The sequence below is a fragment of the Eucalyptus grandis genome, chromosome 7 (genome assembly GCF_016545825.1).
Source record: "Eucalyptus grandis isolate ANBG69807.140 chromosome 7, ASM1654582v1, whole genome shotgun sequence".
Taxonomy (NCBI): Eukaryota; Viridiplantae; Streptophyta; class Magnoliopsida; order Myrtales; family Myrtaceae; genus Eucalyptus; species Eucalyptus grandis.
The window spans coordinates 11,518,716-11,590,804 of NC_052618.1; the positions used below are offsets into that span (position 1 = coordinate 11,518,716).

Below are 72,089 nucleotides of genomic sequence, written 5' to 3' on the forward strand. Positions count from 1 at the left end.
AATCATCATCTGAGTCATCAGAATTGCTATCATGGCTACTTACGGTGCTGGTTTGGACCGTTCCCATACCCTCGCCCGCCGCTATATTATTCCCCGTGTCATAGAGTAGATAGGCTAAGGGAACAAATAAGGTTAGTAGTATGCATGCTTCTTTCTTTTGAAAATGTGATAAATTGCTTTTAAAGATTAAAGACAAGGAAACATGAGGAGACCCGGGCCTCGATTTCTTCTTTCATTTGACGGCTGGCTATCATCAACGGGCCGGTTTGGTGTGTCTCCTCATGCCCTCAAAATGTTTTCAACTTTATTTATTAGTAGACGGATTTACAGGGTGGTTTCAAAAAATAGTTCCTTGAGTGGAACTGTTGTTGAAAACAAAGCAAGCCAGACTTTAAGAAATATGTACAGGCTCCCACGTAGGGGAGTATGCGAGAGGAGTTAAAGGATTCTACTCGAGCGGGCTGCACCCATTTCCCCGACGATCCCTTGTTGATAGCGCCCACGAAGAAGTCTTCATACCAGTTGCCAATCACGTCTCCTTGTGCTCCCGGCTTTGTGGATTTCAGATCATCCATGTCTCCCCATCCATCAGGGACGATGTTGTGGTGATGATCATAGAAACTTTGGGGAATTGAATAATTGACATAGTAGTCAAATTTACCACTTGGTTGGCCCAAAGTGTCTATGATTGCTTCTCCTTTATGCGCCTCCTTAGCATGCTCGGGGAACATGGTACGGGTCTTTGGGTACCACGAGGAGGTGATCATTGCCAAAACACAGCCATAGAGCGGAAGGTGAATACCCCAAAGCATCCAAAAGATCTTGGACCTTGTCTCTCGGGATGGTGCAATCATCTAGCGAGTGTCCTAATTCCCTGAATGGTAATCGCATTGCTTGGATGGATCATAATCAATGAAGTACTCGGGGGTAGGATGGTTCAATTCTCTGCCGATTATCCCTTGCTCTAGGAGGATGGGGAAAATAATGGCCATTGATTTAGGAAGAGGCAAATATGGTTGTGTGCTTCTTGGGGATAAGGGTAGCCGTGCCCCTCGCCAGGTCGTGTCAGTAGGGTCCTCTTCATTTATCACCAGCTCCTCATTGTGACGAGAACGGAATGCACGGGTAGCTTGAGCGAAGTTTTCTGTCAAATGGTGTACAATCTCGCGTAGTTCTTCGACTTGGTGTCGAAGCTGGATGAACGAGAAGTTATCGCATGTCTCTTCTAATTGCTCTTCCTCAATGGCACCTATGAAAATATCCTCGAGCATGGTGGTCATGTCATCTGGCCCCTCTTTTTTTATAAGTGAGGGCCAAGTTGTGTCTTCCTGGGTTATGGGCAATTTCACACTTTCGAGGTTGAACCATTTTGGAGTATCCACTTCCTCTTCCTCATGCATCATCTTGGCTGGGCCTGGGAAAGTTTCCTCGAGACGGGGATATACAAGGCCGACTTTTTTCTTTGTTTTTCTATCTGGGGAATATCCCAAACCGACAGTATAGGGTCTTCTCCGAGCTTCAATAGGCTGACGAATGCCCTGGCCTCTCCTACCAAGCCCTTGTCCTGGAAGGAAACCGTGTCCTACCATGATTTTTCCTACCATGATTGCAGCACTTGATATCTCGGGGACGAGGGGCAAAGTCCCTCGAGTTTCGTGTATAGTAGACACGAGCTCGAACGATTGATAGCTAGCTTCGCTCTTGTCACTAGGTTCAACATAAGGAATGGCCATCTCGTGGTAGATGCGGTGATCTTCTTCTCCTCGGACCGTGATCAGTTTTCCTCCAACCACGAACTTCACACTTTGGTGGAGGCTTGAAGGTACTGCTCCTACGACGTGTATCCATGGGCGCCCTAAGAGGAAATTGAATGCAGTGGGGATATCCATCACCTGGAACAAAATTTTGAATACGGTTAGGCCAATTTGAATGTCGAGCTCAATCTCTCCCACTTGTTTCCTTCTTTGTTCCATCAAATGCTCGAACAAGTCTTGGGTACTGGATCCATGATCTCTCTATTTTAAGGCGGCAGTGTCGCTAATGGACATATGTTAAGAGCAGATCCGTTGTCAATCAGCACTCGAGCGACGTGAGATGCGTTGCACTTGACTGATATGTAAAGGCCCTTGGTGTGTCCTCTACCCTCCTCGGGAATCTCTTCATCAGAAAATGCCATTTGATCCTTTAGAAGGATGGTACTGACAAATTCCTCGAGTTTGTCATGCTCAATAGTTTCAGGGACATGTACTTCACTTAATACTTTCATGAGGGATTTCTGGTGCTTGACAGATGTCTGAAGCAATTCCAGTAGAGAGATCTGCGCCGGTGATTTTCATAACTGTTCCACCACATTATATTCGCTGGCCTTAACTACGACCAAAAACTCCTTGGCTTCTTCGTCAGTGACGGGCTTAGCGACCGAGTATTTGCTTGAGCATAGGTTCGCCCAGATCTTGTGACCAAACCAACATCAAGGTCATAAGACCATGGTACCGCATTGTTGTATTTGTATTTGTAAGGTTGGGGAATCTCAATGACTATAGCTGTTTCTGCTGTTGATGTTTGAACAATGGCTCCTTTCCTTTCAAAGACGCTCTCGGGTAAGGTGGAATCATTCTTCTCCTTTTCCGCATTTAGTGCCGCAAATTCTTCCTCCCAATTGATGAGGACTTGGGATATGGTAGAAACTATGTTGGCGTGGCCGGCGTGCACAATTATTCCGGCCTCTATCATTCTTAATACCCTTTCCTCCATTATTGCGAAAGGTGGTATTTCATTGCCCGGATAATACCCGGTTTCTACTAGCCTCGATAGATGTCGACCATATGTGCATTGACATTTCTGATTTGACCGGCTTCAGAACTGAATATCATGTTTACTTTGTCAGCATGATCAGGGAGCGGATTGCTTTGGACATTCAGCTTCGCGGTTTGGAATGAGAAGGCCTTAGTATCCGGCGGGTTCTGGATTCGATGCTTAGGGCACGAAACACTCATCGGTTGAATGGCCTACTTCTCCCATGTGATAGTCACATTTTTGGACGGGTCATAGCTGGAGAAGTTTTCAGCATTGGGCCGTCTTGGCTCAGTTGAAAGGAGGCTCTTGTTTCGGAGGATTGCCAAAACCTGGGAGGGAGATCCAGGAAGCGGAGTGAATTGTCTTCGGTTGTTGTAGCGCTGGGGTGGACGGCTATTAGTCTGTTGCTGGCCTGTGTTTGTCTGAACAGTCGAGAGATGACCGGTGTTTGCAGTGTACGTGGCATTGACATCGATCAAGGATTCTTTATCTTTTTTCATGTTGAGCCTTCTGCTGACAGGAGCAGGCTCAGTGAACCAGCCATCCCTTAAACCTGTCTCAATCTGCTCTCCCACTGGAATGAGTTGATTGAATGATTCAGCGATCGTAGTCACCATCCGATTGCGGTATTCGAAAGGGAGGGTTTTGATGAACATTTTCTCAATTCAAAGTCGGTTGGCTCGGGACGATCCGGGCGGCGAGATTCCTCCATCTAATGGCATATTCTTTGAAGGATTCTTGCTTTTTCTTTCCGTGCGATCAAGATCCTCGCGAGAAGGGGTAATGTCCATTATGAATTTGTCTTGTTTGAGGAATGCTTCACTTGCTTCACTCCATGTCTCGATGAGGTTTATGTTCTTTTTTATGTACCATCTCGGGCGGGACCTATCGGGCTTGACTGGAACAACTAGATCATTAAAGGTTCATTATTAACGTACTGGGTCATTCGAACCAAGTACATCTGCAAGTGAGCTCTTGGGCAGGTCGTGCCATCGTACTTCTCGAACTCGGGCATTTTGAATTTTTCCGGCATTTTGACCTTAGAGTAGATGGAGAGGTCTCATTTGGAGTAGGATCTTGAAGGCCTTGCAATTGCTTTAGCCTCTCTTCAAGCTTCTCAAGGCGTTTGTCATGTTCGAGTCTTAGACAAACTGTTGGGCTTTGCTTTCTCGACTACGATTTGGTGCGTATCATCTTCTAATTCGGGCATGTTATCATCAGTATCTCTTCCTTGATCACCTCGAGTAGACGATTGCGGTAACAATACTTCGATTGAGGCAGGGGCGGGAGCTAATTTGCCTTGGATGGAATCTATCTGCTTTGAGAGTTGCTGAAGCACATTGAAGACTTGCTTCATTTCACTTTCCATAATCTCGACACGGCTTGGTACATTTTCTTCGGCCATTCTATCTTTTGGATTTGGCGAATACGACTATGATTGTGATTACCTGCATAAAGAAAATGGAGAGAATGTAAGCCGGGAAACGTATGGAACACTGGCCCATGGCAAGGGTCACGTCATTTTTATTTATTAGCGGGAGATTTATACAATGCCAAAAGGGCTTTTTACACAAGTCAAAACGACCCTAGATATTAACATTAGGAATATTCACATCAAAAGTCCCGCTGCCCATTTTATATGCGATGGGAAGCTCCGAGTCTTGTGAAGCCGCTTGCTTCTTCGTACTAACTTCGATACGTGTCTCTTGCTGGTCTCCAAGCTCTTTTCAAGAGATTCGATTCGCCCTTGCGGTAAGTTTATCAACTACATCGGGGATTACTTGGTTGCAACTCCTTGGGAATTATATGGTTGAGGATGTAGAATGTTGATGCATGATGAACTTTTTCTTGTTCCTTTAACCTTAAGGCACCTCGATCTTTTCAATGTGACATCTACTCCATGCGTTCTGAATTATGCGGATCTCCTCCAAGTAGTTGTAGTCCGTACGGGTGAAAAAGATTCGGAACAATCCTGATTTGAGTGGTGGCGGGACTTCTTGAAGGACCTGTGCGACGAGCCACCCTATATGGATAATATGAGGTAGCTCCGGAGAGGCCCAGCAACGGGATGGGGTTGTAATAATTGAGCGCAAAGCGCGCCTCTCCTGCAATGAACCATTTAGCTCGCCATAGGAATGTCTTAGGGACCGGGTTTTTTAGCAAGTTAATCCATCGAGAATACTCTTCATTGGGAGAATATTTTTCCAAGATTTGAAACTTTTGCAATGGGTGTTTAAACTCGTTGATTTCAAATATTTGCATGAGGTGCCCAAATCCTTTGATATGGGAAAAGAACCACATTTGTAAAATTTCTGGAGCGGCCCTCATGATTTTTTCTTTTTGGTTCTTGAAACGATTAAGGGATAAAAACGTTTTGGCTAAAACCATATTCACATATCCTGCTCCAAAAATGACTTGATTTATCACCCATGTGATTGAAGGATCTATAGCATTCTTTCGATGGGAAAAGATAATAAAACCAAAGAATGCTAAGAGGAAGATCTTGGCTTTTTGGGTCATTGACTATTTTCAAAGCATTCGATTAAAGATGATAGCGGAAAAGCATTATTGTTGGCTTGAACAATTTCTCTTACCGAATGATTTTTTAGAAACCGTGATAGACTAACCACGGGGTCAATGCCGATTGGCTTGACAAGCTCGCTTCCCGGGGCATTCCTATGGCGAGACTATACTCTTCTAAAGTCGGAGTCGGTTCAAATTTGCCGAACATGAAGGTGGATGTTTCGGGGCACCAGAAATGTGGTAGTGCTTGCATGACCCCGAGTGGATATTGATTTGGAGCAATGGGAGGAGATGACCGATTCTTGATTTGACGCACTCTTGGCCGAGTTGATCTAACCGCTTCCACCATCTCGAGAAGCTCTCCCTTTGGGGTGGGAATGAACTGGATATCAAATCCTCCCATCGCATATAAGGAAGGGAAATACACAACCTAACCCTATTTCGCCATGGGCCAGAAAAGACTAAGTAAAAGTAAAGAAATCACTTTGCTTTTAAATAAAATGGCAAGTACAAAGACATACAGATGGGATGTGCGGCTCGATTTCTAACTCGGAAGGATTGGTGAGATTAAAAGGATATCCGCCCGTCGCAGTCTCGCGTTAGCGGCATACCCTCTTAACCTCGGCTAAGAAATTCGGGGAAAGAAAGGCGACCTCTACATCGCAGTCTCGCGTTCGAGGTCGTATCTTTCTTAACACCATCCTAGAAATCCTATGGCGGCCCGGAGTCCGGCGGCCGGGTTGTGTGTGCCATGTGTAGTGTTTAAAACAAGAGAGCATGCACAACAATTTATAATCACAAGATAATCTATTTTAAGCAAAATTAAAATAAATTTCTAAGCTTTTGACCTGCATAAAAAAAAAAAAAAAAAAAACCTAAGTTAGTAAAGAATTTAAACAAGACAAAAACGGCTTAAGTCTTCAAGTCCCAGTAGTCGCCAAGCCGTCGTGACCTCTTTTTTTTTGCGCCGCGATCGGGTACGAGCGCCTAAGGAGGCTAATGGCTCGGCTAATTTTATTAAGCCCGGACTCTCCCAAGTCCACCAATTCACGACTTTAATAGTTTGAGTTTTTAACCTATAAATCAATTTTTAAAATGGAGTCGCCACTAATCGATTTAGAGTGGGTCGATTAGAAACCCAAGCGAAGTATCGGGAGAAATACTCGCTCCTGCGCAACCAGAGAAATTAGGATCAGGGACTTGATTACACTAGTTAATCACTAATTCCCTTTCGGTACCTAATCTTGTTTAAACCCTAAGGCTTTTTGGATTTTTGAGAGATTTTCCATGCATTTTTGGGAGGAAAAACATTTTTTTGAGTCATTTTCCAATTTTTTTGGACACAAAAGGGATTTTTTGGGTTTTTTGGTATTTTTTGAAAAATACAAGTCTTTTTGGCTTTTTCTGAATTTTTGGCTTTTTTTGGAAAATATGAAATTTTTTTGATTTTTTTATTTTTTTGAAAAATAAAATATTTTTTAATATTTTTGATATTTTTGGAAAATAAATTATTTTTTTATTTTTCTCGATTTTTTAGAAAATAAAACATTTTTCAACAATTTTTAATATTTTTTCGATTTTTGGAAATTAAAACATTTTTTAATATTTTTTTGAAAATAAAACACTTTTTGATTTTTTTTTTAAATAAAATATTTATTATTTATATTAAAATAATAAAATAAAACCGACTCGGGTCGGATCCGCGGGTTGGGTCCGACCCGGGTCGGCGACAAACGCGGACAAGCCCGCAACGCGGCCCGACTCGATTTTTCAATTTTTTTTTTTTTTTATTTTGTTAAAACAACGCTGTGGCCGGGCGTTTGGGGACGCCCGGCCCGGCTCCACGACCCGCTCCGCGACCCGGCTCCCTGCGAACCCTACCCGACCCGGATCCGAATTCGCGACCCGGCTTCTGCCGCCCCGGAATCTCGCGAAACCCTACCCGGTTCCGAGACCCGGATCCGATTCGACGACCCGGAAATCGCAAACCCTAGGGTTTGCGAATCCGCGGCGCCGAAGAGGGGGAACCGAGGTGTTTGGCGGCGACGGCGACTATGGCGGCGACGTCGAAGGTGACAGCGGCGGCGGCAACCACGGCGGCCACGACGGCGGTGACAACGTCGACGGCGACGACGGCTAGGTCAACGGAAAACGGCTGCGATGAATAATAACGCCCCCCTTTTTACCTTCTCTCGGATGGGGATGGGGACGGCGACGGCAGGAGAGCGGTTCGCGATGGTGGAGGCGACAACGGCAGCAACTCAGGCTTCCCAATCTGGCGTGGCTTCGGCGGATCAATCACGGTAATGGCTCCGCGAGGTGAGGCACGACAACAAGCCGTCGAAGCACAACGGCGTCGGGGATCGAGGCGAACGGCTGCGGCACGGCGTCCGGCGGCAACAACAGCAAAAAAAAAACCAGATCTCTTTGGCGTAGATCTCGGCCGGACCCTCCTCGGCCTTGATTCCTCCTCACTCAGGCCAGATCCGAGCCTCCACCGGCCGGATCTAACCTTCTCGAAGTCACTTGCCGCCTGCCTTCCCCGAAGTCTCTCGGTGGAAGGTGGGCTAAGCTCGCGACCCGAGCTCTCTCCTGCGCTCGCCCTTCAACCCTTCCCGATGTCTCTCAGTGAAGGATTTCCGTGCTCGCCACACCCTCCGACGATGCTTGCGGCCACCTATTTATAGGCGAAGGAACTCCGGTCGACGGAGGGGCTCGGTCGCCGGCCTCCGGCTTGCCCACCGGTTCCGCTCGGCTAAACCGGTGTCCCATCGAGCTTTCCAGCGAAGCTCGCTCAGCATTAATGGCGCCTGCGATCTTATCCTCCCGGCCGACGTCGCCCTACACTCCTCGGCCGTAGGCCGTCCCCGCGCGCGCGTCGCCGGCCACCGCGCGTGAGATGCAAGCGGCGAGGAAGAAGGAGACGAGGAGGAAGAAGAAGGAAGGGGGGTGGGGCCAAGCCACATGAGCCCACGTGAAGAAAAGGGGGCTGCTGTTTTTGTTTTTCTTTTCTTTTATTTTTACTATTTTTTGTTGTTTTTGCTATTTATTTGGTTTTTGTTCATTATTCCGAAAAAGACAAAATAAAATAAAAACTTAATTAATAAAATAGACCTAATTAAAATTGAGGTGTCAACAGAGGACACGAGACAGTTCATGGAATCAAAGTATTAAATCCACAAATCAACCATACATTTCTGTTAAACAAAAAATAAAGTAAAATAAGAAAGGCCCGATCCAGGTTGCCCAACCCATGTCCAAACCGGTGACTGACCGAGAGTTCACCACCCGACCGATTAAAGCATTTTTTGGTAAAGATATGTCCCCTGAAGCAAGCCGTGTGAGAACTGAATGGAAGATGGCGAAATGAAAGGTTGTTCCGCTTTGCTCAATACATTTCGGGCAAGGGGGATTGTACTCTATGAATCTGGTCCTGAGTCTACTGGTACTGCGAAACCGACTCTTTGGTTGTAGCTTCGTCACGCGCTCGCGTTGCTGCGACGGTAGCGGTGGGTCGAGCATGTTCTGGCCCGGCCAAAAATCGGGACATTAACGCCCTTCTTAAGATGCAAATACCAATTAAGTTTCTCGTGCTTTCTTCCGACATTTACGGCTAATAAGATCTGGACGACCACCATCATCAGCAGGACCTTCATTCAGTGCAGGGCCTCGGCCCTGCTGATGATGGTGGTCGTCCAGATCTTATTAGCCGTAATCAACATACTCTGCGAGCTCGCAGCAAACGATGGGATGGACCTGATTCTTGCCATCGCCTACGGCCTGATCATTGCGATGGGCGTCATGGGCCCTCTAGCTTTCTTCTTAGAAAGGTCACACAAATGTCCACACTTCTGTTAAACCAATCTTTCTGGTCTATTTGGGTAGGTGTGCGCGTGTGTTTGCGGGTGCAATGACAGCCCAAGAGCCATGTTTCCATGTACACGGAATAGGAATTTCACGCTCTACAAGGGCGTTGGCGGGCCGATCCATATTAAGCTCTAAAGCGCTGGGAACGTTAACTGGGGTTGGCGGGCCGATGCTGCTCACGCTCTACAACGGCGTGGAAGTCGACTTACTCTCTGGTTGACGCACGTGAACCACCACGCTGCGGCAGCGACGACCCAGCATTGCCACGGGGTTCGTGCAATCGCCTCCTGGGCTCGCTTTTGGCCGTGGCCAGCTGCTTCTGTTGAGCTTTGTGGTATATCTGTCAGGTGGGTCTTCGTCTTTTCTTTTGATGTACGTCTTCATTTTTGTTGCCTTGAATTGCTTCACTTCACTTTGTGACATCTTTCTAGTGTGATTCACCTTTTTTCTTTTCCAAGGTTCTTCTAGTTGGTCTGGCAATAATCGTTCTTATGTCCACAAATCCCGAGTAGTTATTTTTTTTATTATAGGATATGAACTTTCTAGCCCGCTTCGTGTTTTCTTTAGGGTCTTGATAAATCAAGGTACCAAAGAAAACACAATTTTTCGATAGGGATTTTCAATTGTAATGCAGTAACCCTATGTCCAGCCTGGATGCATTTCTTATTTTAACATAGTAGTGTCCACATGTCTTATCTTTTCAATTGGAGAGAGTTTTTCTTCCCCTTACCCTTGGGAATATCTCTGAATTTTATATCCTAGATTTCAGACGAGGCAGTTTTAAGACATACTCAGATCCAAATACTCTGCGTATTGTTTGTTGGATCTAAAGGGCAAATAAGAATTCAAGGTCTCAAAGTTAACTAAGCAGTAAAGCGCGCTCGGTTGGGATGAGTGGTTTCTCTATTTAAAACCCAACATCTCCCACCTAAAGGAACCTCGTTAAGTTTTTTCCTTGAAATAAATAGAGACATACTTAAAATGAAGAAACTATTATAATGTGCATGTGGCTGACCGCTATTTTCGGGTAACGAGTAAAAAGAATGCACAACGTCTTGTTGGACAGGCCAAGATGAGTGAGGGTTTCCCATACCATTACACGAGCACCGCGTTGATGTGCTTCATGGGGTCAATCCAAGCAGTCCTTTAGGCGTTGTGTAGAGAGAATCTGGAGCCAGTGGAAGCTCGGATCGAACATCGGGCTCCTTATCGTATTATACTCGGTACACCCAACAAACACCTCTCGATGTTGTGTGCATTTTAGAGCTTAATATGGATCGTCGAATTACCCTGGTATCAATCTATAGCTGATCCACCACCCCTCGTGATGCGGTTTCGCCTAAGGTGTTGTGGGGGATCATTGCTTCCGGGGTGTGCAACGTTCTAATTTTATGGTGCTTGGGGATGAGAGGGCCAGTGTTTGTGTCGGTTTTTAATCCTTTGATGATGGTGACCGTGGCCTTAGGGGATCCTTCCTTTTGGACGAAAAGTTGCACCTGGGAAGGTATGTATACAAACACGGATTCTAAATGTTTCCTAAAGTTCTTCAATTACCATATTGATATGGAAACTTTCCCTTTCATTACGATGGCAGCATACTAGGGGCAGGGCTCATAATACTGGGTCTATATGCGGCGCTAGGGGCCAAAGAGAAGAGATGGAGAGAGTGGATCAGTCAGTGCCATCGACAGGCCCCGGCCCCGGCGAATCTCTTCCTCGGGATAGCGATTCGAAGAGTATGAATCTCCATCGAGCGAAAATATAATCACTTATAAGTGCCAAAGCATATTCCCGGAAGAAAAATCTCGGAGACAAACAAATATATCATGGTTTTGTCTTCTTCTTTTTTTATAGATCATCCCCAGTCCACTTGGAAAATGCAGTTCCCCTTTCAAATTAAAATGTATTCCACTTCCAATCAACTGATATAATCTTTCTTTAGACAAATTGGCATTGTTATTGATTTGAATAGCTAATCGATTTTTCCAATCATAACTACCCAAGTGAACAGCGATGGGTGAGGATGGCGTAACGAATGGGTTACCCAATTGGTCCAAGGCATTAATTTCACTAGGATGGACCTATTAATTCGTGTGTGTATAAGCTATCTTTAACAGAATATATAAAGTAAAACTTGTACCCATGTAGCTGGTGAAAATGTTCTTTTCATGAGGATTAGAAGTATAATCTAATTTCAAGGAAGAAAAAAAATGAGAGATGATGAACCTCACCCCAAGTAAACCGTTCAGCAAGAAAATCCCTAGCCACATTGCCCGAAATGTATCGAGCGAAATGGAACACCTTTAATTTCACCATCTCCCATATAGTTCTCACATGGCTTGCTTCAGGAGACGTATCATGTGGAGCTTCTTTACCAAACATGCTTCTATAGTTTAATCGATCGGCTGGTGATCACTTTGTCAGTCAACGATTTAGACATGGGTTAGGCAACCTGGATCCGGCCTTTCTAATTTATTTATTTATTTTCAAAAAAAAAAAAAAATGTATGCTTGATTTGTCGGCACTTTAAGGCCTTGATTCCATGAAATGTCTCGTGTCCTCTTTAGAGGACGGGACTAAAATGAACATGTGGCAACGTTGTAAGTGCAGATCTTTATATTCTCAAACATATGGAAGTCAACTAAACATATTCCTCCAATATGTTATCAAATTGGAAATCAAATATAGACAATTGAAGATCTCTCAGAGAATTTCTTATCCATGTTCTTAAAAAAAAAAAATCCGATGAATTTGTAAGTTTAATGCATCTGGGCATAAGTAAAAAGCAGCAAGTCTTCTCCCTAAACAAGCACACCCGTTAAATAAATCTTTAGAATTTTCTACCACCCTCGATATGCATTGGACATGAGTTAATTCTTGGAAGTACACTATAAATGTTAAAACTTAGCATGGATGGACACATAAATGCCAAACTTCTAAAAGGTACACTTACATATTACTTTTTTTCAAAATTGGACACCTAAGTGCCAATTTCATCGAGACTTGCTAGAAATTTGACATGACATTTTTTTATTAATAAAACCATTTTACGTGGTTACCAAAAATCCGATGTGGCTTGTCAAAAATCCGACATGACTCGCGGGAATCTGACTTGGCTCGCTATTGGCACTTAACGCATTTGGTAACGATTCTGTTTTCAGAAACGGATTCTGATCAGAAATGATTTTTTTATTTTATTTTGTTCCCAAGAACAATTTCTAAGCATTTTAAGCCGTTTGGTAACTGTCCAAAATTTCTGATTCTGGAATAGAATTGTGTTTGGTATCGTGCTCATTGATTCTGTTCCAAAGCAATTTTTTTAATTTTTAAATAATTTTTTTTTTTTTTCCTTTTTTTTCTTTTTTTCCTTTCTCTCTTATTCTTCTTCTTCTTCAAGTGGCCGGTCGCTAGGACCGCACCGACCGACAAACGAGGGCCAGCGACTTTCTTGGAGCGTTGCCGGCCCTTGGCGAGGCCGACCCTCGTCGGCCAAGGCTCACCAACAGCTGGGTAAGGCTTGCTCAGCCCTGCTGAGGCTCGACCTCACCAAATATGGTGAGGCTGAGCCTTGCTAGTGGCTGGGCTTGCCTCTGGCAAGCTCGCCGGACCTCGCCCTAGCCTGGTGAGCCTCCGGCAAGCTTGCCAAATTGGTTGCCAACAACCGGTAGCGGCACTATGGCGGACGGTGGCGGACAACAACCGTGGATGGCGATCGATGAAGAAGAAGAAAAGAGAAGATGAAGAAGAGAAATGGAAAAATAAGAGTTGGTTTTGATTCTTAGATTTGTTTCTGGAATAAGAATCAACTTTTTTTTATTGTTGATTCTATTCCAAATCTTCTTCCAGGAACAAAAAAATAGAAATTTGTTCTCGGAAACAAAAATTTTACCAAATGCAATTCTGTTCAAAACTACTCCCTAGAACAAAAAAATCATAATCGGGTATTGTTTGGATGGTTACCAAATAGCCCCTAAGTGTTCATTTCTTCTTTTGATTAGTACTTAAGTATATCTTTTGGAAGTTTTGGCATTCTTTTCATGTGTTTAAAATCATGCACATAAACTTATCTAATTTGTTTTGATACTTTAGGATGAGAGAATTACCAAAAAGTCAAATCTCAAACATCGATAAAAATATGAACTTTAGAGAAATATTGTAAATAAATGCACCTTATTACTATTTTTTTTTTTTCAATCAAAATCTTGTGAATAAATTAAAATATTTGAATCTTAGATAATTCTCTTAGAAAAGAGAACACATAAACTTATCTATTTGAACGTAAAAGAATGATGAATAATAGTAAGGAAAAGTCAATAAAAAATATTAGATTGATTGATCTATATTCAAGGTATATTTTTCCTCTATCATCAATCTTACCATTAATAAAGTCTTATTGAGGGTTGTTTTGGACCGTTTAAATCTTAGGATGTATCTAAAGATATTTAAGGAGTGGAAAAAACGTTAGCTTAATCTGATCTATGTTAAAAAAATTCAGTCTTCCTTCTCCTCTCCTAATGACGTGAATGGACTTGTCGATAAACAATCATCAACTAAAAAGGTTTACTAATGGTCCACAAAACTCACATCAAAACTTGTTTCGTTAATTTGCAAAGACTTGTCGGTCATTTCGGGGCATGGACGGGGATGTAATAATGAACAAAGCAGAGAAAACTGATATAACTACTTCGCCTAAAAAGAAAAAAAAAAACATTATTTTGGCAGAAATAGTCAAGAAGGCTTGCCTTTGTGGGGATGAATATTGTAACGTAGACAGGATTCTCCCCACTCGGTGAAACGAGGCAGAAATACCTACATGAAAGGCATAAACCAAATGATGAAATAGAAAGACTTAAAATGTGGAAGATCATACATGAGTGATTCGGCAGATCTAGATGTACTTTATTATATGATAAGGTCCATTTGTGTCTATTTATATACATCATTATTTACATCCAGAAAGCCACATGTTTTGGAAGAAGCTTTTACAGCATGGGAAGGGATTTCAATGAACAAAAAGAAGAATCTACTTTAATCGATATGCCCTACATAACATAACATAGAAATCACACTTATTAAATGATGGACAATTAGTTAGAGCAGTAGATGCTGTAGCGAAATTGATTACAAACTAGGTGATATCAACCACATTAAAATTACTTTTGGGAGGTCTGTTTAATATCCAAAAACTGCTCAGCAACATATGGATTAGTGGGACATATTATGGTGAATTAGAAAAAAAAATGGATAGAGCTGGATCTAGATAATGGATAAGTAAGGGTCTTGTAGGAAGAGGAGTGGTTATAAACCCTATGAAACATTCCCAGGGGTGGCAAAGGTAGAGACCCAGTTGGCAGGGGAAAAAACACGAGACTTGGCCGGATTCTCATGCATTGATGATGATGATGCTGTTGATGTGCATAACCATTTAATATTATAATTTCTTGATTATGCTTAAATCTTACCTATTTGTCAAATATAAGCCTCACATGAGATTGATCTTTTAATGTATTATTTGTTAAATATGAGTCAAATAGGATATAAGTATCCCAACGTTGTTATCCTCTTTCAAAGCCCCATCATAAAAGATTAGGTACACGGATATTCTAAACTAAAACTTATATATACATAACAATAGTTTTTAAAGATTTATTATCACCATATGCATAAGACTGAGAGATGCAAAAATAGAGATATGCAAGGATTAAAGATTTGTTAAAAGTGACCATGAAAAAAATAAATAGGTAAAACTCATATGTGAGCCACGTTATTCAACCTCGCTTGAATTTTGCCAATTTCTATATAGATAAGAGTGTTGAAGGGCATTTATTTATTTATTTATTGTGATATCCAAAAATGGGCTTTTTATAAGATCAGGATAGTAGTCGAGTCGGTTCAAAATAATAGAGGCATTTTCGTAATTTTATGCCTGGAAATAACTTTGTTGAACTATCATTTTGAGAAACATTAGAAATGACATCTAATTTTATTTGACTCATTAGTGTGGTGCTGAGGACACCGAATTTTCATTTTAGGAACTTGGGATAGTTAAGAGTTCGAAATAAGTAATGTTCTGCCTCTGTTAGGAATTTCTAAGATAGCATTTTTTCCAAGCTATTATTCCTGAATATTTTAGAACAATCATATTTCCATGCAGTAAAGTTAAATTAGACAATAATATGTGGATTAATCCATTATATTGGGTTTATCCTCTCCTAGCGGATTTGTGCTATATAATCTGACGTTTTTCAAATTTAGCGAGAATTGCCGAGGATGGTCGGTGAAGTGGGATTAACTGGGGTCCGGTGACATGTCGACGATGCTGGAAAGTTGTAAACATTTATTTAATGTTCTGCTTATTTAAGGAGAAAACTTGTTACCTATGGACGCATTTTTACCGGATTTTTTTTATTATGGAGATTAGAGATATCGAATATCGAGATTTGAATTTCCAATTTGGTGATATATTCAGGATATATAGTTTAGGTGCCTCGTGTGCGTTTGAGTGTATAAATATGTACATACAACGTCATCACATGTACCTTTTCAATCCGGTCATTTAAAGATAGGGAAAAATACAAAAAACATAAAACTATTGTATTAGTATCAATTCAATCTTCAACTTTTTCAATTATACCAATTTGATTCTAAATCTTTTTACATTTTATTAATTGAGTTAGTTAGGCTAATTTTGATTGGAAATCACAGCGTGAACACTAGCCATCTTACATGACATAATCGGTGTTGACATGAACATTTTTAATAATATGTTAATATTTTTCTTATTTTCTTATTTTTGTTTTTTATTTTTTTTCTTTCTTTTTTTCTTTTCATTTTGGCTGGCACCCCTTACCCAAATCTAGCTCCTTTGCACCCTCACTTGGGGCCAGCAGGGCCACAAAGCCCTAGGGGAGGGCTTTTGCGCCCTTACCCATGGCCATTGAGACACCAAAGTAAAAAGCAACAAATGCTAAAAGGTAATATGGCAAAACAAAAGGTAATATGCGAATCCTAACTCCAGGCCAAAAAATAAGAAAAAACAAAAGGGTAACGAAAATGAGATATTATACTTGATTTGTCGCTGATTTTATATGGAAATTCTTATTCAAAAAGGATTGGATTGGACCGGATCTGTCTAGATCTTGGGTAGTCTAATGGAACCGGTGGAAGAGGGAGAGAGATATTCAATCATGAAGGTTGGGAATAGGCTTCCTATCTCTTCCGAAAGAACAATTAAGAATGTCAAATGTCTTGAAGGTGGTTTAAGAATAGTTAGATCAGTTCATTGGAATCAAAGAAACAATAAGTAAATGTTCAAGGCAGCAACACCCATGTATAGAGCCTTCTCTTGAATTTGATAGATCCCAAGCCTTTTGAGAATAATGAAAAGATCTTGTTGCCCCTTTAGACTGAGCTGTTAAGCGCGGCAGCAACGCTCCAGCCAAGGTTTTGGATAGGACTATCCTGAATCAAGCAAACGAAAAACGGCAGTAAATGAACCCAACTCGAACATTCAAAGCTCGCGGTAAACACAAAAAATCCAATTAACCAAGGCTACATAAACACTTTCAGAGCGAGAGGGAGGTGTCGAGCTCGATGGAGTGGCCAAAGTGAGGCTGCGATCCTGACCAATGGCCAGCCCTCGCCCAATGGCTGGCAAGGGTTTTCAGCCAAAATAAAAGGAAAAAGAAAGAGAGAAAGGAAAAAATAATTCAAACTTCTTTAAAAAAAAACTGTAAAATTATCCACATTAGCGAGTTCTAGTTAAAATTGGTCAGATTAACTCAATTGACAAAATATAAAAAAATTTATAAAAAAATTGGCTAAATTAAAAAGTTTAAGATTGAATTAGCACAAATGTAACATGTTTATGATTTTTTAAAATACTTTTCTCTTTCAAGATGATACGAGATGGTTTTTAATAGATGTTCTAGATAAAAGTTAGAAACAGAGACAGATTAGATCTCAAATCCAAGAAGCCAAATTGGCTGCGGCTTTCATTAGTGGAGGAACTAAATAATCAAAAGGGCAGTGGAAATCAGATAGCACTCAACCTGGTCGAGAAAGGCCTATCCATCCAGCACGCCCAGTAACTGTTGCACGTGCTGCGAACGAAGCCACGTCGAAATGAACCCCGACACACCTCCCACGTTAAACACTGCTTTTAATAATGTCGCACATGACATTTCACGCTCTTTCTTTCGTTTACCTCGTCGCGGTGCTAATGGAATTTCTAGAAGAACGTTCGCTTTTTTTCTTCTTTTTTTTGTCTTCAAAATAATCGCATCTATTCCTCGAAGCTCCTATACTTGTCTATCGTTGTCGGAAAGTCCCCAGTGACTCGACTTGATTCGGTTCAGCTCAATAATGTCGAGATAGTATCTCAGTCCAAGTTTGAACTTGGCCTTAATGGTCCTCGTCCATCGCCAGTGTTTAAGGAGAGAAAAACCCATGGAAGGCCATCGCGAAGACTATCCGTTTGATAAATGAAGAAGGATTATCATAGCTACCCTGTCCGTGTAATCTATTTTGTCATGGAACCTGCCTCGATCGCTATATATATATATAGCTCGACTTTGAAAATTTGATGTTCTATCCAATCAATGCTGATAGATGCGAATTGTGTAGAGAATGAATTACATTTACGGAAGGGCCAGCTTAGTCAAAATATATTAAATTTTGTGAAAGCACTATCAACCCCTCTAAAATTTAAATTCTTAAATAAGGCAAGCAAGTAGACTGTGCGAGCCAGGGACAATTTACCCAACCCCACCAAAAAATTACCCAGCACGCATTCCATATGGCGTCACGTCCACGTCTAAACCTAGTTTAGAATAGGTTTAGACGAGCTTATTTTTAAAGAATTTCCTAGTTAAATTAGGCACGAAGGCAGAAGTTAAATGGCCCCATCAATTTCACATGTGCACTCGAGTGCTCCACAATTACTATGACTAGGACTTAAATATGAATTACGTACGATTTGATAAATTTAAGTGTTTGAATCTGATTGCCCCGTTACTGTCTATGAACACAAATTCACACACACATATCAGGCACACAAACACGATGTAAGAGAAATAAAAGTGAGAAAGAGAAATCGAGACACAAGATTTATTTTTAACTAGGGATACATCTAGTAGAGGGTTTCACTATAATAACCGTCTTCCACCTTTTTATTACTATCGTCAATTATAAGAAAATCACATTATATATAGGCAACAGTAACTATTTATCGACACGAACCCAGACTACCAACAATATACGAGTTCAAATTATAAAAACTCTCTAGCGACCGGGGGGCCTTGTCCCCTAACCCCTGCCGAGGTAGCCCCTCAACATAGAAATTTCCCGTGTCTTTCTGTCAACAGAGTATGAAGCTAACATAAACATGGCACCAGTAGTCCATGCTGTAAATGATGACAGTTCGCCCTAGGTGTACACGGATCAAGGGCCCAACTAACGTGTGAAACACTCCGCCTGAGGAGTAGTCACAAGACCGAAACTCAAAGGAATTGATGGGGCCTGCACAAGCGGTGGAACATGTGGTTTAATAGTCCAAATTCATTTTTTTATTTGCCTGAATCGGTAGCTAAGCACTCGTGATATAAATAAAATAATACTCGGCATCAACTTAGGTGTAATATAAGTGGACGTTGGGATCATTGGCAAAGCCATGCAATGCTTTTGACGAAAAGAGCGGCTCCACTTCCATGCGTTTGTTTGGCGTCCGTGCGTTTGTTTGGCGATCGTGCATTGAAGAAGCCAACACCTGAATAGTCTCTCTCTCTCTCTCTCTCTCTCTCTCTCTCTCTCTCTCTCTCTCTATCCTTCCTGGCAAGTGCCAGCTCAGGGGTGGCACGTGCGATGATGATTCAGTGCATGGTGACGTGAGTACATAGCCAAGCAAAACACCTGGTGGCCCTGTTCTCTGTTGCATTATATATAACCCCACTTCCCCTCCTGTCTTCCCGCAACATTCGTTCTCCTCTCTTCCTCATTTTCAGGACAAAGATTTAGCAAATCCCATCTTTTTCAGTTTTCACGTTTGATTAAGATACTTCCTCCATACTCCTTCAAGGAACCAAAATCTTGTTTTCACGTTTGATCGAGATACTTCCTCCATACTCCTTCAAGGACCAAAATCTTGAGAGAGAGAGAGAGAGAGAGAGAGAGAGAGATGACGATGTCTCGTTTCTCCGAGGCCATGCACGAAATGAAGGCCCTGCTGATGATGGTGGTCGTCCAGGTCGCGTTTGCCGGCGTCAACATACTGTACAAGCTTGCTGCGAGCGACGGGATGAACTTGATGATCCTCGTCGCCTACCGCTTCACATTCGCGACACTTTTCATGGCCCCTCTGGCTTTCTTCTTAGAAAGGTCACACACCACAACACACTTCTCTTGTTAAACCAAATTCTAATGTGTATAGGTATATACTGATTTCATGTTTCGGTTTATAACAGGAAGAGCAGGCCAAAGATAACGTGGACAGTGCTTGTGCAAGCCTTCTTCTCTGGGCTATTCGGGTAAGTATATGTTTCTGGATGTGCTGATGTTCAGGTTCTTGATTACCATGCCCTTTGTTTTGCTTAATCTATAACATATGGGAAATGCTTTGTGACTTGTGGTGCTATAAGATAGCACTTATCAGAATAGCCTAAATGCCATGTTTCCAACTGCAGCAGACAAGATACAATTTTTACTAGATGTTTTTACAACAAAGACGTCTAGAACATTAATATGGAGGACGCAGGTGTTCACGCATGGGGAAGTTTCTAGTCTTGTATAGTTAACTCCGATTGAACGAACTGCAGGGGATCATTGGGGCAAAATTTGTACCTAGCAAGCTTGTCAATGACATCGGCAACCTACGCCACGGCCATGGCCAACCTTGTCCCCGCGGTAACCTTCGTCTTGGCCGTTTCTCTTGGGTATGTACAGTAAATCTCGTGCAAATTCCTCGACATGTAATCGCCTTATAATTTAGAAGAATCAACCATGGCAAATATTTTTGGGGATCTTCAGCTGGGATGTTCTTCTGACGTGGAGCGTGGTTTTGCTTCCGTGTTCACGTTGGTCGATCGAAATTAGGTTGGAAAAGGTGAAGATGAGGACAGCTGCAGGGAAGGCAAAAGTGGCAGGAACATTAATGGGGATAGGTGGGGCAATGCTGCTCACGTTCTACAAGGGCATGGAGGTCAACATGTGGTCAACGCACGTAAACCTCTTGCGCCACGTGGCGGCGACCCAGCGGGGCCAGGAGGGTTCGAGCAATCTCCTCCTGGGATCGCTTTTGGCCGTGGCCAGCTGCTTCTGCTACGCTTTGTGGTTGATCATTCAGGTGGGTCTCTGCGCCTTTTCTTCTCGATACGTCTTCATGTTGCCGCCTTCGATTTTTCTTCGTTTCACCGTGTGAGATCTTTCTAGTGTCGATCACCTTTTCCTTTTCAAGTTTCTTCTAGTCTGTCTGGGAAATGATTGCATGCGCGTCCATACATCCCGAAGATTCTTTTTATAGAACGCGGATTTTCTATCCTGTTCGATGCTTCACTTATTATTGTCTCAATAGATCTAAGCGAGTGATGTGCGGTTTCTATATTTGAATCCCGACATCTCCCATCCAAAATAAGTGACACTTACCACCTTATCAAAACGTTCAGTTTTTTGCTTGAAATAAACAAATGGTATAGTTAAAATGAAGACAATATTGTCATGTGCACATCGCTAAGTGTTGTTTCTCAGTAACTAGAAATCATTATGAAGAATGATTTGTTTGACAGGCTAAGATGAGTGAGAGGTTCCCATGCCCTTACACGAGCACAGCGTTGATGACCTTCATGGCGTCAATCCAAGCAGTGGTTTACGCATTGTGTCGAGAAAGGGATTGGAGCCAATGGAAGCTAGGATGGAACATCAGGCTCCTCACCGTATCATACTCGGTATACCTATGACAAACACCGTATTCTCTAATATTGTGTGCATTTATTAGGGCTTAATATCGATTATCGAACTATCCTAGCATGTGTCGTTAGCTGACCCGTCACCCCTTGCGTTGGTGCGATTTTGGTTATGGTGTTGTAGGGGATCGTTGCTTCCGGATTGTGCTATGCTCTAATCACTTGGTGCGTGCGGATGAGAGGACCAGTCTTTGTGTCGGTTTTTAATCCTCTTATGCTGGTGACCGTGGCCTTGGTGGGGTCTATGGTGTTGGACGAAAAATTGCACTTGGGAAGGTATATATATTGATAGATATATGTGTATTTTTAAAGTATCTGAACCCTTTGAATGACTTAATACAAGGATATCTGAAATTCTCGATTTATTTTGATGGCAGCATTCTAGGTTCAGGGCTCATAGTACTTGGTCTCTATGCGGTGCTGTGGGGCAAAAAAAAGGAGAATAAGTGGATGAATCAGTTAGTGCCATCGACCGGTCTTGGTGAATCTGAATCCATTGAGATCGTTGTCGCTTCTCCTGACAAGAACGGCATTAAGGAGGGCGAAAATGTTCGAGAGTTGGTGCAAAAGGAGAGCGAAGTGATCAAAGAAAGCTTTGAAGAGAAAAGGGGAGGAGGAGGAGAACCAGCTTAACGAGCAATTGACCTTGGATTACCGTACGATGTACATTGTCCCCAATATAGGCAGGCATAGAATTGCAAAAGTGGCAACTTCGACTTGTCCAAGATTGGGCCTTTTGGTAGGTAGCCGATTTTGCACAGCAATGTCTATACCATAGTCAAGAACTTGAGATATCCCCGAGTCTTTAGCTATTCCCTTTTGTATAAGTAATCAGTTCATTCATTGAATGATATATGCAACTCAGATATTGAGCCTCTCCCAATGACAATCTTTCTTTTCTTTCTTTAAACAATCTTTTCCTTCAACCCAATGAGAATGGGGAAAAATTGTCCAAAGATGTTTAAACTTATTGGACTTTTACCAATTCAGTCACAAATATTTCAAAATTTTCAATTGAGTTCTAAACCATTTTACATTTTGTCAATTGAATTTATCTGACCAATTTTGATAATAATTTGCTAACATGGACGCTGACTATCTTAAAGTCGGTACTGATATAGACAATTTTTTAATAATATTTTTTCTTTTTTTTTTCCTTTTTTCTTCTTTTTGGCAGTGGCTAGTCGACCACGAGCCATGATCGAGCTAGCTAGCCTCACCTAACGTTACCTTTGCCTATCTTGGGGCTCGCTCTCTCCCAGTTGCACCTCACCTATGGCAGGCAAGGGCAACCCTAGACCAAGCAAGGCTAATCGGGCTGACCATAACCATTTACGATTATGCAAGATGTTAGGTAAGAATAGCTTAAAGGTTGAAGACTAATCCAAAGCAGGAACTCATTTAAAGGGGACATGCCTATCTTGATATGGAAATAAACTAGTCAACTGAAACTATTTTGCTTTGACCATAGAACGAGCATCTTCTTTTGTGAGCTCATTTCATTGAACTGTTAAAATACTGTATGCATGGGTACTAGAATCATAATGTTTCTACACAAGGATGATCATATAGAACCACTCAAAATGGAAACCGTCTAGACCAAAGCACATTGGTTGGTTATGGGTGATTCCTTAGGTGTCAGTCCAATTCCCGATTCCATAAAATCGAAATGATGATTTTCAATTGGGTTCTTAGTGAAGGATATAAGAGGAATTAAGAAAGCAATGATTCAAAGGTAAATTTCACAGGAAAAGAATGTTCTTCACTGAAAGCCATAATACACACTTTGCTTCTACAATACATATTGCTATTTATATTAGGAAGAAAACCAGATTTCTTATTCTATATTCCAATTATCCAATCTTACGGATTGAGTGAATCAATCAACCCTCAATTAGAATAATCATAATGAAATCATATTTCCTACTCTAATCTAATCTTCCAATGGCAGAATAATATTATCAACCTTATCAGCCTCCCTCAAACTGGGGTTAGGTGGAAACTTAGTCTTAGTTTGTATCGTAACCTGCAATGATCAAAGCGCAGTAAAGCTTTTGTAAATATATCAACAATTTGATGAGTAGCATGAACATAATGAACTTCAAGTAACTAGAGAGCGACTTTCTCTTGGACAAAATGAAAATTGATCTCCATGTGCTTTGTCTTTGCATGAAGAACTAGATTTGCTATCAATGAAATGGCCAGGTAGTTTTCACTATAAAGCAAAGTCAGATCGGTGAGCTGGAATACCCAAATCTCTCAATACAAAAGAGATCCATATAAGATCCGCTGTGACAGAAGTTAAGGGCTTATTTTCAGCTTCTGTTGATTACCTTACACTGTCACTTGCCATTTTATGGACCATGAAATGATATTTGATCCCAAGAAAGTGCAAAACCCGGTCGTTGACCTATGAGTCTCAAAATAGCCAGCCTAATCAGAGACCGCATACCCATATAGATTCAATGTGCCATTAAAGTGAAGATAAAGCCCCCGTTGTTGTTTCTTTTACATACCGCAATGCCCATTTTAATAGTTTTAAATGGTCATTCATAGGAGAATGCTTTTTTTAACATATTTGATTTACTGAATAAGAGATGTCCAATCTTGTGATCGTTAGATATTGTAATCCACCCGTAAGAATTATAAAGGCATGAGGATCATGAAAAGATTCCATGTATTGTTTTGTTTGATGAGTTTTGATAGGCAATGGGGTCTTAGTCGGCTTGCTGTCTTGCATTTCTGCTTTATGCAACAAATCACCAGCATGTTTAGATTGTGTTAAAAATAGATCCAAACTAGTAAACTTGGCTTCAATATCAAGAAAAAAGTGAAGTCATCCGAGATCTTTCATTGAAAAATATATGCTTAAAACTTCTATTGATTCCCAAAGTAAAGATGATGAGCTACTTGTGAAAATAATATCATCAACATATAATGATAATACCAAGGTGTGCTGACTCGTGTGAAAAACAAATAACAACTGATCGGTAGAGTTGTAACGAAATCCCTATTGCAGCAAAACATTGTTAAATTTTTCAAACCAAGCTCACGAAGCTTGTTTTAAGCCATATAATGCTTTCTTGAATAAACAAACCAAATTAGGCATCGTAGAACTCATAAAGATTGGCAGTTGTTCCCATAAACACCATATCATTTAAAGACCCATGAAGAAATGAGTTCTTCACATTTAATTGATGGATAAACCATCCTTTAACAATTGCCATGGAGAGGACAATTCTTAAGTTTGCTTGTTTAACCACAGGACTGAAAATTTCGGTGAAACCAACGCCTTCCTCTTGATAGTACCCTTTCGCCACTAATCGTGCTTTCAATTTATTAAGGTTTCCTTTCGCATCCAACTTGGCTTTGAACATCCACTTACATCCAGTGATATTCATATCTGAAGATCTTACTAGCTCACATGTTTGATTTAATTTGAGAGCCTACAATTCTTCTAGCATAGTTTTCCTCTAACCTAGATGACTTAGTGCTCGTTTAACTATTTTCGGCTCCTTTGGAATCTCACGGATTGCATAGAAAACATACTTCCGATTAGGCTTCCTTATTCCCGATTTCAACCTTGTTTGCATTGGGTGAGTTGACTGTTGTTGAGTAGATGGAACTGGTATATCATTTGAGGCAGAGAATATTGTTTTTTTATGTGTTTCACAGTCTATGCATGGTTCTTTTGAACCCAACCGTGGTTGTTACATATCTGTCTCATAAGGCAGCTCATAATTTTGTTGTCCAGAGTTGTTATCATCAAATAAAAATCTCATGCTTATGTGTTGTGATGTTTGCCTTTCACTTACTATTGTTTCAGATTGTCTAGTAAAAAATTTCACCCCTTGTAACCAAGTATGATACAACTGTGAATACCCACAAAAAATAGTCTCCAATTTATTAGAAAATGGGAATCTCATACACCCTTCTTGTAGGTGGATAAAAACATCGATAACCTTTATGTCTCTAACTATACCCAAGAAAAATGTAGGGTAATGAGCGTGGATCAAACTTTGTTGCACCATATGGTTTAAGATGTGAATAGCACTCACACTTGAAGACTCGAAGAAACCTATAGTCATGCTTTCTACCAAAGAGCTTACCAAATGAACTGCGCATTTCCAACACTAGTGATGGTAGCAAATTGATGAGAAATATAGTAGTAAAAAATGCATCAACCCGATAAATCAACAGTACCAGTGCATGATAAAGTATATAAAGACCCAACTCAACCATGTGTTGATGTTTCATTTCAGCATTTCCATTTTGTTCTGGCGTATATGGGTAGGAGACCAACATTTGAATTCATTTCTCATTCAAATGATTAACAAACTTGCTACTATTAGATTCCCCTCCATCATCGCATTGGAAAGATTTGATTCAACTTTCAAATTGGTTCTCAAAAAAAAATTGGAACATGACAAAGATGGAAAAGAACTTAGACTTTCTCTTCATTGGGTACACTCATGAGAACTGTAAAAAAACTCTCTTTGAAGACTAGATAGAATTTAAACCGTTGAAAAGATTCTACCGGGACAGGCCCCCACACATCACAATAGATTTTTTCAAATGGTTTACTAGTTAGAGACTCTGAGATATTGAATGGCAGCTTGTTACTTTTTCCAACCCGGCAACTTCCATATATTCTCTTTGTCACCTTTGTAGATTTGATCTTATTATTCTCCAGAAATTTTATTATTTGACAGTTTAAGTGTCCAAGCCAAATGTGCCAGACTTCACTACTGGCGGTTTGCTTTCTTTAAGAGTACCATGCATGTGTTTGTGTTTGATTCACCTTGTAAAGGCCCCCGCATTTCTTTCCCAGATTAATTATTGAATCTGTTAGATGGCCCTTAATAGACACACCAAGTTCATCAAAGATTAGAAAGCAAGGGTAATTGCTAGTTAACTTAGATGCTAAACTTAAGTTTTTCTTAGTCTCTGGGACTTCCAAAACCTCATTTAAAGGAAATGAATGTAGTTTAGTAGAAAAAGATGTTGAGCCAATATGAGTAATGAGCAAACAAACTCCATTTCCCACTATTACCGTGTCTGAACCATAGTAAGTAAAGAAATAATTGAGATTACTAGTCAATGATATGATATGGGTTATTGCCCTAGAATCTGGGAACCAAACTCCTCCTTGATCATCCTCTCAATAAAGAGCAGCTAAGGCATTTAGTATCAACTTGCTTTGATAAGAATTATCAAAGCGGTACCAACAATGTAAAGGGTCATGTCCCGGCCTCTTGCATATTTGACATTGAAGCTTCGTCTTATCCACATAAAACTGTCTATCCGAAGTAGAATTACCACCTACAGGTGAATACTCCTTTGAATTAACAACCTTAGTCATAGTGTTTGTATACGGAAGCCTTGATTCTGTGAAGGTGAATTTGGTTTGTAATTTCCACTAGATTGATGACCAACAGATGAATCACCCAAAGTTCCTTAAGATCCATAGTTATGGAATCTAAGATAATTTCCGAACCTCCACCATATCTTCTTCCTCTTTTGTCAAACTTGTCATTTCTTCCTTCAAAACCTCAGTTAACATTTCTTTGGCCAGCAAAAAAAATGTTGAATTAAATGAACCCGAATCAAATTCACTGCTCAATTTAGACTAATCAATCTTTTCACCAGTAAATGCCAAATTAGGGTTTATTTGATTCGACAAATAATTTTGATGTCGCACTTCATATCTCTTGAGCTCAGCAATAATATCTTTGTAGCTTGACTCGAGTTTGAGACAATACATAATTGTCTTAAACGTCTCATAGTCACTTTCGAGACCTTCTAAAACATTGAAGACCTTTGTGATTTCATTGATTGGTTTATCAATCGCGTTTGACTAGTCACAGATCAATGTGAACTCATGCAAATACTCGGTCAAGAGCCTATTACGCTTTTGATAGGATTGAAGCTTACCTCTTAATTTGAATTCTTTGGCCATAGATCTTTGAGTAAAACGATCACACAATGTATTCCATATCTCAAAAGCCGATTCAAGATTGATTATGAGTCCTAACACATCCTCAAACACAGATCCAGTGATCCACGACGACACAAGTTGGTCGGTACGATACCATCGTTGATATTCCGAATTAAGGACATCTTCACAATTTTCCCCTTCTGTGCATGAGATTATGAGTGGTGGAGATTGAATTTGACCATTGATGGAAACCCAACAAATCCTGGCTTCTAATGAAGTGAAGAAATTATGTCTACCATAGAAGGATATTTCCTTCGGAAAGTTTGATAGTCACAAAGTTTGAGAGGTTTCTATGTATAGGGTATGGGTATCTCAATTTGGAGTTTTTTTCCATGATTGTGTAGATGAAGAATAGATGAACTCAAGGAAAAGGATAAAAACAAATATGATCAAACTAACTCTTAGTATAAGGCTCTGATACCATGAAGAAAATCAGAGGAATTAAGAAAGCAACGATTCAAAAGTAAATTCCCCAAGAGAAGAATGTTCTTCACTGAAAGTCATAATACATACTTTGCTTCTACAATATATACTGCTATTTATACTAAGAAGACAACTAAATTTCCTATACTATATCTTGAATGTCAAATCTTACGGATTGACCAGATCAATTAACCTACAACTAGAATAATTAAAATCAAATCATATCTCCGACTCTAATCTAATCTTTCAAAGGCAAAATCAAATTATATCTCCTACTCTAATCTAATTTTCCGATAGTAGAATCAAATCATACTCCAATCTAACCTTTCAATAGCAGAATAATATTATCAACCTTATCACTCAGTTCTAGTATGGGAATCGGACCTCTGAGAATGAAGTTTAAGGCCGATTTATTTTTTAATTTTTTAATTCCTTAAAGAAAAAATATTGTTTGGTGGTGTGTATGTGTAAACCCTAATGAAATGCCTGCCTGTCATGCCTCCTCTTTCCTTCTTAGCTCTCACGCCAATTAATTAGGGGGAGAAAAGAACTTGTTGGAATTGAAACAAGTAGGCAAAACAAGAATGGGTAAATTTTGAAAGAATGAAGATTGTCACCTTATAAGCCTCTAAGATTTTCTTGCACAGGTCATGCTCTTGTGGGGCTGCCACTTCATGGCCAGCTTCTTGTAGGCTTTCTTCAAGTCGTCGTCTTTGGCGCTCCTATCCACCCCCAACATCCCTTGTCTTGAAGGCAAGTGCTATAATAGGTTTGGTTTATTTGCAAACAATCTACTTAGGCTAGCCTCTCACAATGAAGAGATGATAGGAAAACAAAAGAAAGAAAGGAAAATCATCCACATCAATTCCATTGAACTGTTTGAGACCAGCTCGATCTGGTCTGGTCTAGTCCATATATCAAGTGGTTTGGTTCTCGTTTCCCATGTAGGACTAGAGTACATTGGGATTCGATCATCTCTATTTTTGCATGTTCATGCCCTCATTCTGTTCGAGTAGTTTTTCAAACTAGATAGACAATACGCTATCTCCACGCTCTTTGGAGAAGTCCAAATCAACAAATCATCTGGCATAATGCTCCCTATTTTGAAAGATCATGAAATACTAACTTTCTAAAAGTCAGAAGTGTTCTCAAGTCTAAGATTCTTGAATTCAATGATGATCTCCTAATTTCTTGAATTATCGGCTTAGTACATATTTAGAACTTTCTAATAATCTAAATAATTTAAGCACAATTGTGGTGATTGAAATTTAATGGATAAAATATCTTAGCCTTATGTTCGGTTCGATTCCTACAAATTTGCAATCATTACACCTTTTAACAAAAATTGAACTACAATTTTAGAACAACCAGGTCAAGAGTTTTCTGTAGATACAAAAATCGAGTCAATGAAACGTTAATGGAAAAATTATTCCCAATCAAAATTTAGCCAAATTTCAGTTAAAAAATTTGAATATCCTTTTTCAATGTTTGTCCTAATTAGATGATTTGAAATACTAGCCATTGTGAGTTTTAAAGCTTTGTAATCATCGATTCAAAAAAGACAATCTTATTTTCAAGGAAGAAAATATCACATACGTCTAGCTCGATTCCTAGAAATTTGCAATCCCGATACTTAAAAAAAATATAATTACAATTTTTGAACCAATTGGTTGTACCTAATTTCCCTCTCTCTATTAAAATCAATGAATAATATTACGAAAAGTTCCAAACTAGTATACATATGATAAATTTACCTAAAACTAACCTAAACAAGTATAAATTTGACATGTGTTAGTCTTTGTTAAATTTTACAGTCAGATTATTAAGTTGGATAACACATTACAGCCGACGAATATACTAATTTTGTAGTTTTACTTTATATTTGTCATTGGTGCATTATTTTGTAGTGTTTCATAGTATTAATCCAATTTAAAGAGAACTCACAAATATACAAGTTTTGGATTTTTAATGGTATTAACCCTAGAATGAAATCATCCGATTAAAATTTGGCCAAATTTGATTAGTCAAAATTCATGAAGTACTAGTTTTTTCTTGTGGCTATTAATTGTGGGTGAGTAGTTTCAGGTTCTAAGTTCGAGGTTCCTTACAGGTTCCATTTAAACTTACACGTTGGTATAGGTTTCTTTTCTTTTAACTTGGAACCTATCTATTAGAACTTGGAACCAAGAACCTATCTTGTCACAAGTTCTAAGAACAATTCCAAGATCTAACATGTTTTTATTATTATTATTCATTTTAAGTTATGTAAAACGAAAGTGAATGCAACAACAAAAATGAAAGATTCTTATTTGTCAATAACAACAATCCATAAAAGATAAACATGTAAAATAAAATAAATAATATGGTTAATACCCTGAAAAACCCCAAACTGGTACACTTGTGACAAATTTACCCCAAACTATTTTTTTTACTACCAAAAACCCCAAACTGGTATACCTTTGACAAATTTACCCCAAACTGGTACACTTGCGACAAATTTACCCTATGTTAATTTTTGTTAAATTTTACTCTCAAATTATTAAGTTAAATAACACGTGACAGTTAACCGGTATACCAATTTAGGATTTTACACTCCGTTTGTCACAGTTTACAATTTTTATGATTTTTTTTTGTATTAATCCAATTTAGCATATGGTATATTTGTTACAAATTTACCAGTTTAGGATTGTTTGTAGTCGAATAAATTAGTTTGTGGTAAATTTGTCATAAATGTACCAATTTATGGTTTTTTATAGTCAGTCGGGGTAAATTTGTCACAAGTTTACCGGTTTGGGGTTTTTCATGGTCAAAAAAATAGTTTTTGGTAAATTTGTCACAAATTTACCGGTTTGGGGTTTTTCGGGATATTAACCCTAAATAATAAAAGGTTCAAAACATGTAGAATAAAACCTAAATTATAGAACTTCAATCCTCAATCATCCATGAAAAATTGTTCCAAATTCTAACCACTTGAAAAACGAGTAGGAATAGAGTAGGGCCAGAGTCATGAGTGAGTGTAGAGTAGGAATAGAGAGTGAGTGTAGAGTAGGAATAGAGTAGGACCGACCAAAAAAAAAAAAACAAACAACAATCATAATTAATTACTCGATAAAAAATTAAAATTTAAAATTACTAGTAACTAAATGAAAATAATTATTAGGCTCACCACATCTATTCATTTTGCTTTAACTAGTAATCTTTATTTACTGATAATAATATCCTTATTTAAATAATTCATATATTAAAAAAGATTAAATAAAATGTTCACTTATTAGATATATAAACATTACTCTATAAAAAATATTAACATCACTTTAAGTTTCGATTTGGAAGAAAAATTAGGAATTTTACTTGAGATTCCCGATTCAAGAAGTCTCTACTAGGCGTTCTATCAATCTGCTAGCCGTCTCCATGGGTCGGCTTCCCCCAGGTTCTCTCTGGTGGCAAGTATAAAATATTGGAATACTTTACCATCGTGAGAAGTGAATTAGCTTTTTCGGTAATTTTCTGAAATAATATACTTTCAAATTCATAAAAAAGCTTGATTGAACAATGATTAAATAGATTCACATACGTTATCAAAAAAATAATTAATTCGAATGATTTTCGTGCTGCAAGTTTAACAATTATCGACGGCCCCCCTTTTTTTTCGCTAGAAATAATTATTTTGCAAGCAAAAATTTTCAATTGTGTTGTTGAAAATGACAGTGATTAATAAATCCAAAAAAAAAAAAAATCGTTACCCATCGATATATAAATCCAAAAAAATAATTACAAAGTTCTCTTAGGACTCCCGCAAATTCGATCTCTGCTCCGAGGCCGAACTGAAGGTGAGACCGAGCGAACTTGGGCCGTGAGCGCAGCCATGGCCACGGCCGCGGACGGCGGCGGCGCCACCGCCGGCGACGGCGGAGCGGCGGTGAGGCCAGCGAGGCCGGCGCCGAAGCGGTTCACGAAGTCCCAGATCCCGGACGCCATCCTCAACAACGCCGCCCTCAACGCCGCCATCGCCCTCCTCCCGGCGAACTACAGCTTCGAGGTCCACAAGTGCGTCGCCCGCATCCTCGCCGCCGGCGCCAAGCGCGTGGCCCTCCAGCTCCCGGAGGGCCTCCTCATGTACTCCCTCGTCCTCTCCGACATCTTCGCCGCCTTCGCCGCCGTCGACCACTGCTTCGTCCTCGGCGACGTCACCTACGGCGCCTGCTGCGTCGACGACCTCGCCGCCCGCGCCCTCGGCGCCGACCTCCTCATCCACTACGGCCACAGCTGCCTCGTCCCCGTCGACGCCACCGCCGTGCCTTGCCTCTACGTGTTCGTCGAGATTCGGATCGACGTCGCCCATCTCGTGGAGACGCTGAAGCTGAACTTGGGCGGGGAGTGGTCGGACGTCGTGCTCGCCGGCACGATCCAGTTCGCCGGCGCGATTCGCGCGGCGAAGACCGAGCTCGAGGGCAGCAGGTTTAGGGTTTTGGTGCCGCAGGCGAAGCCGCTGTCGGCAGGTGAGGTTCTCGGCTGCACCGCGCCGAGGGTCCGGTCCGACTCGAACGAGGGGACGGTTGCGGTGTTCGTGGCGGACGGGAGGTTTCACTTGGAGGCTTTTATGATAGCGAATCCGGGGATTAAGACCTTCCGATACGATCCCTACATGGGGAAGTTGTTTCTTGAGGAGTATGATCAAAAGGGGATGAGGGAATCGAGGCGGAACGCGATATTGAAGGCGCAGGAGTGCGCGAGGAGTTGGGGAATCGTGTTGGGGACGCTCGGGAGGCAAGGTAATCCGAGGATTTTAGAGAGGTTGGAGAAGAAGATGAGGGAAAAGGGCTTTGATTACACGGTGGTTTTGATGTCGGAGATCACTCCTGGGAGGATCGCTTTGTTTGAGGATTCTGTGGATGCTTGGATTCAGATAGCCTGTCCAAGGCTTTCCATTGACTGGGGGGATGCATTTCATAAGCCGGTATTGACACCATTCGAGGCGGAGATCACTCTTGGTTTCATTCCTGGGTGGTGGGAGAGAAATTCAAAGACGAATTCAGGTTGCGTAGCTGATTCCGGTTGCAGCAAGGGCGACTCGGGATGCGAATGCGGGAGTAGTGTAGCTTCGAAGAGTGACGATATTGGAGATTACCCGATGGATTATTATGCCCAGGACGGTGGGGAGTGGAATTCTACTTATGTGAAGAAGTCGTCCCGGCCTGCACAGAGGACTCTTGTGCCGTCTGCAGGCAGCAGTAGCATAGCTTAGCATCGGGTATGTACATCTTCTGTACTGCTCATTTGACGCATAATGGTGCTTGAGTCTCTGTTTGTTTTACAAAAGTTAGCCAGTGTAATTTTAGTGAACTTGGCAGAGTTTTTCACTCGATTCAATTCTTTCACAGCCAGGAATTTTGCTTCTAGAAAGATTGCTTCCATTTGCTACAGTTTTGTGGGGAACTGTAAACTAAAGAATTGAGTTTTAGCCTGTACTTAAAAATGGTTGCGACAGTCGGCCTTCAAAATATGAGTTGAAATTGCAGACGCTAAGATGGAATAAGTGAGGCAATCCAGTTACCCACTTTTGGTCTCCAGGATCAAGGGCTATCTTTGTTTTGTGTTAAAAAGCTGAAGAATTATGTGCTCATTAATTTTCATGGAGAAGCTAGTTGTACCGCCTGTGCTGCACATGGGATTTTGTTATTTCAGTGGAAATGTTCTTTTTACTGGAGAAATGGAAGTGACAAAAGAAAATGCAACAATGACATCAAGTAGTAGATATTGTTTCTTTTTGCATTTAGGTTATTTTTATTCTTTTTCTTCAGTAGATTAAAATTGGGACATAGAGAAGGGCGGGAAATACGATTCCAGTGAATCATGCAGACGGAAGTTCTCTGAGAGCATGAAGATGCAAAAAGAACTACTTTAAAAAGTGAAGCGAGATATGTAAGTTAAGAAAATGATTCAGGGAAGACTGTTGGAGATCTCATGGTTCACTGTACTTCCATGTTGCTGGCATCTTTATTATCATCTTTATGTATTAACCTTGGTTGTTTTAGCACAGTAACTCTAGATAAAAGCTACATATTTTGGCCTGACTCAAAACCGGTCTTGGCAAATGTAATCCAGCTTAATTAAGGATTGGCCCTGTCTTTTATTAATAGCCTTCACATAGCCTGCTATTGTTGGATATTGCCATCAGAAAGGCTACTGTGAAGCTTTTGAAGTAGGACTCATCTGAGATATCAGGACCTTAGTGCCAATCTTACCTCCTTTGAGTACATTTGCTTCCGTGATCCAATTGTGTGATGATAAGCCTTATGCTGTTGCACGTTCCAGGGCTAAGATCGATGTTTGTTGGAAGTATTACAGTTGTACATTCTTTCAGCTGCAAGCAACAAGTGGAACCTCCAGGATGTTTAGTGCATTTAGGAACTCAGTGGAATAGATGAAATCTTGTCATGCATGACAATTCTTGTCATAAGTTTTATGTTTATTGTGTTCTTCCCTCTCGTCAGAGTGAACATGTAGTCAATTATCTCATTTTAGTGCCCTTTAGAGGAGTGAATGGAAGATAAATTACATGAACTCCTCAGTTAATCTTCATCATGTTGATTGTTAAGAGAAGTTGGGGTATGTGCTTTCCATTACCTGCTAAATAGGATGATGGTTCTTTTCTATTATGTGAAACTTCTCTGGGGTTTTTATTTCAGTCGATGGTCTTCTCCTTCTTTTCTAACCGTGCATGCTGCAGCGTCCACATCATGAATGCATCACCTATTGAATTCTTGTTTCGAGCTGTTCACTTGTCCATCAGTTAAAAGTTGCATATATAATCCACATCCTATCTCTAAAGCGTGAACCATTTATGCATTCTTAAACAATATCCAATTGTTTACCTTTCAAAAGCACTGGCACAATTTGACTGAAATCACCTTTGAGAAGGTATGGTTTTCCCTTGAAATGGCTTGTCTGCAGCTTTAGGTACTCTGAAACTGATCGTGCCTTCACCATTCTTGAGTCATCTGCATGGTGCCTCATCCCAAATTATGAAAGCTGCTTCGTCAGGTGGCTCTGGTGAGATACAATTTCGGTCCGTTGGACATGTACTATCTTCAAAGAAGACATCTAGTGGTATGTCAAACCTGCTAATTGATGTTCTTCTGGGTAGAAGCAACGATGCAATTCCTGGTCGTAAATGCAGTGAATAGCTAACGGGCAGTTTAAATGCAGTAGTTCATTGGTTAAATTTACTTATGTTCCAAGGTTGAAAAATTACCTGACCATAGTGGCTGCAATGATGGGACGACCATTTTTCATCGAGGCCTGAGTCTTGTAACCATAGTTTTATACAGAAATGCCTTCCAGTGCCTCCATGTCTAATAAACACAATGCCGCCTTTCAAGTTTCTTTGATGGAAAAACGCACAGCTGTGGCATAATTTGTCTTATCTTGGTTATTGTTGCTAGTTAGATTTTCTCTGGCCGTCCAATATTGCAATCGAGCAATTCAGATAAGCACGAGGTTTTGATTAATTCCTCGCAACTGAAGATTGGGATGGCCAAGTAATTCTACATTCTTGCTGAGGATATCTTCTGAGAAAGTTCCCGGTTCTCCGACTGAAGAACAGTAGTTACCTCTCAACGGAAGCGTAGTGACAAGAGCCCAGTATGCACCGCTCACTCTTACCCATCATGCAGTAGTCCTCTTTTCTGCCAATGTCAATTGCAGTGGTTTAAGGATCTTGGACGTAGAACCATGTTCAACGAGTGGAATTCTGAGATTAGTAACTTTCTTCCGAATTTTAATGAGCATAATCTTGTTATTGTCGTAAACCTTTATAGTTTTTCTCTCCCTTCGGTGCTCTCTACTCGACTCATCCCGAACTCATACTGATGGAAACTCCGCATATGTCGAATCCCAATGGCTATCGGCCGGTTGTGCTCATCCAATTCAACCGTCTGAACATGGTGTCCATTAAGGATATCCAAATAGCCTTGCTAGAACCAGCACCGGTTTAGTTCCATGTCCTAGATGTGCATGTTCATGGGGAAAACAGATCCTCGGTTCTCATGGGCTTTCAATTGACTCGGTAACCCAATAAATCGGGTTGGTTTCAGTGCCGTGAACCGGTCTTCTTAAAGAAGAGCTTTTCCAGTTGATGCCGATGTGGACATCCGAAGTCGGATGTGCATATCTTGTTCCCGTGATACGCCTTCATGTTTTCCTCAGCCTCTGCTCTCTATTCGACTCAATTTCAAGCATATAACAACGGAATTCTGCATATGTCGATTGCCGGTGGCTATAAGTCGGCCGTGCTCATCTCATTCCACCGTGTGAACGCGGTGTCTGTGGAGGACGCCCAATATAGCCTTTTAGAACCGGCACAGCCGGTTTAGTTCCATGTCCTAGGTGGGCATGTTCACAGTGGGAGAAAAGGAGCCGAATCCCCCTATTTGGGTCGTGGTTCAATCGACTCACGAATCGAATAATCTAAGTTGGTCTCAGGCTAAAATCGGCTTTTGACTTGCTATGAACAACTTTTCTTAGAAATGTTTAGAGAAGAGTGCACTAAAGATTCTAAAACTTATCACTAGAGTTTCTAAAACTTACCTCCAAGGTATAATTGAGTTCAAAATTTTTAAAAGTGTAATTGAGTCCTAAAATTTTTAAAAAGTCCAATCAAGTTTTAAGATTTGTCATAAAAGTGCAATCGGGTCATATAACTTTTAAAAAGTGTAATGCATTAAATGACTTGATGTGAAAATTATCAAAATAGTCATAAATCTATTGTAATTTTCTAATTTAGTTTTAATTTTCTGTTAATTATGTCAATTTAATCCATCCGATCATTTTGAGCCAATTAGCACTAATGTGAACAATTTTTTAATGAAATTTTCTTCACTTTCTTCTCTTTCCTCTAGCCAATTTCTAGTGGAGACTGGCCAAAGGGCTCAGGGAAGCCTTGCCGTGGTTAGGCGACCTTGCCCAGGTTGCCAACTAAGTTGGCGAGGGTTGAGCCTTGTCGGTCATGGGCGAGGCTTAACCTCGCTGGAAGTTGCAAGGTTGAAGGCTGCGACCTCGCATGCTTTCTAGTGAGGGTTGCCAATGGCTAGGCAAGGCTCGCTTGCATTGGATCTTGGCGAGGGTCAAGCCTTGTTGGCCATGGGCAAGGCCCCACTTCGCTAGAGGTCGTGAGGTCGAAGGTCGTGACGCCGTGCGGCCTCTGGTAAGGGTTCCCAGTGGTTGGGCAATGCTTGTCCACATAGATTTGGCGAGGGTTGAGCCTCGTTAATCATGGGTGAGGCTCAAGCTTGCTAGAGGCCGCAAGGTTGAAGGTCATGACCTCACGTAGCCTTTGGTGATGGCTACCAATGGTTGGACGTGGCATGCCCTCATTGGATTTGGCGAGAGTCGAGCCTTGCCGACCATGGTGATGCCTGACCTCACAGGATTTGACAAGGCTCGACCTCATCCATGCCAGAGGTAGGCGGGGCCTTGACTAGCTATGGCGAGGGTGGCCTCACCATCGTTGGGCAAGGCTCGCCCTCATAGTGGCCAGCTAGAGGAAGGAGAGACGAGGGAGAAGGAGAAAAAAAGAAAAAGAAAAGAAAAATATGAATAAAGAATAAAAAAATTGAAAAAAAAAATTATTGAAAATTATTTACGTCAACGTCATTGGATGGGTGATATCTAGGGGTGTAAATGGTTCGGTTCGGTTCGGTTCGGTTTTTGAAAAACCGAACCGAACCGAACCGTTCATCTTCGAATCCAGAACCGAACCGAAATTTTGGTTCGGTTCGGTTCGATTTGGTTCGGTTTTCGGTTTTCGGTTTTTAGCCTTTGGTTTTTGGTTTTTGTTTTTTTTTTTTTTTTTCTGTTAAACTTAGATTTCTCCACTTTTATTTCTCCATTTTTATTTGTTGGTTCGGTTCGGTTTGGTTAACCGATAAAACCGAACCGAACCGAACCGAAAATTTTCGGTTTTTAATGAAAACCGAACCAAATGAAAACCGAACAAAAAACCGAATTTTTCGGTTCGGCTCGGCTCGGTTCGGTTCGATTTTCGGTTCGGGAATTGACACCCCACCGATATCTACGTCAATGCTAGCTGGCTAAAATTGATCAAATGGAGTAAATTGATATAATTACAAAAAGTTTAGGAGATTGAATTGGCAAAGAAAAAAATTTAAGACTGAATTGAAAAAATTATAATAAATTTAAGATTATTTTGATAATTTTTTTTTATGACTTGACTGTATTAATTTAATAAATTTTAAAATTTAATTGAATTGTCTGAGCCAAATTTCTCTTGCTTTTGAAATCTGTGCAAGGTTGGGGCTCCACCACTTTCGATCCATCCAAGAACAATCCACCGACCCGAATTAATGTTCCTGCGGCGCCCGGATTTAGGAAAAAATTGCAGCAATTGGCCCCCGTGGCCTTCAATTCCTGGAGTCTGTCGGCCTTCCCATTGTCTCAATCAGAACGACCCTAATATCTTGCGGGTACTGGAGCAGTAGAGAAAGTTATTGCATTTGTACCAAGCCGATTTACTTCACAATCGTGTTCATTTCGATTTTGAATGAGTTTTGCGAATTCTCGGATCGCGGCTTGAAGTCTACAGTCCTTTTTTAAGGAAGAACGTCTGATTCTAAAGAAGTTTGGCCACAATTAAAGTCAACCGCTTGATCTAGTGAATTTTAGAACTTTCAAGTCATCTCATTTATATATAGTTTTGATCATTTTAATTGTAAAAGGACTTCAAAATGTTTAAACCAGCTGTTAGGGGGGCATATTTGGTTCCAAAGAAAGAATGTCTATTTCAAAGAAAGCTTTATTACAATTTACGGTCAGGTGCTTGACATTGTGAACGTATTGGAAGTGACATTGGGAAAATTGCTTTAATGAAATGATGTTGGACTAATATTTACAAAGCACATGTATTAATAAAAAGAAAAAACATATAGATTCACCAATGGTTACTTTCTCATGTAAAAACCTGCTAATCACATTGATAAGTTACTAACCACGTTAAAACTGCAAGTTGCTAAGTAGATGGAAAAATTGCAAGCTGTTGAGATGGTCTTTTTATATGAAAGGTTCAACCTGCAAACTTGCTAATGGGTTTGCTTTTATTTGTTTAATATGATCCAATAATTGGCAATGACTTTATGCAATTCATCAACTCGTGTAGCTTTCTCACTTTATACTTTTGCCGATTAAATCTTATTAACAACTCAAGCACTCCGGGCTTGTTCCAGGGAGGCCATGCGACCCTCGCTTGAGGTTTTTAGATATGGGCCTCCGTGACTTGAACTCCCATGACTCAAGATATAAAATCACTTAGGGTTGTCGTTTAGAGACCCAACCACTTTCTTCCTTTTTTTTGGAAAAAAAAAAAAGGGAATAATACCTACGTGGACATGCCGGGCAGCCTGCCTGATGGTTCAAAATACTTGGCAAAGTGGTTGCCAAACGCAACTTGGAAGGTTCAACCCGCAAACTTGCATTTTAAAGTCTTGCTCAGTGTTGCATTTATACTTTTTCCGATTAAATCTTATTAACAACTCAATCACTCCAGTCTTGCTCCCCGTTCAGGACCCACTTCCTTCCCTTTTGGGAGGGCAGATCTCAATATTTCTGCACTTATGTTGGTTTAAAAGATCCATCTGAATAATAAATACTCTCTCCTACCGACGTACTCAAAAAGCTTAGCTTAGTACGGTGCTTAATCATTCCACCCCTTTCATCTTCTCCCTGTACTTGGCATTCCTATCTCGACCAGTCCCAATCTAGACACAATCTCCATGGCCCCAAATCGGTCCGGCACCCGAAACCCGACGCCAGTTGAGCCCGGCATGAGGCTCTGCCGAATCTGACCCCAACAACCAGTCCACCCGAGGCTTTTCCTCGTGCTTCCTTTCGATCATGATGACAAAGTCTGTTCCTTTAACACGCGGTGTAATAAATAAGGAAGGTTTTGCTCGAGCGGATGGTACTGTCCAGGCAACTTGCCAAAAATGGGCCCCCCCCACACGAGCCCTCGATTTCTCCCCAATTTCATTTTTGGCCCTACCGTCATCGTCACATGCTCCAGCTGCAGTGCATTACGGTTGACCAACTTTCTACTTCTTCTTCTTCTTCGTCTCTTCTTTTTCCTGCGCTACTTTACAACAGCCGAGCTGGAGTGGGGCCCCCGTGTCCCAATCGCCTCTTCCCCGTGACCGCGAGTATCTCGTCGGGCCCCACCGCAAAGGAAAACGCCGATCTCCCATTGGTCCTCCTCTTCAGCGGCCCTTCTCATCCTCCGCCCCTAGTCACTTTCATGAAAAGGGTGGAGAATACCGATTCTACAAATTTTGGGAAAATTTTATTACAAAATAATTTAATCTTTTAGGCCCCATCTTAATAATATCCCTCATCTTACTTAATTAAGGAATATCGACTTTTTTTTTTGGTAAGGAATCTCGACTTTTTTTTTCGTAAGGAATCTCAACTTTTTATCGTTTGCTTTTTTGGGAATTTTTTATATTCCTAAACAGTTCCAACAATAAGGAAAAAGAAGAAGAAAGAAATTGATCTTTGATGTTTTGGTGGCAGTACATGGGACTCTAAGACCCTGGAGCCCGGTTGGACTTGCTAAGTTGGAAGGCACAATTTAAAAATGCCAAGATGTACGATTAATATAATGAAAACCCCAAACTTGTACATTTATGACATTTATCCCAAATTAAATATTTTAATTATTAAAATATTCCGAATTGATATATATGTGACAAATTTGTCCTCCATTAGTTTAAAATTTGACGTAAGAACCTAAATTAATATATCCGTCAATTACCAATTTAGTAATTTGATTGTAAAATTTAATGGAAATAAGTGGAGGGTAAATTTATCATAAATTTACTAGTTAGAGGTTTTTTGTGATTAAAAAATTAGTATAAGATAAATTTCATAGGTGTACTAATTTAGAGTTTTTCATAGTATTAGCCCATTAAGGAATCTCGACTTCTTATGGCTCCAATAATGAGACAAAAAACCCAATCTTTGATGTTTGGGCAGCAGTACATGGGACTTTGTGACCATTCAGCTCGATCGGACTTACTACGATATGATTTGAACGAGCCTGGACAAAGCATGTTCCTTCTTGATTGAGGACCACCCAGTCGAGTTAGATCCTATCACAAGCAAAGCTTGTTGTTACCTTGAATCATGGACCAGGTTCCTTGTCCTTGCTGGTCTTATCCCGATTAGAACTAGTCCATACCTATCGTTATCAAAAGCATCCACATTTACGCTTTTGAGAGCGATCTTGATAGAGAAATTACACTGATGATAAAGACATGGATTAAATTACAAGTTCCATACAGCAATAAAGTTGCCCAATGAGCCACAAATGGCCAGGATTGCGTCCCCATCTTTTCGCACTTTTTGCCCCCGTTCGTTGCAGGAATCTCTTTTCCTTCACCCCGCTCGCGGCCTTTGGACAATAGGCTTGGCCTGTTGGGTGTCTTCTACGGTACCTGTGAGCTGTGATAAGTGTTTCCTTCCTCCCTTTTGCTTTTGCAAAAAGGGAAATTGATTTCTCAAGTCGGAATAGAGTGAAGATGACGCTTTTGTTCCTTCTTTGATTCGACACCCGACTCAATGAAGAAATTCTACTTTTCTTCTGTTGATTTCTCGATTGGATTGGACCCAATTGGTGCTTCAATAGCCCCTTTTTCAGTTGTTGGCATTTCGAGATGCTTTCGAGCTTAAAAGAGGACAGATTGCACGCAAGATGCTTCGAGCTTAAAAGAGGACAGATTGCACGCAACAAAATGGTGCCAACAACTGAAAAAAGGGGCTATTGAAGCACCGATTGGGTCCAATCCAATCGAGGGCACCAACCATATCGTTCATTATAAGGTAGGTGATGGCAATGATTGCGCAATGATGGGTTAGTACAAAACTAACTTTATCTTTCGTTCATGATAGGATCGTTCCAACTCCACTGTCGGCTGATGATCTTTCGCTTCTTCTTCGGAGCATTAAATGTTGCGATTTAATACGCAAGTTATCATGAGAATTGAGCATACATATCAAATGTTATGCTTATAATACTTTCGATTAATGCCGATAAAATTCTCAAATCAGTATATCCATGAGACAATTACCTGAACTAATTTTGTTTGATAGAAGACCTAAACATGAGCATCCTCAACTCAAATCTACTTTTCAACGGCATTCCGCTCGATATTTAGGTAAAATTTGTCATATTCCATGTCCAATCCATCTTGCAATCACGTGTTATGTGTGTTGACGCAAAGGTATTGGAAAAAATATTGATAGGTGGTAGATTTGGGTTGTTTGAGATTTTTTGTAAAATAAAAATTAATTTGGGATAAATATGTCATGGAATACTGTTTTGGTATTTTTAATGGTTTGAACTCTACTTTGCAACGAAGGTGGAACTATTTTTGATTAAATTCTACATCGCTAATCTCCATGGAGTAGTTTCTTGAGTTGGTTCCAACAATCCTCCCAATTTTGATCATCGGAAAATGCTAATTTTTTTGGCATTTCAGGTTGCATGACTTAATGTTCTAGTGACACGACTTTGTCATGATCATTATTGACTCCGAAGGAACCTTGCACCCATAGCAAGGTACATTAATTATCTTTGTCGCAAATTATCAATAGGGTATATCAAATCTAGGTCTAGTCATGCCTCATCCATATCACTTATATTTTATTGTATGATCCATTATCTCAAAAATGTACACCAAAAGAGGAAAAGGAGATGAAGTGAAGAGAAAATCGAACTGGGTTTTGGCCGTCCCATGTGACATATCGACATTCATGCAATTGTTGATTTTGAGATTGAGAATATATGAGCAATCCATCGGATACGAAATGACCAGAGTGTCAATTAGGTTATGCAATGTTCACTGGCTTCATTTAGGATTCTATTGAAGATTATGCAATGCAAGAGTCGTTGCAATCACCTCTAAAGTTCTTCTCATTTAGTGCGCTTGCTTGTCTTTCACAGCATCCTTAGTTCGAGGGTTCGACTGGCTTGAAGTGTGGAACCCAATCTATGCTTCAATGATTCTCCATTTCATAAAGAAAAAAATAAAAATAAATAAGGGAAATGAATTTCTCATGTCAACATCGAGTGAAGAAGACGTTTGCTCTTCTTTATTTAACACCCAACTCAATAAAGAAATTCGCCATTTTCTTTTTGCTCCATTTTCTTGCATGCATTTTTCGTCCTATTTGTGTTCGAAGGCATCTCGAAGAGGGGACAAAGTAAATAAAAACAAGACGTGTATTGAAGGAATATTAGGGTCCCCCAGAGGCACCAACCATTTCGTTTTCTATAAAAGCTCGACTGGCGTCGCATTGATTGTACGTATGGGGATACTACAAAATTAACGTTATCTTCTTTTCATATGATAGAATCGTTCCAGCTTCATTGGCGGCTCATGATCTTTCCCTTCTCGTTTGGAGTATACTATGTCGTGATGTGGTGTACAATGTTATCTTGAGAATCGAGCATGCGTGTTGAATGTTATACTTATTATAATCCTCATCATGGTCAATACCATTAAAAGTCCTAAACCCCCATGGTACTTTCACCCCCAAATTATTCTTGTCTCGTAAAAAATACAAAACGGTTATTCTGACGTAATTCTACTCTCCGTTGGCATTTCATCCAATGCTTTGTTAAAAGGGATACGTATCAATACGGGTGGGTTTTCCACGCCTAATTTGTCATTCTCCACGTCATATCTATTTTAAGAGTCGTCTGTCATGTGTGATAACTCATATGCATTATAATGAGATACTGAATGGAATAATGATGAATGGTAGATAAGGGTAAGAGGCAATAGTTGTATTTTTTTTTAATACGAAAATTAGTTTATGAATAAATGTATCATGAGGTACCAATTTGAGACTTTTAATTTTTAATTAGAGTGGAACTATTTTGGATTAGATTTCGTATGGTTAACCTTCACAAAATAATTCCTAGAGCCAATTCAAACAACTCCTCCTAGTTTCAATCATTATGAAAAGGGCTAATACTATAAAAAAATCTCAATCTGGGTATATATGTAATGCATTTACCGAAATTAGTTCTTGTGACAAAAAATTCAAATTGTTACCCTTATCCTACATTTACATCAAACTAAATTTTGTATCATAAAAGAAATCCAAAATCAATACACCAGCGTCACATTTATCTTAAACTAATTTCATGTGATCAAAAAACTCAGATCACCAGAATTAGGGATATTAGGGATTTGCCAATCTAAGACTTTGGTAATTTGGGATTTTTTTTTTGTGACATGAAATTTAATGTGGGCTAAATATGGCATAAACATACTAATTTGTGATTTTTGTGACACAAAATTAGTTTGCGACAAATGTAGCACGTGTATCAATTCGGAACCTTGATGACATGAAACTTAATATTAGGTAATTGTCGCATGAATGTGCCGGTTAAAAATTTAGATGATACAAAAATTAATTTGAGATAAATGTGGCACGAGTTTATCAATTTGAGATGTTTGATAATATTAACCCTCGAGAAAATTTTATTTTTTCAGCATTGTAGGCCGACATGACTTGAGCCATTCTATTGATTAGCCACAATGATCATTGAGTCCAAGGTTCATTTATTTTTCAATAATATGTGTCACAAAGTATCATAAGAGTAAACAAATTTCAGTTCTTTTCACTTTCTTTTTTGCGGAAGAAATTTTTGCTTTGCTTCCAAGAAAGGGGAATAATACCGTGGCGGCTAGACAAGCTTCATCCGTTGATCAAAATTATTATCATTGCTTCTGTTTTCTTGTATGACTTGAAGTTAATGCTCATAACATGACAATTTCATCTATATAATATGAAGAGAAAATCTAACCGGTTGGGTCCCTTCCATGTGACATATCGACATTAATTCATGCGATTGTTGACTTGAGTTCAAGAATCATGAGCAACCCACCTAATACGAGATGATCACGATGTGAATTGGCTTATCCGATACTCACCGTATTCATTTAGCACCCAATCACCATCGTGTGATGCAAGGGTCTTTGCAGTCACCTTCCTAATCCTTCGCACTAGATAGCATGATTGGCCTAGCGATCACATGCTCACTTATCTCTAATGAGATCTTGTATTCAAGCCTTTTGACCGATTTGTGGTCATTAGAGCTGGTAAAATGGGTAATAAACCCATATTATGATCCATTTTTTATGATTCATTTTTAGTTAAATGAGTCATATATGGGTCAAGTGAAAATTAAATATGGGTCGTAAATGGGTCAAGTGAAAATTAAATACGAGTCGGAAATAGATCAAGTGAAAGTTAAATATGGATCAGAAATGAATCTAAGAAAATAAAACACAAAAAGATATGAGTCTAAATGGGTTGTTAAGAAACCCACTTTAAACTGGTCATGGACCTGGGTTATATACTTCTTATACGATACTCATGTGATTTTCTATTTCATTAAAAGTACAGCAAATTTAAATAAAATGTTTGAATCAGCATGGTGAGCATTTTCATAATAATAAATAAAGATGAGGATCCTCTGCAATTTTAGGGTAACTGGACCGTATTGCTCTAAATTGACCAAAGTACCCCATTATTTAATTGGATTTACACTACAATAATATTTCATATCGTTTATATGTGGGATTTAAATGGAGCTTCTTCATACCTATAAGTTTTTAGATTTTGGATTGGACATTTTAAAATTTTATCAAAACAATATTCGGCATAGGTTTTACTGTGTATACAACCTCCTATTTGCCAAATTTCACACGTTAGAATACATATAATCTCCTTCCATCGATAAATTTAAATTTTTGGAACAAAAAACTCGAATCCTCTCTTCCCTTCTCCCTCCGTCTCTCACTCCCCATCCACCTCAGCTGCTCAGCCTCCCTCACCACCATTGCCGATCGCAAGCTCGCCGTCTCCGTCGCCGTCGCCATTGCGATCTCCCCAACCCCACCTCCCCCCTTCTTCTTTATCCCTAACCCTAGGACCTATGTTCTCTCTTTGCCACCAGTGGCGGAGGCTCTAAAGGCCACAACAGCAGTGGCGACAAGGCAGTGATGGCCCAAGGAGGAAGAAGAAGAAGAAGAAGAGTGGGAGAAGTAAAAAGAAAGGAAAAAGAAAAAGTCTAAAATAAATCTTAATCCTGAGTTGGATTTTCCTTTTCTCTTTCTTTTTTCTTTTCTTTTTGGCCCATCTCCTCCATATGTACAATCTCGAATTCGGCGTTAAATACTCCAACAAACTCCAAGCAAATCCCCCATCCCGTTCCCCCTCTCTCTTCTCTCCATCTCCGACGCCCGATTCCTCAGCCCCGCCTTCATTTTTCACGAGAAGAAACCTCATCGACGAGCAACCCAAAACCACATCCATTTCAGCCATCGACACTCTGCTTGCTGACTCGGTCTCTGTCCCCCTCCCCTCCCTCTCTCTCTCTCTCTCTCTCTCTCTCTAGGCGTTCAGACAAGTTGGCAGTAGCATCCAAACAAGGAAAAGCAGACCCCCCCTTTGTTTATCGAGGAGAGACAGAGAGAAACCCAATCACGGGCTCGTCTAGTGCTTTATCCACTAGTGCACTGTTGCTAGTGTATGTATAGACCCATTAAGATTCTCCCTGTTGGCATCCTCCATAGCAAGCGCCTCATTCACTGCAGCCTCGTTTTTCTTCCTCCTGTTCCTCGTCCGATAGCCCATCGGCAATCACGGGCTGCTACAAAACAAACGCCTCCCCCCTGTTCAGCACCGCGTCCCAGCCTTATATAACCCACGTATTGCTCGTCTTTCCTCCGTGTCGCGGGGCATTGCATTTGTTCAGAGAGTTGCTCTCGGGAGGTCGCGCGCCCTCCCATGATGACCCCTGCCCAGAACAGAGCGCCGAAGGTGTCCTCTGTTTTGCTCTGCCTCTGCTGCATTCATGCGTTCTTCTCGTGCGCCGTCCGTCTGGTCGCGGGCCAGACGCCCAAGCCGGTATTCGCCTGCGACGTGGACGGCAACCCGAGCCTCGCCGCCTTCGGGTTCTGCAACACGTCGTGGGGGGTCGAGGCGCGGGTGGCGGACCTGGTGCAGCGGCTCACCCTGCAGGAGAAGGTCGGGTTCCTGGTGAGCGGCGCCGGCAATGTGGACCGCCTGGGGATCCCCAAGTACGAGTGGTGGTCGGAGGCGCTGCATGGGGTGTCGTACGTCGGGCCCGGGACCAAGTTCTCGAGCCCCGTCCCCGGAGCGACCAGCTTCCCCCAGGTGATCCTGACGGCGGCGTCGTTCAATGCCACCCTGTTCGAGACCATCGGGAAGGTTAGCGAGTTCACATCATATCACTCTCTCACTCTTCCTCTTTCTTGCGCTTCTCTGCTTTTGACTTCCGCGTGCAGATTTGGATATTGTATTCGTGTCCGCCCGTCGTAGTTGTCCGCATCATGCACAATGATATGATATAAAAAAGCTCGAAACTTTTTCCAACGTGATAAGAAAGTTCGTGACAGACGGCCATCAGAACGGCTGGCGGGGACCACCGGCCACTGTCACTCGAATCGGTAGATGCATTGCGCACAGTGAAATCAGAAACTTCACACCGTTACATAAGAATTTTCATGTAAAAATAGCCGCGTCAAGATTCTGTGAATTCTTTTCATGTCATTCCTCCGATCTAAGTTTCTGCGTTGGCGGCTACTGTTCCTGATATTCAGTTAATGCATGTTGACATTTGCGACCGACGTCCTAACTCGTAGTGTCGCATCTTGATTGCCATTCTATATCTTAACTCTCTAAATGCTGCATTAAACAGGCCCCGATATATGTCATAGGTAGTGCTGGATGTAGGATTTACGCCGTTTCTTCATCCACTATTTGATTTGAATCCGAACCCACAAACTACAAGATCGAGAAGTGCAAATGCACATTGCTGCAGATGATTTCTCAGCTCCTTGCTGTGAGATTCCTGATACTAGGGAAAATGAAAACTCGCTTTTTTTGAGGTGAAACTGCAATGATGACAATGGCCATGAAAAGTACTATGAAACTGGGAGGAGTAGAAGCGTCAGGTTCTGTAGGGGAAGAAGATCTTTTGGTTGGATTCTCAACCACTCTGGCATCGGTTGGTGCTACCTTTTTAGCTGTACACCATATGAAATGCAGTAAATGCAACCCCCCTAAAGAAAAAAATAGAGAGAGCTGACCGACCCTGACTTTAAAGGCACTAGGCTAAAGTCTATCCATGCTTGGCTTGTTCCCACTGCCAAGTTTGACAAAAACATCAACAAACCTTCAACTGGGTTGTCTGTACTATTGTGGAAAAACAAGTAATGTCGACACAAGAATTAGTAAGTTTTGATCCTGTGTAGGGTTGCTGCATGAGGAAATCTTGCATACATTGAAGGACAGTAGAGAAGGGTCTCTGCATCTATGAGTATCACCATCATTTGGAACTGTTAGGTTGGTGTTTATTAGTTGGTGGAGATGATAATTACTGGAGCTGGCAAAAGGAGGGTGGTGTCATGAGCATTGCCATGTCATTGCACAAAGTTAGTTCCTTCCTTCGCACTCAATGAGGGGGACCAATTTCAATTGTTAAATGCTGGAAACAGAAAGTATTTTATAAGGGAGGAGTGTTTAGATGATTCCGCCAGAGTTTCGAATATATTGGAAGAAAGGATAGACAAGACTGTGACCGGAAAATAAGAGAAAATCACGAGTTGAGTGATTTAAATTTTCGTGAAATGGGGGAATAAGGAAACACAAGTGAATCTTTTCCTAGTGATCATATAAGAATACATGATCTGTTTCTTGACAGTACTTCTGCAATACCCAAGTTTAAGACTATTTCATTCCAATACCCCTAGATTTCATACTATCTTGCTGATTGTTGTCGCATTTGTAGTCCGGAAAAGAATTAGTTTCTCATTCCAACTAGGACAAAAAGTTAAACATTCTAAAGCTCTGCACAATAATATGGAGAAGAGTAGACGAATTATGCAATAGCTTTGCTGAAGCAGGTGGTTTCGACAGAAGCCCGGGCAATGCACAATGTGGGGTTAGCCGGATTAACGTTTTGGTCCCCAAATGTCAACATATTCAGAGACCCGAGATGGGGGCGGGGCCAGGAGACTCCGGGGGAAGACCCGCTGCTTTCGAGCAAGTATGCGGCAGGTTATGTCCGAGGCCTACAAAAGAGCGACGACGGAAATGCGGACCGGCTTAAGGTTGCTGCCTGTTGCAAACATTATACTGCATATGATGTCGATAACTGGAAGGGTGTCAATCGCCTTACCTTCAACGCTGTGGTAAATAGCAATTTTTGGACTTCTGTTTCGCTTTCATTCAATTTGATTTATCAACCAGTTACATGCATAACCATGTCAAGTTAATCTCCCGAACCTGTTGTGGTGGACTGATTAGGTAACACAACAAGATTTAGATGATACGTTTCAACCGCCATTCAAGAGTTGTGTCCTTGACGGCAATGTTGCGAGTGTGATGTGCTCCTACAACCAGGTTAATGGTAAGCCGACATGTGCAGACCCGGACCTTCTTGCTGGGACCATCCGAGGAAAATGGAAATTGAACGGGTAACTTTCCATTTCACTTTCCATTTCTCGTGCATTGCTATTCAATACTTTTGATCGATTATTGTGACGTTGTTTATGCAAAAGGATCGGTTAATGCAGATACATCGTTTCGGATTGCGATTCGGTGGAAGTTTTGTATGACAAACAACACTATACTAAAACACCAGAAGAGGCTGCAGCTAAGGCCATTTTGGCAGGTAGATGCAATTTCATACTGTGCTTTGATCGATTACAACGAAGGCGCTTGAGAATTTGCCGCAGAATGCTTTTGTGTCGATGATTGTTATTCACTTTTTGAACAGGGTTGGATCTCAATTGCGGATCTTTCCTTGGCCAACACACCGAAGCTGCCGTGAAAGGTGGATTGTTGAATGAATCCGCGGTAGACAAGGCCATCTCTAATAATTTTGCCACGCTGATGAGGCTCGGGTTCTTTGACGGTGATCCGAGGAAGCAGTTGTATGGAAAGCTCGGCCCGGACGACGTGTGCACACCGAGCAACCAGGAGCTGGCCCGCGAAGCTGCAAGGCAAGGGATTGTGTTGCTTAAGAACACGGCAGGATCATTGCCCTTGTCCTCGACCGCCATAAAGTCCTTGGCGGTGATTGGACCAAACGCCAATGTCACGAAGACCATGATCGGGAACTACGAAGGTGATCGAAGAATTTAAGCGATAGACCGCGCAACGTTGGATCAGCTTCATTATTTGTACCTGTCGCAGTAAATACCTTAATTACAAGTCCCATTTTCCTTGCAGGCACTCCTTGCAAGTACGTGACGCCTTTGCAAGGCCTAGCAGCCATCGTTTCGACAATGTACGTGGCCGGCTGTGCGGATGTAGGATGCAGCACGGCCCAGACAGACGACGCGAAGAAAGCTGCGGCTTCGGCAGATGCAACGGTGCTTGTGATGGGCGCCGACCAGTCGATTGAGAGGGAGGATTTTGACCGGGTCAACCTCAACCTCCCAGGCCAGCAGTCGCTCTTGGTCTCAGAAGTGGCGAACGTGTCGAAGGGGCCTGTGGTCCTCGTGATCATGTCTGGGGGAGGGATGGATGTATCCTTCGCCAAGGACAATGCAAAGATAACGAGCATTTTGTGGGTTGGCTACCCCGGCGAAGCCGGCGGCGCTGCAATGGCGGACGTGATTTTTGGGGACCATAATCCTAGTAAGATTCAGAGTCTTTCGCCACTTCAAATTTTGCAATCCTTGTTCTGATTCACAGAGTCGCTAAACTTTAACTTGAATCAGGTGGAAGATTGCCGATGACGTGGTATCCGCAATCATACGTGGACGCCGTCCCAATGACAAATATGAACATGAGGCCCGACCCAGCCACGGGCTACCCCGGCAGGACATACCGCTTCTACACCGGGCCGACTGTGTACTCATTTGGGGATGGGCTGAGCTACTCCAGCTTCAGCCACGGTCAAGTCCAAGCGCCACAGCTCGTGTCCGTGCCCTTAGATGAGGGCCACATTTGCCACTCGTCGGCATGCGAATCGTTGGAAGCCAAGAGCGAAACATGCTCGAATCTGGTCTTCGACGTGCATCTGAACGTCAAGAACGTGGGAAGGTTCAGCGGCAGCCACACGGTGTTCTTGTTCAGCAGCCCTCCATCGGTGCACAGGTCGCCCCAGAAGCACCTGCTGGGCTTTGAGAAGGTGTTCTTGGCCTCACAAAGTGAGGCGCAAGTGCAGTTCAAGGTCGACGTTTGCAAGGATCTGAGCGTGGTCGACGAGCTCGGTGGCCGGAAGGTCGCCCTGGGGACGCATGTCCTCCACGTCGGCGACCTGAAGCATGCGTTGAGCGTGCAGATTGGATCGTCCGGGCTCTCCCTGAGCCCGCCGAGACATTTCTGAATAAAGAAATCAAAGTGATAAACGTTTGAGAGATGTTCGCAAGAACTCCCTCTCAACCGATCGTCATGTAGCCAAACTGTTCAAAAGCAAATTGAAGTTTCGACTACCATGAAGCAACTCACCTTTGTTTTTGATTTACATCATTGAAAATAAGAAAACACAACAGGCCAATTTTTATTAGAGAAGCTGATGGTAAAATCATGATTGATGCTTCCCCATTAAAATGCTAGAGATTTATCAATACTTTTGTAAAAGTATTAATTTGTATTTGGTTGTATCAAAGTTACAATCTATTCCAATTATTTACCATTATTTATTTGCGTGGCATACAGCATGAATCGATGAGCTAAAATTACCTCGTAACTTAATTGAAGAAAAATAGGTAATATTGTTCAAAGTAAGGTGGTAATGCCTATAAGAACTAATAATTTTAACACATTGATAAGTTATACAAATAAATAATGATAAATTATTACATAATTTGGTAATTTGGAATTGACCAAATAAATTTCGGTAGATGACTCAAATAAGAGTTGGTGAGCTCAAATGAGTTATAGTTTGCAATTGAAGTAAAACTGATAAATCACTATTCGTTTGTTTTGTGGAAAACGTAATATTTGAATTTTCTTTTTCTAAATGTGATTGGTTATATCAATTAGAACAATTAATCAACGGAAAAAGCTTTCATTATTGATAATAATTTATACTTAGTAGTTTCGTGGATGATGAAATTATTTTCATTCAACCATTGTTGTAAGTGGTACAAACAATTATATTTAGAAAAAGTTTTTCCAAATTACAGGTTTCTCACAAAACAAAAACATCCTAATATGAAGTTAATAACTGTAAATTGTTTGTAAGCTACGCAAATGTATTTTGGAAGTTGCCACAAATAATCATGAGTTTGAGGGGACTAAATAATGTTGGTAATTGAGTCCAAAAATGGTTAGAAAAGTAAAGATAATTTGGACCTAGGTAGGTCCCTAAAAAGCCTATAGGGAAACAAGGGAAGGACTCCTATAGGGTAAGAGTCCCCACGCTCCTATTGCTAAATGGTGGGGTAGGTCAGTTGATAGCCGATGGCCCCTATTTTTGGGTGTCCCACAGTGCTAAACTCAATGGATGGAGGCAATTCCCACACCTCAATAAGTATAGTGGCTAGGGACATCTCTATAAAATTGATCTTGAGTAGGTACTGCAAAGGTTCAAGGGAGAAGAAATGTGAGAAATAACCCTGGGGTGGGACTTTCCAATGTCACCATCTATATTCTCTTTCAATTGGGAAGAAAAACTTGGCTGGGAGCAGAGGGGGTAGGATGTGTGGGCACCAGTACATTACAACAAGGAACGCATCCAAGTTGAATGCTGGGTTACTAAATTACTATTGGAGGCCTTTGTCGGGTTCTTCCAAACCTTGCTAACTTAAACTCATGCTTCGCATAGTGTCTTGAAATTGACTTATCAACCTAGTACCCCTTAGTTACAAGACATTGTGAGAAAAAAAGTAAAGATTGTTGGTAACTCAATTGGACAAGATTTGCTAAGGGTACATTTGGTAACTATTTTGTTCTTGGGAACAATTTTTGCTCAGATTTCTTGATTCTATTTATAGGAACAATTTCTGAGCATTTGAAAGCGCTTGACAAGTTGTTTAAATTTTATATTTCCGAAATAGAAATGCGTTTAATAAAATTCTTAAAATTTCTAATCTAAACCATTTTCTTTTTATCTTTTAATAATTTTATTGATTTTATTAATTTTTTCTCTTTTTCTTTATTTTTTCTTTCTCCCTTTTCACCTCCTCCTTTCTTTGGTCACTAGCCATGATTGGCGATCGTCTAGATAAGGGTTGGTGACCTCGCCAGAGCATAGTTGGCTTTGGTGACTCGAGCTTTGTCGTGAGCTAAGCAAGGTTGACCTCACCCAGCCAAGGCGAGGCTTAGGCCGACGAGCATCGCCATGGGTTGGCGACACTTCAGCAAGTTTGCTGGCCCTTGTCTGGCCGATCGCTGGCCATGGTTGAGGGTAACGACCAACCAAAGGAAGAAGAAGAAGAAGAAGAAGAAGAAGAAAAGGAAAGATAAGAAGAGGAAAGAGAAGAAAAGAGGAGAAAAGGAAAAAAAATTAGGCATGATTTTAGGAATGGTTATCGGGAAAAAGAAGCAACTATTTTCTACTTCTTAATTTTATTCTAAATCTATTCCTAAGAACAAAAAAATAAATTCTTATTTTCAGAAATATAAAATTTATCAAACGGATTTTTGTTCTTCTTTTATCTCGAGGAACAAAAGAACATAATCAGTCACTATTTTAAGCATTACCAAACGCGCCCTAAATCACTCAGCTAATAATTAGTAATTTCATATAAACGTCAGTAACCTTAACAATTGGTAACTTCACAGATAGATAGTGGTAAATTGTTATATAAGTTAGTAACCAAAGTGAAAAGAAAAAAAGCAACATCAATATGTAACTCAAATATAATTCAAAGAGTTTACATTAGTCGGTAATTTAATCGAGAAGAGTTAGGTAATTTTTTAAACTAACGTTCAAAAATTTGATAATAATTAATTTAACACAATAGAGAAATTTGCAAATAAATATTTGTAAATTGATCGATTTTGAGAGGACAAGAAAAACGACGGTTTTAATTATTCAAATAAGAGTTAGTAAACTTAAATTAGTTGATAATTTAATCCGAAAAAATTGATAAATTATTCAAATTATGATTGGCTTTTTTTTTTTTTCAACAAAATATGGTAACTTCAAAAGGTTCAAACAAATAATGATAAATAATTCAAATAAATTTTAAAAATAAAAAGCAATTGCCGACAAAATTTAAGAAAATTTATAAATCGCTTGAATTAAAATTTATAATTTCGTATGAGAAGATTTAGTAAATTTAAGGCGTTAAATAGTTACGGTATGCAAGTAAAGGTAGAATTCATTGCAATTTCACCTTTTGCAAGTCCTGTCCTATCCTGGACTTCCCGCCCGTCGAACTCCTTCCTTCGCTGCCGCAGCCGGCTGCCGCGGCTGCTGTGGCTGCCGCCTCCTCCTCCGGTTTACTCTCTTCACACTCTCCAAATCCTCTCGTGAGCGAAAACCCAGAAACAGTCCATACAACATACGCATCTGGGCATACATATGCGGTGCAGAGCGAGTCGCAGCTTCTTTCTGGCATTTCGTCGAACAGGTGGTGAGCGTGTCGCTGGGATTTCGGCACCAAGACTCGATCGACCGGAACGATGCCTGAAGTCTTCTCCCGGGTGAAATGTCGCGAATCTTGTTTTGCTGTGGTTTGGCATAACTTGAGGTGTTCCTTGCCCATCTTCTTGCGATAAATTCTCAGGGGAACGCTGTTGATTAGGAAACCGAGTCGTTCGATCAAGAAAGATCCTCTCTTGAACTGGCGGTCGCCTCTCGCTGATGGGTACATTAAAGGTAGGGCCACGATCAGGCATTGTGCAGCTAGCTTGACGGTGCTGGTACAAGCTAGAGATCCTGCTAACTCAGCAGTGAATTGGTGACCGCGGTTGATGAGCGTAGACATGACGATGCTTAGAAGTTGTATGAGCTACGTATGCAAATGGATGGGTTTCCTAGAAAATCTGTGGTACACAAGCTTATAGTGAGTTTGACTAAGACCCTCGATGTTCAGTGGCTCAACAAAGCGCATGGGTTGGTGGAACGCGCTTTCGAGGAGACTCATTTATCTCTCTTTCGGTCTCGCAAAGGGTGGGTTACCGGTTGCTGCATATACTGTTTTGAGGAAGTTGGTCGACATGGTAGAGTACCCCGGTTGCGGCTTGGTCCGCAATCTTGGCTTACACGTCTCAATTGATCATCGGAAGGTCGCCTTTAGGACACATGTCCTCCATGTCAGGGACTTGAAGCATGCATTAAGCGTGCGGATTTGATTGTCCGGGCTCTCCCTGAGCCTGCGGTGGAAATTTTGAAGTATACACCAATCTTCGCCGAGACATTTCTGAATGAAGAAATCAAAATGATATAAGTTTGAGAGATATAAATTATGAAAAATTTATATATTTGTAACAGATTTACCCTTAATTAGTTTCCGTTAAATATTACAGACCAGCTCTCCTTTTGGTTGGACTTGCTAAGTTCGAAGGTGTGATTTGAGCGAGCTCGGACGAAGCATGTTTCTTTCTTGGCTGGGGACCGCCCACTTGAGTTGATCACGTCACGAGCAAAGTTCGTTGTTATCCTCACATCATGAATCGAGTCCTTGCCCGTATGATCCCTAATCAACTCTAGTTGGTATTTATCGTTATCGAAAGCATCTGCATTTAAGCTTTCTGAAATCGATCTGGATAGAGAAACTGCCTGAATGAGAAAGACATAAATTAAATTACAATTTCCGTACGACAATAAAGTTGCCCGACGAGCCACGAATGGCCGAGACAGCATCCCTGTCCTCTCACGCTTTTTTCCCGACTCGGTCGTAGTGGGGAATCTCTTTTCCTCCCTGCTCGTGAGTGAAGGTTGGGATCTTTTCCGAGAGGTCATATGTTTCCTTCCTCCCTTTTGCTTTTGCAAAAAGGAAAATTGATTTCTTCCGTCGACATGGAGCGAAGATGACATTTTTGTTCTTCTTTGATTCCGCACCCGACTCAATAACAAAATTTACTTTTGTTTTGGTTGATTTTTTGCAACATTTTGTTGCGTGCAATGATTCCTCTTTTGAGCTGGAAAGCGTCTTGAAATGGCAATAGCTAAAAGGGGGCTATTGAAATTGTTGCGGAAAAAATGCCCAAAGATGCACCAATCAAAGCACAAATAATAAAGGATGAAAGCAAAATTGAAATTGCACGAAACATAAGATACGTGTGAAAAACTCAAAACAAGAAAAACTATAGGGAGAGAGGAATTTTGCTATCTTTAATAATGAGCATGAGAGTATAATCCAAAAGCTCTAAAAACTATTTGGTGAGCTACCAGATCTAAAGATCCAACGAGAATATAGAAAAAAAATAAAAATAAATGAAGAGATAATATGAAGGTTAGGATTTGAGATGTGTTATTAGATACATTTTTTTTTAATAGTCTCCATTCTAAAAATCCCTAAGACAAATCTGCATGGTCTATAATACCATTATCTCTAATTTGAAAGTCAAAACTCAATAAATGTCCATATTGACTTTAAATCTCCAAAAATGTATTATGCCAAATACCACAAGACCTCTCTCTCTCACCATTAAAAGTGACCACACAAGACTTCCCCAAAATAGCATAATCGACGATGCATACCCCTAAGCCTACGTGAACCTACTTGGTGTAGGAAAGAAAGGATGAACTGCCACCAACTAGGCCTAAGCAAATCAAATGGTTAAAACACCAATCAAATCCAAGCAATGCTTGAACTTGTTTAAAGGAACTAGCTTTGTCAAAATATTTGTCGGATTATCTAGTGTAGATAATTTTCTCATTGTAACTGTACGTTAAGCAATCTAATAATGCACAAAGTGATACCGTATGTCCATATATTTTGTCCTCTTGTGATGCATCGCGTTCCTAGTCAAAACAATTTGCATTTTGGTTATCGTAACATATAATGGAGGCTTCCTCCTGCTTAAGTTCTATAGTCAAATGCTTTGATCAAAGAGCTTCCTTTATATCTTGTGCTGTTACCATATACCGCTTATGCCGTTGCCATATACTTTGGTTTGATAGTGGATAAAGCAATAGTGTCATGTAAAATTGCTCTCCAACTAACCACAAAATCACCAAGTGTAAAAGTATAACATTTTCAAAGATCTCCTTTTGTCGAGATCGCTCACATAATCAAAATCAACGAAGTCAACAACCAAATGTTTTATATCACAACCTCCATCAAAGATCAAACTCACATTTGAGGTGCCTCGAGATATCGAAGAATCAATTTCACAAGTTGCCAGTGAGCTTTACTTGGATGTGCAATATACTTGCTCACAACACTAACAGCTTAGGACATATCTGAACGAGTGCAAACCATAACATACATAAGGCTATCCAAAATACCAGAATATGGAGCTTGAGACATCTCATCTTCTTCTTCTTTAGTTGTAGGCAATAAAGAAGCCGAAAGCCTAAAATGGGATGCTAAAGGAGTACTTACCAATTTTGCTCAAGATTTTCTCAGTATACTTCTTCTACGAGAGGTATAACTTTCAATCTGTTTGTCTCTCCGAATCTCCATACCTAGAATTTTCTTGGCAGCTCTAAGATTTTTCATATCAAATTCTTTGCTAAGTTGCCTCTTCAAATTTTGTATCTCTAATATGTTATATCCATATTTAATAGAAAACAAATAAAAGAAACATCATGCAATTTCTTATAGTACACACAACTGTCATGTGTACTTCGTGAGTGGCCATAACTCAATATAAAACTATAAAACCTTTTGTGCTAGATCATAAAGGGCTAAGACATATAGATTGTCTCTACTCGCGATGACTCAACAATGAATATCTCGGGTTTAGACATATAAATTGTCTCCTCAAGCTCGCCATGTAGAAAAGTGATCTTGACATCAAGTTGCTAAAGTTCTAAATCATAAAGGGCTATTAACGCGAGCAACACACGAATGGAACTATGTTTTACAACCGGAGAGAACACTTCATTAAAGTAGATTCTCTCTTGAGGTACGGACACTTGGAGTGCCAAAACTTGGCACAGAGGGACACTTAAGTGCCAATAATTTGAAAAGTGACACTTAGGGCGCGTTTGGTAATGATTCTGTTCCCGGGAACAGATTCAGATAATTTTTTTTTATTCTATTCCCAGGAATAATTTCTAATCATTTTAAGTTGTTTGGTAATTGTCCAATTTTTATGATTCTAGAATAGAATTGTGTTTAATACCGTGCTCATTGATTCTATTCCAAATCAATTTCTTTTAATTTTTAAATATTTTTTTTTTACTTTTTACTTTTCTTTTCTTTTCTTTTTTTCCTTTTCTCTATTCTTCTTCTTCTTCTTCTTCTTCTTTTGGCCGGCAACCTCACCAGAGTGTTGCCAGCCCTCGGCAAGGCCAGCCCTCATTGGCTGGCGAGCTCGCCGGACCGGTTGCTGGTGACCGACAGCAGCGGTGGCAGACGGCGGTGAACGGCGGCGAACAATGGTGTAGGACGACGATCGATGAAGATGAAGATGAAGAAAAGAGAAGAAGAAGAAGAGAAAATGGAAGAAGAGTTCATTTTGATTCTTAGATTTGTTCTCGGAACAAGAATCGGATTATGTTCCAAATCTACTTCTGGGAACAAACAAAATAGAAATTTGTTCTCGGGAACAAAAATTTTACCAAACGTAATTCTGTTCTCAAACTAATGAATAAAAATCAGAATAAAGCATTGTTTTGATGGTTACCAAATAGTGCCTTAAAAAATTGGAGCAAAATGGATCACTTAAGTGCCACTCCAACCAAAATCCGACCAAAATGCCGATATGACAATTTTCCGGTGAAGGAAGTGCAAAATGATGTTGTTTTGGTGCTAACATGGTAACAAAATTAATATAAAAATTAATAAAATTAAATTTAAAACTAAATTTATTTAAACAAAGGTGCATAGTCTAAAATACTCTTATCTCAAATTTGAAAGTCAAAACCCAAATAATGGATATGATCCAATTAAGGGCACTAACCCTATTGTTTCTTATAAACTAGATTGGTATAATTGATGGCATTAATACAGAACTATTGTATCCTTACTTCATGATAGGATCGTTCCAACTCCATTGTCTGTGATTTTTCCCTTTTTTTTTCCAAAGCATTAAATCTTATCATGTAATGCACAATTGATCAAGACAATTGAGCATGCATGTCCAAGGTTTTACTTATAATACTTTGGGATAATGCCAATAAAATTCACAAACTAGTACCTTCATGGTTTATTTACCCAAACTAATTTTTTTCTGACAAAAATCTCAACATATGTACCCCTTACTCAAATCTATCTTGCATCGGCATTCTACTTGATATTACATCAAAATAAATGTGTCAACACACGTGATTTCCACGTCAAATCCGTTATTCTCCACATCCAATCCATCTTGCAGTCATTTGTTACTGTGTTGATGCATACGCATATTAATGAGTTATTAAATGGAATATTAACGAGTGGTAGATTTGGGTTGATTGGGAATTTTTGTAAGATGACAATTAATTTATGGTAATGCGTCATGAGTAACTAGTTTGAGAATTTTAATGATATGAACTCTAATCCTCAATAAGGACACCCGGATCCCTAGAGTGTCAAAAGTTGGCACAAATGGACACTTAAGTGCCAAAATCAGAGTAAAATGGATTACTTAAAGCGTGAATCTGACCAAAATGCTAACGTGCGCAATTTCCGGCAAAGTAAGTGCAAAATGGCGTCGTTTTGCATGTTGATGTGGCTAAATAATGTCAAAACGACGTCATTTTGGTAGTGACATGGTAAATAATGAATATAATAATTAATTAAATTAAATTTAAAAAATAAATTTACTTAAAACATTTTAAATAAAATATATTAATATTAAAAAAAAAAAAAAAAAAGGGGAGGGAGGCGACTCGGGGTTGAAGCGGCTGAGGGCTAAGTCATCTTTGTTGCCGCTAGGAAGGGCCGGCAACGGAGGGGAGGGTTGGCCGGGGTCACCAAGCTTTGGCGAAGGCTCGGGGACCACCGGCGACCGGTGGCAGGCCCGTGACCCTTGCCAGATTTGGGTGAGGGCTGCGACCCTTACCCCAAATCAAGGACAAGGGCTCACAGCCCTCACCCAAATCCAGCAAGGGCATGCAGGCCCTTGCCGCAAGTCAGGCCGGGGTCGCCGGCCCGGCCGAGGCTCGCAGCCCCAATCGACCCTCCCCCACCTTTCGGTGACGGCGAGGAGGCGGTGGCGGCAGTGAGGGCTGAGCCCTCATCCGTCGGCTACCTTCCTCCTCCTCCTCCACCTTTTTTTTTTTTTTTAAATAATAATAATTAATTAATTAATTAATAATTATTATTATTATTATTATTATTATTATTATTATTATTATTATTATTATTATTATTATTATTATTATTATTTTATTTTAACTTTAATTTATTTAATTTTTATATTAAAATACAAATTATATCGAAACGACGTCATTTTTGTGTGTGTTTTGCTAAGTCAGCTTGCCGGCGAGCCACATAAGAGAGAAAATTAATAAAAAAAAAATGGGGATAAGTACACTATCGTGCCATAAGTTGTGTACGACGCTCACTTTGGTGCCGAAAGTTTCTATTGGATCACTTAAGTGCCAAAAAGTTTGAAAAACGCTCACTTTAGTGCTAACTCCGATATGGTTGGCCAGAAATCCGACGTGGCCTTTTTTTTTATTAATTTCTTATGCTAATGTGGCTCGTCGGAGAGTCCAGTTAGTATCTAAAGCAAGAAACGACGTTGTCTAGTTGCATTTCCCCCCAAATAAGAACCCTAATTTGCCAAAATGAAAGAAATCCCAAATTTCAAACCCTAATTATTGTCAACAAGCCCATAACTCCCCGAATGTGCACCAGGTGGACGTCTCGACCTCCTCCTCCATAATCAAAGGACGAGATGAAGATGTTGCCTTCGCCAACGGCTTTCCAATGGACAGATCCAGCGGCGAACACGGGGTTGAGGAGCCTAGGGGGGACGCTCACGATGTCTCCCTATGACCTCGAGCCTTGATCGAGGACCTCTTCCCTTATCGCACGATCTTCTACCGATAGGTTGGGCGGTTGACTCGATTCTGATTCTATGCCCAACGCCACCACTTGTATGATGGCTCGACGCTCGACAGCAAGAAGATGTCTCGGGTCAGAGGGTTGAGGAGATAGATCACGCCGCAGAAGTCCTGGAAGCAACGCGAACCATGACCCGAAGCTCCAACTCCGTGGAGCCACGACCTCCCTAGCCGAGTTGGGGGAACGAGGCTCTAAGCTATCGACATGTTCCTTTAATAGCTCGAATGATCTTCCTAATTGATTCCGTCCAACGGGTAGATTGGAGAAATTCCTTTGGTAAGTGCCAACGGGTATGATGGCATGAAGGAGTATATAAGGAAGACGTTCCAGTTGTTCAAGTGTGTGCACGATAGAAGAATTCCAAAGTCTGAAGCCTCTTGTTCTTAGTCAATTCATTTGTTGAGCAAAATCGCGTAAACAAAAGAGAGTCTATATTCGTAAGAAATCTTGAGGAAGTGTGGTAGAACATCTACACTTTGTGGAATCAAGGAAAAATTGTCTTGTAACTTCTCTTTTGTTCATAGTGAAATCCAGCCCGGTGGGTCAAGGTGCGGAAGAGTGGACGTAGGCTTGGAATAAGCCGAACCACTCTAAATCTTGTGTTCATTTCTCTCTTCCCTAACCTTTACTTCGCTTTGATCGCATTTTCCTTTCTAACTTTTGCCTAGAATCGCTTCCGTATCTCGAGAAATTGTTTGTGCACCCATTCACCCCCCCTCTAGGTGCTTATACTAGCTATCTCAATTGGTATCGAGCTCGTATACTCACTTTTGTTAAGTGTTTTACTTGAGTTAAAGATCCATGGCTAGTATGTTGGCTCCGGACTAGTAGAAGGGCAAAGCAATACTGCACCACCTTACTTTGATGGAAAAGATTACAACATATGGAAAAACAAGATGAAAGCATTCCTAAGATCAAAGGATCCTCTGAAATGGGACGTTGTAGAAAAAGAATCATTCCTAAAGCTGCATCTGTCTCGAAAGAGGAAAGATGTTGTTGAGTCTAGCGAAATGACTCGGGAAGAGAAAATCAAGAGACAAGCTCTTGATGCAAAAGCAATTTATTCTTTATATTGTGTTTTATCCCCTACTGAATATAACAGGATATCTTCTTGTGTTATAGCTAAAGAAGTCTAGGATATATTACATATTACCTATGAAGGAACCGATCGAGTGAAAGAGACTAGAATCAACATTCTCCTCGGTCAATATGAAGCCTTCAAAATGAAACCAGGAGAATCTATAACGGAGATGTTCAGTTGCTTTACAGAAATCGTGAATGGTCTTGAAAACCAAGGTCAACCAATTTCTGATCCCATGAAAGTAAACAAGCTACTGTGTGGACTCTCCAAGGATTGGAATCACATAAAGACCTCAATCGAGAGAGATCCAAAGAATCATGCCACTATCTTTGATGAGTTGGTTGGGACTCTTCAGTCTTATGAAGTGGAACAATCAATGAAGACGAAGATCCTAAAGGTAAGAAATCCATTGCGTTAAAATCTAATGATGATTCGATGTTACGACTCGAAGATGATATGGATGATGAGGAACTTGCACTCATGATAAGAAGATTCAGAAAACTGAACAGAAAAGGAAGAAGATTCAATCCAAAGAAACAAAGTTTTCAAAAGTAACAGACTAAGTCTGTTGAGGATGATGAATCAAACAAGGATGTAGTTTGCTTTGAATGTAAGAAGAAGGGACACATCAGACCCAACTGTCCTCTTCTGAGAAAGAAGAAAGGAAAAACTGAAAAGTACCGAAAAGCTCTTAAAGCTGAAACCTAGAGTGATACAGAATGTGAAGAAAGTGATGATGAATATGCCAATATATGTCTGATGGCATAATCGGATTCAGATTCAAATTCCGAGACAGATTCAGACTCAGAAAGCGAATTTGAGAAAATATGGGTACTAAAGAAGGTTTAAGTTTCTTTTTTAAATGCAGGTCACTATCAAGAAAATGTAAAATGGTATATGGATAGTGGATGCTCAAGACACATGACGAGACTCAAATTACTTCATAAAGATTGTTCGAGTAAATGGTGGGAAAGTCTCTTTAGGAGGAAACAAAAAGGAAAAATTGTGGGATTTGGAACTGTAAAGATTGAAATCTCACAATCAGCAATGTTTCCTTAGTGGAAGGCTCAATTACAATTTGCTCAGATAGTCAGCTATGTGATACTGGTTTCAAAATCAACTTTCAAGAGGGAATATGTTCTGAATTAGTAAAGATTCTACTCGAGTCATTCATGGGTCGAAGACATGGAAATATCTACCTCTTGGATGTGAAACCAGATGAATCACAATGTCTAATATCAATCCAAGACGAAGCAAACTTATGGCACGAAAAGCTTGGGCACGTCAACATGAAGCAAATAGCCAAAATCTCAAAGAAAGAAGCTTGTTCGAGGTCTACCCAATTTATCATACCAAAAGTCTAATCTATGTACACCATGTATATTGGGAAAACATGTAAGAAATTCCTTTAAACCAATAAATCAAGTTTCCACTAACGGTGTACTGCACTTCAGCATATGGATCTTTTTGGACCAACCGAGAACACAAAGCATTGGAGGTAAAAAATACCGCCTAGTAATTGTGGATGATTACTCACGATTTACTTGGGTATATTTCTTGGCAAGTAAGTCTGAAACTTTCTCTTACTTTGAAAAATTTGCTAAAAGGTTCAAAATGAAAAAGGATATGTTATCTCGAGTATAAGAACAAATCATGGAGGTGAATTTGAAAATCATGATTTTACAAAATTCTGTGATAAATCTAGTTTTCAGCATGTATTCTCCTTTCCATATACTCCAGAGCAGAATAGAGTTGTGGAAAGAAAGAATAGATCTCTTCAAGAAATGACTAGAACTCTTTTAATTGAAAGTAACATCTCTTCACGTTTTTGGGCTGAAGCAGTTTCTACATCATGTTACACTATAAATAGAGTTTTTCTAAGGCCTATTATGGAAAAAAAAACCCTATGAACTATTCAAAGAAAAGAAGCCTATTGTTTCATATTTTCATGTATTTGGATGCAAATGTTTTATACTGAAAAATGCAAATGATCGAGTTGGTAAGTTTGAAGAAAAGTCAGATGAAGGCATCTTCCTTGGATATTCAACCACAAGCAAAGCGTACAGAGTCTACAACAAGAAGACTCAAACGGTGGAAGAATCAATGAATGTTAAATTCCAAGACTCTATGCAAAATGAATCCATTCGGACTCATCTTGAAGAATCTCGAACTCAAGCTCGAAATCTACAAAGTCTAAAACAGCTCAGACTTTGAAGGACCAAAGAACAAGTGATCATTGAAGATTCAAGTGAAGGAAGTGACCATCACTCGACAAATTAACTAGCAACTGGAAACATAAGTCCAGTCATCCCAAAGATCTTATTATTGGCGACATCAATGAAGGAATTCGCACAAGATCTAAAAGGCGCGAAAAGTCTAGTGTTGTGGCTCTTGTTTCTGAAATAGAACCCAAAAGCATAGAAGAAGCTTTATCTGATGAAAGCTGGATTGAAGCTATGCAAGAAGAGCTAAGGCAATTCAGTATTAATGATGTCCGGGAATTGACTCATAAACCAAAAGGTAAGTCTTTATTGGAGCTAAATGGGTTTTCGGAACAAGATGAACGAAAAAGGAAAAGTCATAAGAAACAATGCAAGACTCGTGGCCAAGGGATACACACAAGAAGAAGGGATAGACTATGACGAGACTTACGCACCGGTAGCAAGGTTAGAAGCAATTCGATTATTACTTGCTTTTGCTTGTTATAAGAATTTCAGGTTATTCCAAATGGATGTCAAAAGTGCCTTCCTAAATGGATTCATCCAAGAGGAAGTCTATGTGGAACAACCACCTGAGTTTGAAGACCCAAGAAAACCAGATTCAGTATTCAGACTCAAAAAGGCTTTATACGGCTTGAAACAAGCTCCTCGCGCTTGGTATGACAAACTAAGTAAGTTTTTAATTGAAAATGGATTTGTTAAAGGTAAAGTAGACATTACTCTTTTCATTAAAAGAGAAAGCAAGAGTTTTCTACTTGTTCAAATATATGTCGATGATATTATTTTTGGATCATCTAATGAAAGTCTCAGGCAAGAAATTCTCTAAGACTATGCGGGATGAATTTGAAATGAGCATGATGGGTGAGTTAACCTTCTTCCTTGGACTTCAAGTAAAACAACTGAAGGAATGAACTTTTATTTATCAAGAAAAATATGCTAATGATATTGTGAAGAAGTTTGGACTGGACAATTGCAAAAAGGCCGATATACCAATGTCAAGCTCCGTGAAGATAGATAAAGATGAAGGAGGAAAGAAAGTCGACCAAAAGTTATACGGGAGTATCATCGGTTCACTTCTTTATCTTACGTTTTAGACGACATTTTGTTTAGGGTTTGCATTTGTGCCGATTTCAAGCAGACCCTAAAGAATCACATTTAAATGCTGCAAAAGCGTATTATCAAATATATTGCATCAACTTCAAGCTTCGGTCTCTAGTATCCTAAAAGGGAGACTTTACTCTTCTTGGGTACTTAGACGCAGACTTAGCCGGATGCAGAGTTGATAGAAAGAGCACCTCAGGTACCTGTCAACTACTTGGAGGCAGGACAGTGTCTTGGTTTTTAAGAAAGCAAAGTACAATAGCTCTCTCTATAGCAAAAGCAGAATATGTAGCTCTTGGAAGTTGCTGTTCACAAATTCTGTGAATAAAACAACAGCTAAGAGACTTTGGAATTGAAGATTCATGCACGAGATTAAATGTGACAACACCAGCGCTATCAATCTCACCAAAAATCCAATTCTTCACTCAAGAGCAAAGCATATAGAGATTCGACATCACTTCATTAGAGATCATGTTCAAAATGGAGAAATTACGATTTAGTTTGTTGACTCAAAGAACCAACTTGCGGATATATTTACAAAACATTTGGAGAAAAATCAATTTGAAATTATCCGTTCCAGACTCAACATTTTGAGATTCGAAGAAGTTAAAGTCTAGAGATTCTCAGACTCAGACATATAAGACTTTGACTACAAGACTTTGATTGTAAGTTATTCTCTCTCTAATCTCATCTTTAAAAGGTACGTCCATCAACCGTGTTGATTATTGTTATCTCAACCGCTATCTTTAATTGACGAGATTATTGCATCGTTTCCTTTAGATAAAGAAGTAATTTTGAAATGACCATTTTTCGAAAAAGGCAGTTATTTTTTCAAAAAGGTATCTTTTCACTTTCCATTACGACGATTGGTATCCCCTTCTTTCGACCGTCTTATATACATCGGTTTTCTCTTCGCTTAACTCCAAAACCCTAAAAAGCACCAATCTTCAATTCTGTTTTCTTCTCTTGTTTAATCTTCGAAAAGTTGTCATCTTTCTTGGGAAAGTCAAGCAAGGAATCTTTCAAAGACTAAGAAAGATGTCGTCTTCAAGAAAGTCATCGAGGATCGCAAGCGAGGGGACCACGGCAAATGAGTGAGGGGCCTACGCACTTCGATCTCACCAAGAAGAAGTGTCTCCAAATCAGCAGCAGAGCCCACAACATTCTCAAGCAATGCGTCATTCTCCTCCATCTAGTCCTCAAGATGTTGATCATCATCAAAATGAAGAAATCATTGAAGATGCGAATCTGTAAGAGTTCAAAGGCCCTCTTTTATTTATAAGTCAGTATCGTGCTTTAAAAGGGAATGGCACTCCATTAAACTATGTGGATGATTTTCTTAAGGACAAAGGCTATGGAAATGAATATATCTTTTTGCGAAAAATGGAAAGTTTGGGAATTGCTCGTAAGGGGGTGGCAGAAGAATCCCTTGCGAATATCCCAAGTGACCCTTGTGATTGGGGATTTAATCCGGTGGATGGAAATGATGATGACAAATTATACAGCGAATTTCAGCCAAGAATGGGAATTGCGGCAGAAAATCGAGGAAAAATGGGAGAGTTGTTTAGATCGAAGGAACAGAAGGATCTATACTCAAAATTGCTGAAGCGTGGGGTGATAAACCCTAGGAGTGTGGATTTTGACTTTCTGAATGCTGTAAATGTGAACTTAAGGAAAAAGTTCGGTCATCTTCAACTTAAGAAATTCTGCTTTGACACCACAGAGGCCTATCCTCAACTAACTGCATATTTCTATTCAAATCTTAGTTTCTTGGATGTGAATAGATTCTCCTTCAGTGTCAAAGATCAAGACTTTGTTGTGGTTATGGATATGCTGGCAGATGTGTTAGGAGTTGAGAGAGGAAGATATCAATGGATCAAAGTTTCTATTGCTCGTACTACTTTGGAACTTGTTAAGGATAGGAGGACAGAGGGAAAGATTTCCTATTCAAGGATGAGTGCATTTAACATCTTGCTGCACAAAATTGTAATCAATTGCCTCAGACCGAAATTAACTTCCAAGACTGATGTCTCAAGTTCAGAGGCAAAGCTAATGTATGCAATCATCACTTGGAAAAGGTTTTCTCTTCCTCACACTGTTATGTTCCACATGTATAGAGCTGTGATGAAGGACAAATGACAACTTCCTTATCCAGGTCTTGTGACGAAGTTATTCAGACATCTAAACATTCAGCCTCCGCAAATTCTTTGTGCTCGATCGTGCAATCATATGGTGGTAGGACTGAAAATAGTGACCAAGATGCGTCTGAAGGAACTAAGCAAGGCATTGGAGAAATTTAAGGAGAAGACTCTACCAAATCTCATCAATTCTCTTCGCAAGAAAAAAAGAAAAGGAAGGAACCCATGGATGCTCCATCCAAGAGAAGAAGAGCTCTCCTCGTTGATGATGAAGATGATGAGGAAAACATCACTATTTATGCTTTGAAGAATCTCAGTCGATCTGTTCAGAGAAAGAGTCGAATGGCGATTTAAGAAAGAGCAGAGAAAGAAGCAGAGGAAAAAGAAACGGAGGAAAAAGAAACGGAGGAAAGAGAAGAAGAAGAAGAAGAAAGAGATGCTGAGCAAAAGAGAGTTGAAAAAGAAGAAGAAGAAGAACATGAGGAGCACTCTCCACCTGAAGGCATGAACACAGGGGGAGACCAAGAGAAAAGAGGAATATCTTCAAATCCCCAACCAAGTGAGGGAGTCACGATCCCAAACAGATCCAAAGGATATTTATGCCTCTCAGTTTCTTGAGGAAGGTCATGAGGTTTCTTCGCCAAATCTGCGTGATTATGCTGATATACCATCGTCTGCATTTACTCCATCAAATCGTGCTAACGCCAAAGATGCGCACCGACAATTCAGCGTGACTTTCGCAGAGTGATGGATATTCTCTTGGAGATGCAAGGTCGAGATATATGCATTGGGATGTGAAGTTCGGAACTTGCGAATGCAGTCAAGTCTCTTTGGGTTCATTAAATGATCAAATCCAAGCCCTTTCTCTTGATTCAGGCTAATGCTAAGGGTGAGGATGTTGCTCAACTGAAGGAAGACTTGAAAAGACTGGAAAGCATCGTTCAGTCGATGGGAGATTTCCAGGCTTGTTCGTGTTCCCAAGAATCATTGACTTCATTTTCATCTCAATTTTTTTTATGCTGACAAAAAGGGGGAGAGTTGTGAGACTTGAAAAACTTTGAACTTAAATTTGTCGAACTTTTGGCTTGTTTGGTTTGTGGTTTGTTTTGACTTGACTTTTGAGTCATGTGTGTCTGGATGTGGACTAAATTAGGATTTGGATTTGACTACTTATTATTAACTACTATTGATATCTTATGGATGGCTTTATTGCATACTGGACTAATCTATTTTCTGTGGTTGCAGATTCTAGTGTTATTCATTTAGCCATTTATCTCTATAAGATATGCATATGTGTTTGAGAAATGTTTTGCGAGGTCAAAGTTTTTCCAAATCTGCAGAAAGTTTTGTCACCATCAAAAAAGGGAGATTGTTGGAGAAATCCTCTCGAAGTATTTTGAAGTTGACAAAACATTTCCATCAGTCTAGTCTGAAGGCTTGCAGACTCTGCTATTTAAAGTCTGAAGACCTCTAGACAGCCAAACTCAAGACTCAAAGTCTATCCTCATTGACAGTTTCTAATCCGTTGAAGAAAGGCTATCTAGAACTGGATGTTTCATTAAGAATGTGGCCTTATCGACTGGAGAAGATCTCTTGGCTGGATATGACATAACGGAATTCTTTATTTGATCATAATTGATTCGAAGATTAAGGATCCGATGATTGGCAAAGTATACTTGGAAGGTTCTACTTATGGAAACCTAGATCCTGATTGTATGGGCGAACATGATTGATGGGCTATCGACATGTTCCTTTAATGGCTCGAATGATCTTCCTAATTGATTCCGTCCAACGAGTAGATTGGAGAAATTCCTTTGGTAAGTGCCAACGGGTATAATGGCATGAAGGAGTATATAAGGAAGACGTTCCAGTTGTTCGAGTGTGTGCACGATAGAAGAATTCCAAAGTCTGAAGCCTCTTGTTCTTAGTCAATTCATTTGTTGAGCAAAATCGCGTAAACAAAAGAGAGTCTATATTCGTGAGAAACCTTGAGGAAGTGTAGTAGAACATCTACACTGTGGAATCAAGGAAAAGCTGTGCTGTAACTTCTCTTTTGTTCATAGTGAAATCCAGCCGGTGGGCTGTCAGTGCGGAAGAGTGGACGTAGGCTTGAAATAAGCCGAACCACTATAAATCTTGTGTTCATTTATCTCTTCCCTAACCTTTACTTCGCTTTGATCGCATTTTCCTTTCTAACTTTTGCCTAGAATCGCTTCCGTATCTCGATAAATTGTTTATGCACCCATTCACCCTCCTTCTAGGTGCTTATATTAGCTATCTCACTTCTAATGTTGCTCACCGCACGTGCATGGTGGCTGAGGGTGGATCATCAATGATGTGGGGCCATCCTCTGTAGACAGACCTGAGCTTTGTGGAGGAGCTCTAGTAGAAGGGAGCAACAACGACCTTGTCCTCCTCCTCGGTGTTTCACGCCAAAAAGAAAAAAAAAAAAAGGAAGAACAATAGGTGTGAACATTGAAGAAGAAGAAGAAGAAGATAGATTGATTTTCTTTCTTCTTTGTTGGATAGCAGCCAAGAAAGTCCACATGGATTGATTTTATATAAATATATAAAAAAGGCCCAGTCATATTAAATTCTTAATTAAAAAAGCCATGTCATTTTTTGGCCTGAATTTTTTGCTGGAGGCACTTAAGTAATCGTTTTTTCACTAGTTTCACCGTTTTGGCACTTAAGTGATTCAACGAAAACTTTTGGCACCAAAATGAGCGCCGTACACAACTTTTGGCACTGATAGTGTACTTCTCCCAAAAAAATTGACACTTGGGATTCCGGTGAGGTTCGCCGAATGTGACACTCAAGTGACTCATTTTTCATTAAAAAAAAATGGCACATTCGTAAGTTTTGACACTTAAGTGTCCATTTGTGTCAACTTTTGAAACGTGAAACGTTCTTTTGCTCCTCAATAAGGGTGGAACTAATTTGGATTAGATTCTATATAGCTAATCTCCACGAAGTAGTTTCTCAAGCTGGTTCCAACAACTCCTCCCAATTTTGATCATTGGTAAAATGCTGCACTTTGGGTCCACATGGCTGAACGTTCTGGCAATGCGACTTTGCCATGATCATTATTGAGTCCAAGGAACTTTGGACCTATAGCAAAGTATATTGATTATCTTTGTTGCAAAGTATTAATGCTGTAAATCAAATCTAGGTTTAGCCACACCTCATCCATATCGTTTCTATTTCCTTGTATGATCCATTATTTCGAATGAACACCAAAAGAAAAAAAGAGGTGAAGTGGAAAGAAAACTGAACTGGGTTGTGGCCCTTCCATATGACATATCGACATTCATTCATGCAACAATTGATTTTGAAATGCAAGAATATATGAGCAACCCACTCGATACGAAATGATTAGATTGTCGATTGGGTTATTCAGTGCTCATTGCCTTCATTTAGGGCTCTCTCAAGATTACACGACGCAAGGGTCATCACAATCACCTTTGGAGTTCTTCGCGCTGCATGGCATGATCGATTTAGCGATCTAGCGTGTTGCTTATCTTTCACAGCATCTTGAGTTCGAGTTTCGATTGACTTATAGTGTCAAGCCCAATCTATGCTTAGGTGCGTTTGGTAATGCTTCTGTTCCCGGGAACGATTTTTTATCAGAAATTATTCTTTTTTATTTTGTTCCCAAGAACAATTTCTAAGTATTTTAAACCGTTTGGTAACTGTTCAAAATTTCAATTCCCGGAATAGAATTGTATTTAGCACCGTTCTCAAAATTTCTACTCAAATCATTTTCTTTTAACTTTTTAATAATGTTATTACTTTTTTTTTTTAATTTTTTTTTTCTTTTCTTTTTTTCTTTCAGTTCTCCTCTTCTTCTTCAAGGGTTGCTGGTCACCGATCTTGGGATGACCGGTGACCTACCAGACGAGGGCCGACAACCTCGCCAAAGTGTCGTCGACCCTCGCTGGGGCCGCGCCTCATCGGCTGAGCTTCTTTAGTGGCCAAGAGAGGCCTAAGCGAGGCTCACCTGGCCATTGGTGAGGCTCAACCGTGCCAAATCTAGCGAGGCCAAGCCTTACTAGTGGCTAGGCGAGCTCGTTGGACCTCATCGGACTAGTCGTCGGCGACCAATAGCGATGGGCGGCGGCGGTTGAAGAAGAGAAGAGAGGGAAGAAGAAAAAGAAAGAAGAGAAAAGAGAAAATATGGGTTAGCTTGATTTTGAAATTATTTCCAGGAACAAATAATCAACTTTTTTTTTTACTTTTCGATTTTGTTACAAATCTATTTTCAGAAAAAAAAAATAGAAATTTATTCTCAGGAATAAAAATTTTACAAAACAAATTTTTGTTCTACATCTACTTCTAGAAAGCAAAAAAAAAAAAAAAATAGAAATTGTTACCGTTTGGCAAATTACCAAATAGAACCTTAAAAGATTCTCTATATCTTAAAAATAAATAAATAAATAAATAAAATGAATTTCTGACGTCAACATTGAGTGAAGAAGACTTTAGCTCTTATTGACTTAACACCCAACTCAAGAAAGAAATTCACTTTTTTTTTTTTTTTTTGGCACCATTTTCTTGGGTGCACTTTTGTCCCATATGATTTTTTTTTTCTTTTCGGGTCTGTGCCTATTTGAGTTCGAAGGCATCTCGTAATGGCGACAAACTAAATACAAACAAGATTTGTATTGAAGAAATAATAGGGTCCACCAAAGGCACCAACCATTTCGTTTTCTATAAGCTCGACTTCTGTCGCACTGATTGTACGTATGGGATACTACGAATTAACCTTTTCTTCTTTTTCGCATGATAGAATCATTCCGACTTC

The 72,089-nt window shown here is 40.2% G+C and overlaps 3 protein-coding genes across 8 annotated transcripts; all 3 read left to right on the forward strand.

The window, feature by feature from the left end:
* The first annotated feature begins 19,197 nt into the window (after positions 1-19,197).
* Positions 19,198-21,951, forward strand: LOC104455036 (WAT1-related protein At1g68170). The gene is made up of 7 exons (XM_010069896.3): positions 19,198-19,560; positions 19,647-19,709; positions 19,998-20,114; positions 20,275-20,524; positions 20,964-21,122; positions 21,265-21,416; positions 21,518-21,951. Exons 1-7 carry the CDS (start codon positions 19,361-19,363, stop codon positions 21,771-21,773), a joined length of 1,197 nt encoding a protein of 398 aa, XP_010068198.3. The 5' UTR covers positions 19,198-19,360; the 3' UTR covers positions 21,774-21,951.
* Positions 21,952-31,356: 9,405 nt separating this feature from the next.
* LOC104452750 (2-(3-amino-3-carboxypropyl)histidine synthase subunit 1) lies at positions 31,357-35,365 on the forward strand. 6 transcript variants are annotated; one of them, XR_001979860.2, is made up of 3 exons: positions 31,357-32,812; positions 34,516-34,671; positions 35,007-35,365. XR_001979860.2 is itself a non-coding variant. In XM_010067221.3 (2 exons), exon 1 carries the CDS (start codon positions 31,427-31,429, stop codon positions 32,804-32,806), a length of 1,380 nt encoding a protein of 459 aa, XP_010065523.2. In that variant the 5' UTR covers positions 31,357-31,426; the 3' UTR covers positions 32,807-32,812; positions 34,516-34,987. The 6 variants fall into 6 exon arrangements, 4 of the variants coding, with proteins under 4 accessions (XP_010065523.2, XP_018715263.2, XP_018715262.2 ...); XR_001979861.2 differs by having other exon boundaries at positions 35,011-35,365; XM_010067221.3 differs by lacking the exon at positions 35,007-35,365 and having other exon boundaries at positions 34,516-34,987.
* Positions 35,366-45,833: 10,468 nt separating this feature from the next.
* LOC104452752 (beta-xylosidase/alpha-L-arabinofuranosidase 2) lies at positions 45,834-51,322 on the forward strand. Its single transcript, XM_010067225.3, has 7 exons — positions 45,834-46,878; positions 48,576-48,863; positions 48,979-49,148; positions 49,248-49,345; positions 49,451-49,801; positions 49,906-50,316; positions 50,400-51,322. Exons 1-7 carry the CDS (start codon positions 46,435-46,437, stop codon positions 51,008-51,010), a joined length of 2,373 nt encoding a protein of 790 aa, XP_010065527.2. The 5' UTR covers positions 45,834-46,434; the 3' UTR covers positions 51,011-51,322.
* Positions 51,323-72,089: the final 20,767 nt, after the last annotated feature.

Excerpts from the sequence above, each read along its gene's own strand:
- LOC104455036 (XM_010069896.3), top strand. The coding sequence starts at position 19,361 with ATGACGATGTCTCGTTTCTCCGAGGCCATGCACGAAATGAAGGCCCTG. Across the intron at positions 19,710-19,997 it reads TTCTTCTCTGGGCTATTCGG|GGGATCATTGGGGCAAAATT; the intron begins GTAAGTATATGT and ends AACGAACTGCAG. Across the intron at positions 20,115-20,274 it reads GTCTTGGCCGTTTCTCTTGG|GTTGGAAAAGGTGAAGATGA; the intron begins GTATGTACAGTA and ends GATCGAAATTAG.
- LOC104452750 (XM_010067221.3), top strand. The coding sequence starts at position 31,427 with ATGGCCACGGCCGCGGACGGCGGCGGCGCCACCGCCGGCGACGGCGGA.
- LOC104452752 (XM_010067225.3), top strand. The coding sequence starts at position 46,435 with ATGATGACCCCTGCCCAGAACAGAGCGCCGAAGGTGTCCTCTGTTTTG. Across the intron at positions 46,879-48,575 it reads TGTTCGAGACCATCGGGAAG|GTGGTTTCGACAGAAGCCCG; the intron begins GTTAGCGAGTTC and ends TTGCTGAAGCAG. Across the intron at positions 48,864-48,978 it reads GCCTTACCTTCAACGCTGTG|GTAACACAACAAGATTTAGA; the intron begins GTAAATAGCAAT and ends TGGACTGATTAG.